General features: G+C 35.2%; 6 protein-coding genes across 8 annotated transcripts in view; 3 read left to right on the forward strand and 3 right to left on the reverse strand.

The window, feature by feature from the left end:
• The first annotated feature begins 9,863 nt into the window (after positions 1–9,863).
• Positions 9,864–10,580, forward strand: AGP26 (arabinogalactan protein 26). Its single transcript, XM_059583681.2, has one exon. The coding sequence runs from the start codon at positions 9,905–9,907 to the stop codon at positions 10,325–10,327; it is 423 nt and encodes a 140-aa protein (XP_059439664.1). The 5' UTR covers positions 9,864–9,904; the 3' UTR covers positions 10,328–10,580.
• Positions 10,581–11,194: 614 nt separating this feature from the next.
• Positions 11,195–14,466, reverse strand: LOC132171208 (protein NETWORKED 3C). 2 transcript variants are annotated; one of them, XM_059582467.2, is made up of 3 exons: positions 14,296–14,466; positions 13,489–13,598; positions 11,195–11,973 (listed from the first exon to the last, which is right to left on the reverse strand). In XM_059582467.2, the coding sequence occupies exons 2-3, from the start codon at positions 13,577–13,579 to the stop codon at positions 11,294–11,296; spliced, it is 771 nt and encodes a 256-aa protein (XP_059438450.2). In that variant the 5' UTR covers positions 13,580–13,598; positions 14,296–14,466; the 3' UTR covers positions 11,195–11,293. The 2 variants fall into 2 exon arrangements, with proteins under 2 accessions (XP_059438450.2, XP_059438449.2); XM_059582466.2 differs by having other exon boundaries at positions 13,489–13,603; positions 14,296–14,462.
• A 1,436-nt stretch (positions 14,467–15,902) lies between these two features.
• Positions 15,903–23,855, reverse strand: LOC132168792 (sodium/hydrogen exchanger 1). Of its 2 annotated transcripts, XM_059579839.2 has the most exons (16): positions 23,783–23,799; positions 23,522–23,578; positions 22,639–22,846; positions 22,385–22,503; positions 22,053–22,150; positions 19,982–20,041; positions 19,489–19,535; positions 19,194–19,388; positions 18,864–18,910; positions 18,132–18,198; positions 17,912–18,012; positions 17,680–17,781; positions 17,334–17,472; positions 17,193–17,255; positions 16,737–16,820; positions 15,903–16,519 (listed from the first exon to the last, which is right to left on the reverse strand). In XM_059579839.2, the coding sequence occupies exons 3-16, from the start codon at positions 22,807–22,809 to the stop codon at positions 16,199–16,201; spliced, it is 1,614 nt and encodes a 537-aa protein (XP_059435822.2). In that variant the 5' UTR covers positions 22,810–22,846; positions 23,522–23,578; positions 23,783–23,799; the 3' UTR covers positions 15,903–16,198. The 2 variants fall into 2 exon arrangements, with proteins under 2 accessions (XP_059435822.2, XP_059435821.2); XM_059579838.2 differs by lacking the exon at positions 23,522–23,578 and having other exon boundaries at positions 23,783–23,855.
• A 6,776-nt stretch (positions 23,856–30,631) lies between these two features.
• TLP3 (tubby like protein 3) lies at positions 30,632–36,014 on the forward strand. The gene is made up of 6 exons (XM_059579842.2): positions 30,632–31,839; positions 33,864–33,951; positions 34,126–34,255; positions 34,339–34,518; positions 34,681–35,163; positions 35,603–36,014. The coding sequence occupies exons 1-5, from the start codon at positions 31,489–31,491 to the stop codon at positions 35,150–35,152; spliced, it is 1,221 nt and encodes a 406-aa protein (XP_059435825.2). The 5' UTR covers positions 30,632–31,488; the 3' UTR covers positions 35,153–35,163; positions 35,603–36,014.
• A 23,074-nt stretch (positions 36,015–59,088) lies between these two features.
• Positions 59,089–62,970, forward strand: LOC132170732 (protein TRANSPORT INHIBITOR RESPONSE 1). Its single transcript, XM_059581817.2, has 3 exons — positions 59,089–59,709; positions 61,045–61,537; positions 61,654–62,970. Exons 1-3 carry the CDS (start codon positions 59,243–59,245, stop codon positions 62,449–62,451), a joined length of 1,758 nt encoding a protein of 585 aa, XP_059437800.1. The 5' UTR covers positions 59,089–59,242; the 3' UTR covers positions 62,452–62,970.
• Positions 62,971–68,836: 5,866 nt separating this feature from the next.
• LOC132171693 (uncharacterized) overlaps positions 68,837–71,513 on the reverse strand; it is a 3,210-nt gene continuing 533 nt past the window's right edge. The window contains exons 2-3 of the mRNA XM_059583075.2: positions 69,826–69,935; positions 68,837–69,410 (exon numbers count right to left, since the gene is read on the reverse strand). Of these exons, the coding sequence (XP_059439058.1) occupies positions 69,117–69,410; positions 69,826–69,935 (404 nt within the window). The 3' untranslated portion in view covers positions 68,837–69,116. The remainder of the gene's footprint in view (positions 69,411–69,825; positions 69,936–71,513) is intronic.

A 71,513-nucleotide genomic window follows, 5' to 3' on the forward strand; every position in this document is an offset into this window, starting at 1 on the left:
ACTGGGCAAAAGCATTCGCTGCAGAGTTAACTGAAGGCCAATCACACCTTCTGCAGGAGCCAGAGATTGAGATGTTGCCCAATACTGCATATTTTCTTGATAATTCTATTAATTTCCAATTTTTATAAAAATGATAGGTTTTCTTTTTTTTTCTTCTTTTGGTCTGTAAATCAATGAAAGACAGTATCTTTTTTTATTAATTTTCTTTTTTTATTTATTTTTTTTTTTAGGACAGTGGAATGTTTTTATCAGGACACTTGTCAGTCGGACAAAATTGTGATGGAGGTACTAAATTGGTTTTATTGATAACATAAATATCATCATGTAATACGGATTGAATAATCGAACAATATACAGTGGGTTGTATGCATTATTTTATGGTTTAGTTTAGTTTGTTGTCGCCTTGGTACCAAGGGTTTATAGTGTGAAATACACAATAATGCTGCCTATTTTCTTGATAATTCTATAAATTCCCAATTATTATATAAATGATAGGCTTTTTTTTTCTTTTTTTTTTTTCTTTCTTTCTTTCTTTTTGGTATGTAAATTAATGAGAGACCCTAAACCCTAGTATCAAAGTCCAAGGCAATAATATATATCTCCTTTTTTTTTTTTTAATTACAAGATGATGATTTAATGACATGCACTTCCACAACACATGACTGTTGAAGTGAGGGTAAAAGTGGAAGAAAAAAATTTAAAATGGCATATGACTTGCACATAACCATTGACCATCAATTTTAACCCATTTGACTGATGAAAATAGGTTTTTTGTCATAAGATGGTAGATTGATGGGGTCAGGTGTTATAGTTGGTAGTTCATAGGGGGAAAGTATCAAGTTGTTGTAGTTCATGGGAGCAAAAGGTAATTACCCCTATTTTTAATTTGTTTTTATTAATTACTTGGTATGCTTGATAAGTGCCAAAATATTCGTATTTTAACACTTAACTTATATTTTTGAATTCTTTAGTTTTGTTAGTTTGTGCTATTTTATTTTCTTTTTGTGTTTTTTTGTGTTTTTGTAGGTAATGGAAGAAAAGAAAGCGCTTCCGGAAAAGTTCCAAGCTTAAAGGGCAAATTGGGAAGACCGAAAAGATATGGTTAAGCTTAACCCATCATAATAGAGGATCTATATAATGTGGTTAAGTTTAATCAAATAAATGAAATGATTAAATCGAAATTTCTCAAATTTGAGTCAAAATCGGATTAGATTCAAATTTGGATTCTGCATACATCTCGATATTTTGACCATAACTTTCAGCTCAAATATCCGATTAAGGTGATTCAAGTGGCATTGGAAAGTTAACTTCAAATGCTACAAATCATTTTGGATAGCATTTTCCTAATTCGGAATGACACTATGCCAAAATCACCCCGCAAGATAGGAACGCAATTTTGGACGAATCCTATTCCGATTTGGACTTAGGTTTCTTTACCCTAATTGGACTAGGACTTAAATCTCCGAATTTCCTAGGATTACTAGGGCTTCTAGGACTCTTCTAAGCCTCACAATTCAATACACAATTTCAAGGAGACAACTTTGGGGAGAGGAATTGGAGGCTACTTCAATGAGTCGTTTTTTTTTTTTTTTTTTTTTCCTTTTCTTTAGTTTTATTTTAATTATGTATTACTAACTCTTTAGGAGGGCTAAATTGAAACCCTAATTATGTTTATTTAATATTTCAATATTGGCGCCTTTGTGATAATCATATTGTGTTGCTTAACTTGATTAATTCATGTTTTTTTGAATTTCTCATATGTGTTTGTCTGATCAACATATGCATGTGGTATGGACTAGTTAATTAAATCAATTTGGATGACTGAGCCCTGGGTTTAATAAGAGTAACAAAAGAAATCTACACTGGGTTCTTGGGTTAATCAACATGTGGAACCGAGAGTAGACACCCATGCCCTGGGCCTCATGTGTTTGTCGATTTCCACAGTTTTATATTTTCTTAAAGAACAACTTAGTAGACACCCATGCTAAATCCTTTAAGAAAGAAAAGAATTAGAGTAGACACTCATACCTAATTCGTTGCTTAGGGAGATCAATAGCTTAAGGAGTAGACACACATACCCTTAGGTTGGCAAACATTAGGTATTCATAATATGATTAGATCATTGACATATTATTATATTATTTGAGCATGATTGGTAGTAGATATCAAAGCCCTACATTTACCTTTATCTTTATCTTTATTTATTTTTCATATGTCAATATCAATTTCGTGACAACTTTGATATTTTAATCAATTCTAAATAAAATCAACAATCTCCGTGGAATCGATCTCGTACTTGCTGCACTACACTATTGTTTTGATCTTGTGCACTTGCGAGTTAAAGTGTACTAAATATTATCAATTAATTTAGGTAGTATTTGGCACAATATCGGTAGGCGGATGGAATTCTAGCAGTGGAGCACAGCCAACTTCCTCCCCAAGCATGGGAAGTTGCGGCAATCACGGAAACCCTAATGAAAGTATTCCCAGGAAGGAAGCAAGCAATACGGAATCCAGCTCTTTCCATAACGGTCATGGGACAGCATTTGTTGCTAGCTTTTCAAATGAGTCAACTGAGGGGGAAAGTGAAAAACAAACAACTGGAAGGGAGATGAGGAGCAGAAACATGTGAACCCTATTGGGGCTAAGAGGGGAATTTGTATTGGGACAGGCCAAATCAAGCCCAAGAATTATTCTGGAAGGGGAAGTCCAAAGCATAGGAAACTACAGCCCAAGTTAGGGAGAACTTGCTTAAACCATACTGGAGCTGGACCTGTGACCAAGTCGAAGCTGAAGCAGGGAGACAAAAACCACGAGAAGAATCTTACTATGATGACTCAAACACACGAAGGAAGTAGTTTGAGGACCTGGAAATGGAAGGGTCGTGAAATTAATGGTCAAGGCTTGGGACTTGAGATGGGAGGTGAGGAGCAGAACAAAGGAAGATTGAACACCTAGGGACAAAAACGACATTGGAGGCTTCGGTGAAGAAAGGACGACATGTAGATGTCTAGTGTCATGGCAGAGGCAGTGGAGCAGCCCCACCGCAAACAATGATTCTCCTTAGTTGGAATTGCCGGGGGCTTGAAAACTCCACGGCAATCCAAGACCTTTGCCAATGGGTAAGGAATAAGAAGCCCAACTTTTTGTTTCTTATGAAAACAAAAAGCTTTCAGAATAAGATGGAGAGAATTCGTGTACGTTTAGGATTTTTAGGGTTGTTTGTCGTCGACCTGGTGGGATGAAGTGGTGGGATAGCATTATTATAGCATGAGGAATGTGGAGCTACCATCCAGAACTTCTCTAGAAGGCATATCAATGCTATTGTCTACCCTCCAAATGAGAGGAATTGGAAGCTTATGGGCTTTAATGGGCACCCAGAAGTAGGGCTCACAAAACGTGTTCATGTCCAACCCAATTACAACATGACACGTTGAAACCCAACCCGAACACGACACGTTCAGCTAAACGTGTCGAATACCAAAACCCAAACACAACACATTTTATAAACGGTTAACACGACACGACACGTGTAACCTGTTTATATAAACGTGTTGTGTTGGGTCGACACAACACAACCCGTGAACACGACCCAGGACGAATGTAAAGTCATTTTAGTTTTTAACCTTTTATAGATTTACCAAAATATAAAAATCTTAGCAAACAATGCAACAAATACAATGTGGCAGTCTTTCCTCTACTTTTTTTTTTCCTAATCAGTCTTTCCTCTACTTACTTCCACTAACAAAATCCTCTAAAACAATAATCAAACCATCAAGGGAAAAGCTTACAAAGTTACAAGGCCACATGGAGTAATGTTAAAACTAAATGAATTACATGCTCCTGTTAAGGAATATTAATAGAAATAGATCCATGTGTACTGATTTTCATTGTCAGAGTAACTTCTTCTGGCTCATCCAACATAATCTCTGTGCGTACTATATCAAAACATAAATCAGTAATTAGTGTTATTATAGTGTAGTAAAAAAAAATACAAGTTGATGAATGAATTAAATATGCAAATAACTAATATTACCTTGTTGTTTTTATAATCATTAAAAAAACCAACAAAGAATACAAACTCACTTCTAGTTCTAGCCATACAACTAAAACATCAACAAAAACATCAACAAACCACCAACAATAACCCATCAGACTAACAAATTAACAATCAACAACCTGAAGGTAGAAAACAACCACAAACACAAACAGATTGTCAATGTAGAATGTCGAAATCCTAAGGAACATATTTACATCAGACTTACTGAATTTCCTTTTCCACCTGCGTCTATGTCATACATTCCAAACCACAGCCAGCAAGATTTTCTCCTAAGCTCTCGGTGGATTACCATGTCTTATAGTATTATTCCTCTGCCACCAGAATTGGTAAACAAAGAAGCACACCAAGTATAATTTGCAGAAACTAGCCCTTAAAACCTTATTCCTCCAATTTTGAATTCCAAGATTCACAATATCTGGCCACTCAACAGGGAAAACGCCAAAAAATACATCAAACTGCCATTCCTAAGCGCCTAAAACAGAGCAAAAAAAAAAATCAAAAAATGCAGAGAAAGGCGGTGATTTGCAGGTTCTCATAAATGAATTTTGTAATCATAAATTACAAAATGCAGAGAAATAGCAAGAACTTTTGTAATCATAGGGTCATTGTTTCTTCATTTTTATTTTATTTTTAGATGAGGGATAATGGAAATTACAATAGCAAACTAAAACAAAAGAAGAAAAATTACAAAAACCTAAATCAAAGACCAAAAAATAACACAAAAAATAACCTATTTGTTTGAGCGAAGTATTGCCTGAAATGAATGCCTTCAAGGCTTCAAGCCTTTCAAAATTTTCTTTTCAACCACGAAATCAAGTAATTAACCAAAGGAAATAAAATACCTCGAGGTAGTGCTGCTACGCCGCGAACCAAGAGAGACAGAGAGACCAACAGAGAGAAGGCCGGAGAAGGAGATACCGATGGAGGTAATGTTGTTGTGCCGTGAACCAAGAGAGAAGGAGACACCGACAGAGAGAGTCGAGAGACCGAGAGCAAGAGCAAGCGATCGAAGCGAGAGTGAGAGAGGTAGTGGACAGAAGGTCTCCTGAGTGGCACAAGAGAGGCAGGAAGCGAGATTCTTTTTAGGGTTGAGTAAGTTAAGGCTTTTAGGTATAGAAACAAAAAACAAAAAGAAAAAAACATACGGGTCAAACTTGTCAACCCGCGAACTCGGCGGGTTGACACGACCCGACACGTTTAATAAATGGGTCACCCGTTTAAGCCCAACTTTAACCCGAATTTCAAGTGTTGTGTTCGTGTCAGGTTCGCGTGTCATGGGTTAAATTGCCAACCCTACCAAGAAGCGACAAGGAGAAAGGAAGTGTGAGTGTTAGTGAAACATCTCAAAGATTTCCCCTCGGAGCCTTGGTTGTGTGTCGGGGATTTCAACGAGATTGTTGTTCAATCGGAGAAGTGGGGTGCATCCTTGAGGAGGGAGAGCCAAACGGATGATTTTAGGACAGCAATTGAGGCAAGCAAGCTCAATGACTTGGGGTATAAAGGTTCACGGTTTACATAGACAAGTGGTATAGAGGACCACGGTTTCACTAAGGAAAGGCTTGATAAAGGCAGGGCTAATCATGAATAGTGCTTTACATTTGTGGAGGTGGAAGTGAGAGTTCTTGCAGCATGCACATCGGATCATAAACCTTTGCTTGTCAATTTGAGTCCTCTCCAGCACAACAAAAGCATTACAAAGGGTTGAGGTTTGAGGCTGTTTGGGTGGTAGAAAAATATTTTCATGATGTAGTTCAAAAAGCATGGTTGGACGGGCATAGAACAAAACCAGGGAGAATACGTACCAAGCTAGAACATTGCTGTAAGGTCCAATCCGATGGAAGTGCAAACAGCTTTCATCAACTTTTATCAACATCTTTTTTCTCCAAATGGGGTGAATGCAGTGGAGGATTGCTTAGCTGGTTGGAGGCAGCCCTAGGGCAGATGCACCTGCTCAAGTCTCCGGGGCCGGATGGCTTGGCTGCTTGTTTTTTCCATAACTCATGGACCATAGTGGGGAACGAGGTTAGTGCTACTGTACTTGATTTTCTGAATTATGATATTTTTTACTCTGCCACTAATCATACATTTATAGCCTTGATTCCAAAGAAAAAGAATCCCACTTGTGTCACTAATTTTCGACCGATTAGCCTGTGTAATGTAATCTATAAACTTGGTGCAAAGGTGTTGGCTAATCAGTTAAAGAAGGTGTTGCCCGGCCCCCATATTATTTATCCTACATAAAGTGCCTTTATCCCTAGGAGGCTTATCACAGATAATTTGCTAGTGGCATTTGAGGCTTTACATACCATGGGCAAACGAATGGGAGGCCAAGGACATATGGCGCTCAAGTTAGACATGAGTAAAGCCTACGACAGAGTTGAATGGCAATTTTTAGAGGAGATGATGAAACAACTGGGGTTTGCCCCAAGATGGATTCATTTGATTATGACATGTGTGAGAATGATTACTTTCTCCATATTGATTAATGGCCAACCGCACGGTAACATTGTCCCAACAAGAGGAATACGGCAAGGTAATCCTTTGTTCCCTTAGCTTTTTATTCTTTATACTGAAGGACTCAGTTTGCTGCTAAATAGAGTTGAGACAACCAAAGGAATTATGGGACTAGCAATCACAAGGGGAGGAACAAAGTTAAACCATCTCTTTTTCGCAGATGATAGCTTGCTCTTTTGCAAGGCTAACTTGAGGGAGTGGCAAAAAATCCAAGAACTCTTGGCGGTGTATGAAAGTGCTTCGAGGCAGAAAATTAATAGAGAAAAAGCTTCTATTTTTTTCAGCAAAAACACCAAGGAGGATATCTGAGCTAAAATACTTAACGCATTAGGTGTAACTTCTACTACTTGTTTCGAAAAGTATCTGGGCTTGCCTATTCTAGTGGGTCGCTCTCGAGTACGTTCCTTTCAAAGCATACATGGGAGAATTTGGGACAAGATAAGTGGTTGGAAGGAGAGATTTCTCTCTCAAGCAGGGAAGGAAGTTCTTTTGAAAGCTGTGATCCAAGCAACCCCACATATACGATGAGTGTTTTTCAACTCCCCAAGACCTTATGCAAAAAAGATTAACTCTATGATGTCGAAATTCTAGTGGAGACATAAGGAAAATCTCTCTCGAACTACATGGAAAAGCTGGGATAAATTTGAGTTTGCCAAAAGAAAGGGGGGGTAAGGGATATCAAGATTTGGAGGACTTCAATAAAGCCTTGCTTGCTAAACAGGCATGAAGGCTGCTATAGAATCCTCAATCTTTGGTGGCAAAATTTTTTTGTGAAAAATATTATCCTAGGAGCACTCTCTTGGATGCTGAATTGGGTAGAACCCCTTCCTATGCCTGACGTAGTATATGGCGCTCTATGACACTCCTTAAGGAAGGACTGAGGTGGAGGGTGGGGAATGGGCAGAATATAAAAATTTGGGCAGACCATTGGCTCCTCTCTCCTCACACTTTTGCTGTCCAATCTCCCGTTCGAATTCTGCATAGGGAGGAAAGGGTGAGTGCACTCATTGATCCTAAAACCAACTAGTGGAATTATTCCTTGATCAAGGAAATTTTCTGTGAGGAAGAGGCAGCCAGGACAAATTGTCATCCAAGAGAATAAAACAATCACCACGAGCTCTGTTGGGTCAAATTTCGGCTTACTTGGGCCCAGTTCTGATCTACCGGCCCATTCCTCATACTCGGTCATTTTTACTGTTTAAAACAAACTCATGTTCGGTAAGGCAGCTTTATTTGGTTGGGTTATTGATACTCGGCTGTCAAGCTCGGTCAACCGAGCTTAAGGCAGGTACCGAGCATTACTCTCAGAAATATTAGAATGTCAGGAATAAATATCTTGTTTTAGTATATTGTCAACACGTGGATACTCGGTAAATCCACGGTGTTAGATGAACAGGAACAATTCGATGCCTATAAAAGGGGAGTCCCCTCTCATTATTTTGGTAACTTCTTTTCACCCTCTGAAGCTGAATACTTTGATTATCTTTTCTCTGATCCATAATCTTGAAGTTCATTTTTCCCTTAAACACTGTGACTAACTTAGGCATCAGAGCTTCCTCTGGCCGAACAACGCCGGCAGCTTTGATCCCTTTTTCTTATCTCTTATTCTCAGCTCAACGTTCGGTTATCAACTATTGTACTGACCCCTTCTTACATCATCATTCGGAAAACTGCTTCAACAAGCTCCTATAGTTCTCATGTGGCAGAAACCCCCTGAAGGATTTTTCAAGCTCAACTGGTGCATCTCTTGATGTAAAGCGGCAACAAATGGGGATGGGGATCGTAGTCTGGGATCATGAAGGTGGTGTGGTGGCTTCTTACTTTGCAACAAAGGAGTTCACCACTGACCCAATCACTGCGGAGGCACTAGCTGCATGGAAGGCAATGGAGCTCAGTCATCACTTGGGCCTGCTGAAAATTGTGCTAGAAGGAGATTATTTGGAGGTTGTTAATGGCTTCAAACATGAGAGTAATTAGATGGGGAGATACGAGCGTGCGGTGCAAGACGCCAAGAATATGCTACACTATCTTCTGGAATGGAGAGTAAGTCATGTACACCGTCAGGGTAACGGTGTTGCCCATAGCTTAACAAAATTGGCTTTGTCCATTCGTCAGGAATCCTTATGGGTGGAAACCCCTCCTTTATGTATTCATGAGCTTGTTCTCGTTGAGCAAGGCTCGATTTAATCAATGAAAAGCACTGATATTCTCTCCCAAAAAAAAAAAAAAAATCACTTATTCATCCAAAAAATAATAATTAAAAACAATTTTTTACAACCACTAATTGGTAAAGGGGGTTGCCCCTCACCACATGACTTGTCAAAAGAGAGCTAGGTGGCATTAATTTGCTAGTTTCACATTCCATATCATTAATTAATTAGACAGAGGTTGATAAAGGAATCTATTTAAAACTAGAGAAAAACGTAAAGAACTAATTAACGAAATTGAAAAACCTAAGGGCTAAGAAATTGCATTAAAGCCTAAGTACTAAATTTTAATTTTTCCCTAATTTTATTCAATTTTTTAATGGTAGATTGATTAGTCCAGATGCACTTGAAATTCTTTAAAATAATTTATAATAATCATTCTCGCCTAATAAAAAATCAATGTAAGACTTAACACCCATGCACAGTTATATAATTCACTAACTCAATATTCACAATTCATTTTTTTAAAATAAATTGTGACTAAATTTTTGGAGAGTCCCATGTAGTTCCAACAAAGAGAGCTTCGGACTTTCACATTGTTGGTCCTCTATTGAAAAGCATTTTGAACAAACAAACAAAAAAAAAAAAGGGAAGTGCATCCAAAAGCACTGTTCCCAATTAGACACTTCTTTCACTGCACCTTCACTTTCACTACATTCATTTCTGTTCTCCAATGAAGAGCACAAACAAGAAGCCAAATCCAAATCAGCAGGATCAACAGAGTTGGAATGCTCAATTTTTGTCCCTCTCTGCCTGTTTTTGAGATCAACTTGCAACTTTCTTTTATGTTCTTATAATATAAAACAGAATTTCATGGGAGAGCTGCAGCAAAGCCAGCAACAATGCTGAAAAGGAAAAAGATGATGGACACTTCATCACCACGTGCCCCGGATGAAAATCACATATCCATCTTGTCCATTAGCACAACATGCAGGCTGTAGTCCCCACCACCACTTCCACAAAGACCCTTTTTTTATGCCTTAATCATCAATCTCCCCACATTTCTCTCATATTCTCATATTCTTCTCCTCTCCCTCTCTCTCACTCTCTCTCTCTCTCTGTGAGGAACACATTTATTACAGTTCATAATAAAGGCATTGATTCTATCATTCTATCATCATTTATGGGATCCTATTGGTCAATCTTGGCAATGTTGATGATGATCTTCTTCATGGCCTACCAGTCTTCATCAGCTTCAGCATCAGCATCTGCAGCAACTAGGAAAGTTTCTACTATTTCAGCTGCGCCTGCAGTCTTGCCAAGTGCTCCTCTGTTCTCTCCAGCTCTATCCCCAGACATCACTCCCCTGTTTCCTTCTCCCGGCGGCGTGACACTTCCTCCTTCTGAGTCATCACTGCCAACCATTCCTTCAAGCCGGACTCCAAACCCAGATGCCATGGCTCCTGAACATGATGCTGCCTTTCCCCCATCTGGGTCTTTGCCGCCATCATCCTCTGTTTCTACAGCTTCCTCTGGCAGGCCTCTTAACCTACTTTTATTGTTGGCTTTGGCGGCTGTTTGCATAATGCAGCTCCCTGGTATGTGAGGAATTTGTTGATGGACGGCTCCAATTATTGTTACTAGTGGTTCCACTTTATGTTTGTGGAATTTTTTTCTCTGTTCTTTTGGTAGTAGATGGTATGGTCTAGTGTGAAGTTAGGTATGTAGTGTAAGGCATTGTTGTGAGTTGTGATAGTATACTGTCTGCAGAAAAATATAAAATAAAAAGTACCGTCTTTTTTTCTTTTTTCTTTTTTCCTTTTTTCATATTGTATTGTCACTAATGGAAAGATTATTGAACTGGGGGCTTTTTTTTAGGTCTTTAATATTGCTAAACAAAAGGTATCCTGCCACTTAACAGTGATTCTTTTCCTTTTGTCTTTTTCTTTGTTAAAATATTAATTAAATAATAAAATTTTTTATTTTTTATTATCTTCAACTTTTTTCAAACCCTGTCTTTATAATTCACTCTATTTTATTTAAATATTTTGCATATTAAATCTCATAAAATCTCACTTGTTAAAGCCTAAAGGGATGTAGGAACCACAAACAATGGTTTACCTATCATTCAACCATCTTTTTTTTTTTCTTTTGTACCTTTTTTTTTTTTTTTTTTTGTGATGAATTACTCACGGATCTTCAATTGAATCAGAAAAGTATATTACTTTAGAGTGCTTCTGGTCTGTTATGAAGATGAACTTACTGCACATTTTTCAGCCAAAGAGAATCTGATTCGTCCTTCCTGCAAAGTTCAAAGTGGGGGGACTTTTGCAGCCTATTTACCAAAATAGCATAAAACAATGATTGAAGTAACCAAGAATAAAAAGGAGTAAATAAAAAAGACAACAATTTGAACTAGAGATGATGAATATCAAGAAGAATGATGGAAAATGCTTTGAAAATAAGGGTTAGATTAACTTTCAAAGTTGAGTTCGAAGGGTATTCTCCTTAATATAGACATCTCTGTAAAATGTGTTACAAACTACACTACTTTACTAACATATAAACACCTCTACAAAGCAACAACACTTAGCTTCGAGGATCCACTAAACAAGTTCCCTAGAAATGCCTCCTTAAATTTGTTGAAATCAAAAAGAATCCGTTTCTTGGGGTCAGAGGAGTCTCTAGCAAGACATTTCCTCAGCCTCACGTTTTCATCCTTAAGCACATCCACAGCTAAACTCAGCTGTCTTATCACCTCTCTCTTCTCTTCATCTTTCTTCACTAGTTCATCTTTCTGAATTCTGTTCTCTTCTTTAAGCCTCTCTATTTCTTCCATCAGTTTCCTCACTTCATCGTTGCTGGCCCTACTTGGAATTTCCTCTTCTTTCATTACTTGATCATCTTGAGTTTCATCTTCCTGTTCAGGATCATCAACTTCAGACTCAACAGACTCTTCAGGGTCAGATGTCTCCGAGTAGTTGTCGTCCGTTTGATCCATCATGCTCTTTAACTTTTCCGGTCGAGTTTCAGTTGAAGAAAATGGGGACCCCAAGGTTGTCATGAGGCGAGTGCCAGAGTCCGACTTCAGTTGATCATATCGCTCGGCTAATGAACGATGAGCCCGATAAAATTCTTCAACCATGCTGATTAGCTCCGGTCGCTTCTTGTAATACATCTCTGCGCGTTGAGCAAAGGAATCTGCATCTTCTTCAACCAATTTTAGCATGGCCTTGGTCTTCTCATCCAGCTCTACCACAAACAAAATAAAGTGGATAGCCATCAATACAAACAAATCAACCCGCTTGCATAAGGACATAAAGGGTTTAATACTTTAAAGGTCATAATTCGATAAAATGATTGAGAATTCTAGGGTTTAATACTTGTTTGACCAGTCACTAATACTAGCATATGCTAAGATCTATGTGCCACCAAGTTGTTCAGATAACTCAAATAGGATTATTAATTTTTAAAGAACTTCATGCACATGCCCCAGCTACCATGTTTAACCACCAAAATAGAAAGGAGAAGAAAAAGAAGATAAAAGGTTAGATTAATGAATAAGGGGCCCCATGGTCCTTCCTACTTTCTTAGTACTTAGAATCTGCTGCTTTGTGTGTTTAGAAAGTTTCTTTACATTAACGAGGCCCCAGGGGGTCCAAAGACAGGCTATTGAGGGACAACTCCTAAAAGTAAATGTAAAAAAAAGCATTTGACAGCTCTTGGTGGAGCTGAGGCAAATCAACATTCAACAGTGAGGACCACTGTGAGCGTTCTGAGTGTTACACTCCATACAATCATCACATCAGTGACTATATATTACCTATCAGAGCCAGAGCCATGAAGACAAGACGTGGTACCTGTTCTAAGGAGCCAGAGGCCCTTTGATTCCCAAATTCATCTCCCCAACCCTGTTACTTCATTATGTGCGTGGACCCTTTCACACATTTTGCTAAAAATCATGGCCCAATATAAGCTGCTCTAAGCTTTTTGGTTGAAAAAGTGTTCTGATGTGATATAAATGTTAAGTAATTTTCAGTATTGTGTAAGTGTCTTGTGTTTGAAGTTGTTTTTACTAAAAAGCAAAAAGCTCCCTAAAAAACTATGCAAATTTTGTTAGTCAGCTAACCAGAGACATGGAATTGATTCAAGTCTACAGCAAGCCACCCCTTAAATTGATTTGTCAACTTACCTTTTCAACCTCCCTGCCCCCACCCTTCTCAAGTATTGACTTGTCCCTAATAGCATATAACGATTTGCCTAATTGAAGACTCATCATCCAAATGTCCAATTCACAAAAAAATCAAATAAAATAAAAAAATCTACGGCGGTCCATACAATAATACATTTAGTTTTTCTAATTTTTCTATTTACCTTTTAAATTTTGGACACACTAACAAAACCCTAGATCTAGAAATTTTGTTTGTATTCATTGGAGATAATCCACCCACCATTATACCAACCAGTCTCCCCGAGACTTGTTCACTTGAATCACTTGTAATTCAAAACCCCCTCTGAAAATGCACTTAGTCACACAAAAGTACAAAGATTCAAACTTTCAAAAAATAACATTAAAAATACACAAAGATTCACACAACAAAAGTACAAAGATTCAAACTTTCAAAAAAGAACATAAAAATATACAAATTCTGCAGCGGTCAAGAATCAAGAACCAACCATCAAGATTCACTTAATATATCTTTGAAAAAAAAAAGGCAAGAAAACCCAAAGAAGGAAATAAACAAAAAGAGGGATTAGTTAAGGTACCAGCAAGAGTGGATTGAAGCCATTGTGAACGCCTTGTGCTGCTGTGGCTGTCAAGCCACCACCAATTTGATGATTGATTCTTCATCATCATTCCCACTCACTGATAACTCCTTACCTTCACAAAATCAAACCCCACATCTCAAAATTCTTTTTTATTTTTATTTTTATTTTTATTTTATTTTATTTTTTCAACTACCCAGAAGTCAGTTAAGAAATATACAAAGCAAAAAGATCCACATTTTCTTTCTTCAAAACTCACTGAATTAGAGGGAAATATCAAGGGGCTATTCTAGTCATTTGGCGTTCTAAAAAGCTTAAAAGGGAAAATCTCTCATTTTTAAAAAGAAAACCTCCACAAAGAAAAATTTACAAAAACACCTACCTATAAAAGTGGATACAACAAGAGTAAACAAGCTAAGATGATCCACCACTCCTTGGCTAAAAAGGAAAAGAAAACTATGGTTGGTATCTATCTAGCTCACGACTAGTCGCATCAGGAAAACGACTGTCGCACAAAGGAACCATTGTAGTGCTATAGAGTGACACTGTAAATCATATCAAACAGGGCAAATCTCACAGAGCTGTAAATTAAAGAGGGCTAACAAAACACCCCACTACCCAGAAAAGCAATTTGATAATTACCCACAAAAAAAAAAAAAAAAAAGCAAGAAAGAAAGAAAATAGTCTCTTCAAGATTCAATGACTCAGAACAGGACCACTTTTCTATGCCCATCTAAACCCATAACTTGAAAGTTTGAAACTTCAGAGAAGAAGAAGAAGAAGAAGCTAGAAGAGAGACAGTAGTACCTGGTTCTGCTTTTGGCTCTTCTCCACGAAGATGCCAATGGTGGGTCTCCTTCTCTCCCTCTGTCTCTATGTGCGAGCGTGTGTGAGTGTATTTAAGTTTGGATTTGGTAGTTTTAAATGCACGACCTCGATAGTCTCCATCTAGAACTCAGATTGTGCTGTAGACCGTTGTGATTTCGACACGTGTGCAATCCAAGCCAATTAAGTTGCAGTCCACGATGCTGGAATGGCGCTGAAAATGACTACATTACCATATAAACGATGATTTCAAAATTATTTTGTGAATCTACCCAGTTGCCCCAAATGAGGCCCTTTATTTACACTTCTCTACCCCAGTAATTCTCTATCTCCAATTCCAAATTTCACTCTAGAAATGAAGAGAAGGATCATATTCATGGGTAAGTTTTATGGAACCTCTCCATTCTAATCAAGACGAAGACGAGAGGATATATTTTTATCATCAATATTATTCGATGTTGGTCTCTGTCAGTGGAATAGTTTATAGTTGTAAAATAAAAATGTAATTTTTAATATTATTAAAAAAAAAAATCTTAAACAATTTAATCAAATCATATCCTGAAACAAGTTGTATCATGTACGCAATTTTTGGATGGTCTAAGACACTGTTTTATGGTTTTATATGCTGACGAAAAAAGCTAAGTAAAAGCTAATTGTAGTCGGTGGACCATGTGGGGGAGCGTAGTAGGACGATTTGAAAAAAGGGAGCAACGGTCGAAAATGTCATAAAGAAGCTTGTGTAATCAAAAGATGACGAGCTTTGAACTGTTGAGACGGATGTGACAAAATGGGTTCTGGCATCATCTAATGGAGTTCTTAATATAAACTCTCCACCTAAAATTATATATAAATGATTTGGATCCTGGGCATTTATTGTATTGGTAATATGTAGTGTTTGGTTGCAAATACAATCTTAAAACCTTGTTAGAATGATGATGGCTTATGATAAGAGTAATGTTAAGAAATTATATTTTTATTTTATAACTGTTTCACAATATTAACCTAAAAGTTCCAACCAATTTTTGGATTAGTCCTTAGTAAAAAAAATTATCTAAAAATTAGTTAGGACTATTACTGCCCCCATCAACTTTGTATTATAGCTGTATAATAAAAATATGATATATAACATTTCTTATGATAATTATGATGAGTTTGTTTAATTTTTCAATAGATAGTTTTTCTAAACTGGACTAAAGAAATCCTCTAATCTAGTTTATCCAACTAACATCTATCTCAAAAGCATGTTATTCTCAGTTTCTTACATGTATTTTTAATAAGATAAACCGTGGTTGTGAATGTGATACTCGCGGGCATTTTAAATTTATGTGAGAATTACATATACTAAAAACATATATTAATTTAATAGACGAGATTTGACGAAATTTCTCCTGGCCAATTTGTAAGAAAAATTTGTTCATTTTTAATTTAGATTATATTTTATTAGGCCAGATGTACTTTGAATACTAATTCAATGTTTAGATGACTTGGCTACTCACTTACAAAAATAAAAAATACTACTAATTGGATTTGGGTATAATTTATGCAGAGGACCATAAATACCAATTCACAATAACAATAGCAAACATGGCTGCATAAAAATACCATTGTAACATTGCTTTCCTTTCTTTCACTCAACTATTTGAGTGTTTTTAATGACTTCATCGTTTGCAATGGTATCTCTCTCTTAATCCATTCTTTCACGCTATCCACATGCAAGTGTATTGACATGAATTTCAATTTATTTACATGAAACTATGAAAGCTTCAATTTCACTTGCGCAAGAAACACCCTATACTACCCATCATCAAAATTCCATATGTTAATTAGAAAAAAAAAAAATTCCATATGTTACTATATATATGTTATTATGTTAATCTATTTCTCATTACTGGACAACCGTTTCTGTGGGTGAACCGGGGACATGGGGAACAAACCCCCTCCCACCAAACACGGGACGCATGAAAGCATTATCAAACTTTCTCCAATAGAAATGGACAGTGTGAGTTGGGGTGCTCAAGAGCATTCGCAAGCTAGTTGGACGGTGAATGTTGGCCCCCATGTCAGCTTCTGACTCGTGCCCCCCATTCCTGAGAAGTGGAAGATTCAGAGACTTGTGAGCAGTTAATTCAGAGCACATTTCGCTTCCCGAGTGTGTTTGTATTGGTTGCAAGAGCCTCACAAGAGGCTTGGTCAATAATCCACCCACCTGAAATTAACTCAACAATGAAAACATCATCAAACACTGCTTATCCCATAATAATTATCTTCCTATTTATCGATAGATATAGGATGTCTATCAAAGTTCGAACCACATGTTTTAAAAAAAGAAATGAATTGGAAATAATGTCAAATACGCTTGTAAAAATAGAGCAGTCCAAAATCTAGGGCAACTTTTTTAACCTACGTGGAATGAGGTATCTTACCACAGTAGTGAAGAGAACAACTGTGATGGTGCTGGTGATCATCATTGCATTTGCCAGCTGTTGAGTATGTCCTGACCTAGTAAACTGCACACACACCATGATACATACTTCATCACATGTAAAAACCACCTTAAATGAGTAAAGAATGCCGCTGTGTATCACTAATTTATTTTAGGTATTCAAAACAGTAGGAATGATAAGACTACATATGGTAACATTATCATGATGTCACCTGCAACTGCAAAATGCACCAAGAAATAAGGAAAGAAATGCCATCCTCACCACTAAAGCATAGATCCTTGTTTACCACCAAGACACAAATTGGTGTTGATCCATGTGGCCCGACAAAGGTCCCACCCATGCCCAACATGAATATGGGCCCCAATTCAAATATTGTGAGAAGAGTCATAACACAGGTAATGAGTGAGTAGCACAGTAAACTTGTCCCACTTTTACCTGATTATAAGCAAGTGCCACGGATACAGCACCTCGCATGAGTCCAGCCCACCATATGGTCACCTGTTTGAGTTATGTTAATGAGTGACTGAGAATTCAGGGAGATGAAAAACTCAACACAACAATATCAAAAATACCTACCTGCTGCTTAAATGCAATTTTGTCATTCTGAGACTTCTTGGTTAAGTTGGATATAAAAGATAGGGGGAATACAAAAGCTGCCCTTCCAATCAGAACCAAGGCAAGCAATATCGCACTCACTCCAACTGATGTCCCAGGACTGTGAAAGTAAATTGAGCTCAGATTACAAAAATGACAAAACTATTTGCAAAAATCAAGTTACATTGAAAACCATTGTGATAAAAGTATAAGAGAATTTGAACTTCTTAGTACAAGCTGGATGAACATATCAACAATAAAATATATAGATTACAGGGGAAGATTAAGCTTAGTTGGATTATTCTTTTGTACACTTGTAGACTATTACCTCTTGCTTACAACTTTCCACTTCTCCATGTCCAAGGCATCCATACCAACATATAGGAAGATGAAAATCTCTGAGACAAATGACAACGTAGCAAAGGCATGCCTGCATAGATTATTAATTAGAATAGAAAAATATCTGCTTCAAATGACATTTGGAGAAAAAAACTATCATGTGAGGGAGGAAAGAAAAGTAGGTTTCAATGTCTAAGAAAATATTTACGAAGTTAACATACCTAGTTGTGACTCTTGAACTTTCAGTCACATTATGCCAGGTGTAGTGCGACATAACAATCCCGCAAAAGAACACAGTAAGAATGCCACTTAAATAGAACAGCTGGAAGACAGGTTTTAACAACATCGTTAGACCACAAAGTTCTTTTACATGAAATCCAAATACTAAATTTGAAATAAAAGTAAATGGAAGTTTCAGATCAACATATTAAAAAATCTTACTTCAGCCATCATGTATGAAAGGTAAGCCATTAGCATCATAAGAGCAACTTCACGATCAGTAGAGTGCCTGGCAACATTTGTTATAACAACTTCAATTCCAATTAAATAAAACAGAACATACATTTTTCCAGTTTTCTTTGTAGTTATCTTTTTTATCATGAGAAGCTTGATAGAGCAGAAAAGAGCAATGTTTTTCCTTTTAGAGAGTCACAACAATGGTATTATCATTTATCACCACATTCTGTGCACTATTATTGACAAAATTGTGATTCTAAAAGCATAACAGCAGAAGTTCATGGGCTATACCAGACAATTGCTATACCTATAAAACCTTTAGTACATCCTGCATAATTCAATTAGTCACATCCAATAATTGTTTATTTATGTTCCTAATTGATCATAATATTCTGTTGGAATATTAGACAACAACTTATGTAAATTGTTCACTTTAGCCAAAGATTAGCAATTCTGAAACAAAAGGAAACTAAGGTCAAATCCAAAGTGCCCAAACCGATCAATACTAATAGGTAAACTCCACTAAACTACACCTAAAGTTCCCCAATCAAAAAATAAAGCACATTTGTTTTACAGCAAAGAATCCAACAGAGTTTATATCTGAATTTTTATACAATGATAAGAATAAACAAAAAGAAAAAAAAAAAGAAGGGAAACTTGACATAAAATAGAAAGAATTAAATACTAATAAAAAGGCAATTACTAGCCCTTGGCTACCTGCCAAAGTACAACTTCTTTATTATGTATGCGCTGAGCAATCCAACCTGCAAGTAAAAGATGCAAAATGTCAATAGGTAATATACGAAAAGCCTAGTGATTTAGGCTCCCTGTAGTCGGATGTTACCAAGAATTTCTAGTCTCTATAATTTATTAAGGATTCTCATTAAGGTGAGCTAAAGGGTCTCAGAAGCATGAAGAAACTCAATTCATAAGTCGTGTTACCGCATAGAAAGGCAAAACAGAATAATATTGCAGCAAAAAGGCAATGTTAACAACTGAAAAAGATGAGCACACACACACACAGAGACCAGAGAGAGAGAGACTCACTGCTACCCCCAGAACCGTGCTGGTGAAGAATAAATATAAGAAACTTCCAAGGAATCGCAAGGCATCGGTTGAGGTGATATTAGAAAGGTCAAATCTCTGGATTGCATTGAAAAGTACCACAGATGTGGCATCGTTGACTACTCCTTCCCCAAATACTAGACTGTACAGTAAAGGTGTCTCTTCCTGATTAAGCACCTGCCATGACAGATGGAAACTTAGTGAGGAATGCTTTATCTAGTTATTCACCAATTTTTGCTATTGTACACAGAACTGCAGCCTTTTCAATATTTGTTACCTGCAATGTGCAAACGGAATCTGTAGCTGAAAAGATAGCTCCAAGTGCTACAAGTAATGAAACAAACTATAATTAGGGCCGAGTAAAGAGAATAAAGCAGTATTATACATAAAGATGTTTAAGCTTTATGTGAAGATATAGCTTTAAGAGGAAGGAACTTTGTCTTCAGCCAATCATAGTATAGCATTCAGAACACTGACTGAAACACAGACAACAAGAGAGAAAACATAAAAGACAGTACAGATATTATGCATTGAAAAAAAAACAAAAAACAAATAGGACCATGAATTTCAAAGAGCCAAAAGCTCTCAATAGGCTCCATCAAAATACTTGCAAATGGGTCAATATTCCGAACCAATTCATAGAGCAAAGAGGGGTGAAGAGTCTGACCTCCCCCTTTAAATTTATTGTCCAAAAAGATCCCAAACCAATAGAAAAATGTAAAGTCTTCCAAATATTGATATGAAATTTAACATAAGAAAGCGAGGATTACCAAGATAATCTCCAATCTCCAGGAAACCAATATCCAACTTTTTGAATAGCTGTATCGAACCTGGATCAAGATTCTAAAAGTTACAAAATCATAAAACATAAATATATACTGAATAACTATAAAGTTACGAACAAAAACCAGTTTTTTCCATCATTTAGGTTAACAATTTCCTTTTTATTTTTCTTTTTGGTGGTACCTTTCTCTTTCCAACAAAGAAATGGTATGATATGCTGAGATTCTGATGATAAATGCAAACATGCCATTTGAGATCCATCAAAATCATTCACGCACTAGTTCTAGTAGCACTAAGTTGTCAACTTGAAAGAAAATAATTTTGCTGACAGATCCAAGGCAAGCACATATATCTTGGGAGTAAATATCATAAACATCTGCTAAGAATTCGCACAATACATTTACTCCCAGAGGAGGTTTCTAATATAACAATGATCACAAGTTTTAGCACTTTATACAAACTTTAACCTCATAAGAACATCTCAAACAATAGTGGCTATTTTAGCTACTCAAAATACACCTTTCTTTTCTATTTTAGTTACTTGCTTTTCAATACAAACTCCAACAGACTATCTATTTCACTCTCTATTTTCTTTAAATATTATTTTCTAATCTTTGTTTATTTCTTTTTTTTTTCCACTTCTCCCTCACTCTCACTCCCACGCATACCCCCATTCCCTGATTTTTCTTCTCACCCAAATCCCTTTTTCCCTCTTTTTGTCTTCCACACCAAGAGAAACTGAGAGAGAAATCGCACCAGGCTCTTTTTCTGGATCCCAGCTCATCCACCCCCCAAATCCCAAATGAAGTGCGAAAGATTTCTCTCAATCCCTGTCTCTGCGGTGTTCCTGTTAATGGGTTTCGTCTATTACATCACAATTTTCGTTTTTTTATCAAGGATTGGGTCAGGTTGCAAAGCTCAGCTGGATCTTTGAACTCTTTGATTTTTTCTTCTTTTTGGTGTTTTCTTTGCCTTTTCTCTTTCTTTCTTGTGTTCTAATTGAGGACCAGCGCAACGAGAGAGGAGAGGAAGAAGTTGAAGCATGGAAAGAAGTTGATGGCCTGCTGGTGGCTTTGGTAAACTTTATGTATGGGGTTCGGCAAAGGGAGTGCTCTTCCTATGCTTCGTCTTATTTGGCAGCGAGGAGTGAGTGTGTGCTTCTGCAAGAGAGAGACTCTGAAAGGAGGGGGAGAGAGAAGGGAGCGTTGAGGGGGAGGAATAAAATTCTCATTAATTAATTCCCTTCAATGTGCTACAGTGAACTTTCATATATGAAGTTCATTGTAGCAAAATGGCTATGACGACTATTATGTTGGAGGAGTAAAATGGCTCATAATAGCTAAATATAGCTATTATGAGCCATTTAGAGCATCTGCTGGAGATGCTCTAACAAGATAGAATAATATTACAGAAGTTTTCTTATAATGATATCCAGCATCTAGCAGAGAATGTAAACCCAATTACCTTCTAACAAAGAATGTAAACTTACTTGTCGAGTAATAACCTAAAGGAATATGCAGTTACAAAAAAGTAGGATGCTTGGAACAGTTAGCACCAGCAACATTTCCCATTCCGGAAGTAGAAAAAATTGTCCTAGCATTCAGATTCAAAAGTATTTCTAATCACTCTATTTGTCAACAGACTCAACATAGCTTAAATATTTTATTGCAATATCACCAGCAATTATTTTCATAGGAAATCTAGGTATACTTTCAGTCTCCCTCATGTAATATTTCTGCCTAATTTCTAGCAACAGAATTTTTTTTATAATTAATAAATCAAAATATAACAGGGTCTAGTCAATTAAACTCATACAGCACAAAATAATAGGTGGATAACCCCTCATGCAAGTATGCATAAACATTTTATTTTTAATGAGTACAATGCATGTATATAAAACTCGTGTGGATATATGTAAGTACTTGCATATACATGCACAACAACCAAAATATTGGTCTGATTAAATAGAACGGAACAATGCAACATCTTGTATTCAAGAAAGACTGCATACTTGTCATGTCCATCTGTTGTAAGCATGTATGCTGATTGTTAACATACCTAGTGATATGACGGAAAAGGATATTAAACTACCAATAGCACCAAACAAAATGATTGTCATGAAGTTTCGGAAAAATTGCTTCTTTTTCACCTGAAAACTGAACAGGAAAAGGATGCGATCAGAAACTCGGCATCAAAAATTAATTTTTAACATACTAAAAACCCTTCTCTAATGCAGGCATTGATAATTCAATATGCTCAATCCATCTGCAGCTCACTCAAATTAATAAGTGTACTGCACTGAAGTAGCAATATTTGAGAGGGTGAGGGGGGGTGAAGCAAAGAACATCAACTAAAAAGGTGAAGCTTTTGATAGGGAGAACCAATCTTACCCAGCATTAAATATTATTGGTGGAAGAAGGTATATAAAGAAAAGTTCTTCACTAAATACTAAGACGTGTGAGCTTTTTCCATCGGTAGTAAGTAGAATTACGATTCCACAACAAAGACCCTGTAATCAACCCCCCAAAAAATTATCCAGAGTTCAATAATACTACAAAAATTATATACAATTACGAACATTCCGTTCACTATAATTGAAAGTAGCAGGCCAATGCCTTACAGAATATAAGGTAGAGAAACTCACAATGACAAGAGCGGTAATTGACTCAGTCATCCATCGACTCTTTTCAAGAAGATGCCCGAGTACAATACAAGCACTAAGAAGCACTCCGAACAAAGTTATAGATTCTACTGAAGCTACATCAGGGCCAGCAAGCCCCATCCTCATCAGACCAGAGTCCAAAGCGAAACCCATGAAGCCGCCTCAATCTCAAAAAGGTCCAAGAAACTCACTGTTTAACAAAAGATTTTATCTCAATGTCTGTTAGAAGCACAATAGAAATAACAATTTCATGTATATCTAAGATTCAGTTACCAAAACTTTGCGTCCAAGGTTTAAAGAGGAATGACGAAAACCTCAGTGCAAGGAATCAGCATAATGACTTCAAGTACGAATATCAAACAATATTAATCGAATTATAACATCTATCATAAACATTAAAGAGATGTGAACAAAGAACCAAACTAAGTACTCTACTGAAAAATTTTATTAAAAAAATGGACGAATATTGTTTAAAGTAATGATTCCAAAAGGGGGAAAAAAAGTGAAGCTGTGTTTTAACTTTTTTTTTTTTTTTTTTTTTGACAAGTAAAAAGCTTTGCTTAACAGAATATATAACACCAATATTCACTCTTATTGATCCACAAAAAAAAAAAAAAAAAATTCACTCTTAACGAAGTTTGATTATTCAATTAGGGGTAGAACAAGAAATCTTAAGCCTCGAATTGTTTCCTTTTTTCTATTTTCTTCGATGTTAATTTTACCAAACACGAACAAAATATTTAAAAATAAAAAATAAAAAGTTGGCCTAGAAAAAGTCCATTTATCCCCTCCATTTCCTTTTACGCTAATCAATTTCAGTTCTAGGAAACAAAAGGCACAGAACAATAGACAACTTAACACCTACGAAATCGCTTTGCTTTCCTTTTCCTCCAGTTTCTCAGCAACCAAACAAAATCCAAACCTAAAGCAAAATAAAAAACGTAGTCGCTAACCAGTTCGGCTCTTCCAATTTTAAACAATCAAAGGAAAAAGAGAGAGAGAGAGAGAGAGAGAAACCATCAAAGAAAGCGTTAAGACCTAAGCTTTGACTTTCCTCCTTTTCTTTTCCTACATTTCCTCAGCAACCGAACAAAACCAACACTAATAAACTCGAGAAATTGTTTACCTGGAACTCCTTCCGCATCGTAATAGACAGAGAATTTGAGAGAGAGTAGAGAGGAAGGACTCCTCGGAGAGCCTAACGTTCAAAGACCGCGAAAGGAAGGTGCGGGGGAGAGTTTTATACAATTGCGGTGCGGGAGCATGAGGTCATGTTGCATCTTATGTTTGAGCCGTTGGATCCGTCCTGACCGCTGATCAATAGTGTGAAAAGTAGAAACAATTTTTATCTCAGTGGGGCCCACTAAGTACGTTTGTCGCGGACTCTACGCCACTATTTGCCATTGGGCCAGAGGAGGACAAACCGGTGACTGATGGAATTAATGGGACTTGATGGACGGTCAGAATTGTGTAAGAGACCTATATAAGGACGATTCTAGATTTTTATTTTTTTTTTAATTATTAGTAAATTAATTTTAAAAGCTGCATGTATTTTTTACTGAGACATAATTACCAAAATGATACAAAGTTTATTCATCGAAAATGGTCAAAACATTTAATCAAGATAAATTATACAAGTAATAATTAATAAGCTCAATATCATTTTAGTACTTATCTTTTGATAAAAGATTTGATGCTTATAACAGATTTAATACTCATAATATTTATCTTACTAATAATTACTTACCCTGCTAAATTATTGACGGATAGCATTCACAACAGCTATCTGATACCTGTCTTTCTTTCCTAAATACAAAGAAAATCTCAACAACAAAAATCACTTGAGCTTCCCTAAATGTTCCTTAAACACTGTGAATGTTACAGTATTACCTAATGCATAAGAAAGGTAAAGAGATTCCCTATAGCTTTTATATCTATTATTTTAACACAAAATATTTGTTTTCCTCTCTCATCTCTTCTATCTTTGCTTTTTATTGGAGATTGTATTATAAAGAAATAATATTTAATTTGTATAAGAAAAGATAATGGAAACTATTGTGAAATGTATTTGAATAAAGAAGCAAAAATTAATTTGGTTCCCTTAATTTATGAAAAAAAAAAGAAGAAGAAGCTAATGTCAGTGTTCTAGGATCTCATGATTTTTGTTTATTTGGTGAATGAATCATTTGTTATTTGAGACTAAAATACGTTAAATTATCATTTATTCTAAGATATAAGTAGTTAAGAATTGGTAAATTTAATTATTTAATCAACACTTTAATAATATGCAATGTTTATATTAACCATGGTTCAAAAATTTCAAATTAGATTTTAGGACCCTAAACTACTACGCAATTTGAAAAGACTCTCCGAAATTTCAAAACCTCTCAATTTCACCTACCGAATTTTCAATTTGGTGCAATTTACCCCCACCAAATTTGATGAAATGAACTTTATACACTCGAACTTTTATAAAATTTGAAATTTACACTTAATTTCAAATTGAAAATAATATAAAAGAATAAAAATTGAAGGGTAATTTAGTATTTTTAGTGGTTTCCGTTTAGGGTTTAACGGAAAAAAATTGACAGAGGGGTCAATTGCATCAAATTGAAAGTTCAAGAGGTCAAATTGAGAGTTTTTAAAATTTAAAGAGTATTTTCTAAACGCGTGATAGTTCAGGATCTTAAGTGAAATTATTCCTAGATTATACATAGAATAATGGTACTCATCAGTCATCACACATATGTTAACGAGAAAAATATTCACACCCCATCAATTATCACATCGTTGTCAACGCCCTTAATGTCAGTAAAAAGACAAAAATAACACTACAATCTTTTTTAATAAGACAAAAATATCTCTATAAATGAAAATAAAATAAAATAAAAATTATTTATCTAATTTATTAGAGTAATATGAAAGTTTACTAAACATTTATCTAGTTTAAAAACCACCTGCTTTGCCCGGGTAATGAGAAAAAATAAAGCTATTATACCTTTAATGAGTTGGTGGATAGAAGCAGACCTACTCCTCGCTCCTGGTGGGAAGTTTTAGTATGACAAAAAAGTAAGGGCTTGTTTGGTAACTTTTTTCCAAGTCTTTCAACTTGGTAAATCGTATGACAAAGACAAATGAAACCGGCGAAGGATCCAAAATATTTCAAACATCATTCATGCTCAGAAAGAAATAATTTTTTTTTTTTAAAAAAAAAAAAGTCGTACATTAATCACATAATTTTTTAATTCTAATTTTTAATATATTCATTCACACTCATGGGTCAACAAAGGCATCCCCTTCCCAAAATATGGGAAAAAAAACAAAATACAAGGTCCCCAAAAAGTTTGTAATAAGAACCGTTAGAATAGATTTCGACACGGTGTGAATTGCATGTTGTTGGAGACCTTCTAAATCAGCAATACGTTATTCGTGTTTTCACAATTGTTACAAAGTGATAAAAACGTCAAAAGATCCGCCAGCTCCCTAAATCACGTACAAAACTCAACAATTGAATTTACTTGAGTCTGAGAGTGTATTTCACTATTTTTGAGTATGATAGTCTGAGATTTATACTTAGTGTACGGGCCTATTTATAGGTTGAGATAGACTTGAACTGAATCTTCTTCTTTGAATTGATCTAGGAGTCCTGAGAGCTAGAATTAAACTTGGGCTCTTATTCCAATTTAGACTTTGAGTAGGACTTTGGACCTAAATTCTTTCAATAGAACCCTACTTCAGGCTACTTGAATTGTATCTCTTCACTTTAATTAATAACTATGTGGGCCTGTTATTGGCCTTGAGGCCCAAGATCTGATAAGCTTACTGTACAAAATTATTCCCCACAATAAACAAAATTTAAAGAATAAATTTCCAGTTGTTTTTCTTGAAGGTGCCTGCAGGATGTAAAAACATTCTTATTGAGCTATTTAAATTTGATTTTTCTTCAACATTTTGAGAAAATTCATAAAAACGCCAGTTTAACAAATTATTTTATTTTATTTTAAATTTAACTTTGGTCAATAAGACTTTAGTTAAATATTATTTTTTAAGTTTATATATTCATTATCTTCTCTTTCATTTACCAAAAGCAAATAACTAATTAAAAATAATAATATTTAATTAAAGTATATAAAGATACATATAGTTTTGATATTTGATTCATTTTTAAAATGACTTTTTTAAAATTTTGTAACTTACCCGTAACCAAACGACGTCGTTTTGTAGTTTTCGTCTAGACTGACGGTTTTGACTAACGGAATGGCCAAAATGCGACAGTTTGGTAGTTTAGGGGGCTACTTTATGACTTTTGGAACATCATGGGGCTAAATCGAAAACGACTGGTAGTTTGGAGGGCTTTTTTATATTTTTCCCTTAAAAATAATAATATTTAATTAAAGTATATAAAGATACATATAGTTTTGATATTTGATTCATTTTTAAAATAACTTTTTAAATTTTTTTAAAAACAGTGAGATTTTCTCTTCAAATTTAATTTTTATTTGGAAAGCTCAATAAAAATATTATCAATGTGAGAAGACAAGATGCTAGATACAAAGTGAAATGTTTGAGAGCATAACTTGTATGGTCTAAAAAAAAAAGAATTGGCTGTCTTGGAGCACATGTGGAAGTGATTCAAGCTCCCCCTCCTTTACCCACTTTTGGTCCTTTTTCTTATCTACTTTCCACAATTTTGTGTTACCTAAATTTTAAGGATTTCTTTATTATTGGGACATAAGAGAAAGTCAAATTTGTGAGGAGAGACAATAATTAGGACTTTTTTTAGGTGTCCTCTTAATTCTAACTTGATATTATTTTATAAAAATCAAGTAAGAGAAATAAGAGCTAACTTTTTCTTTTTTTTTTTAGAAAATAATATTCACCTAGGACCATGAGAACACCATGAGAGCACCTAAAATTTCTCGTGAGAGACATAAGGGTCACTTTCTTTTTTACTTTTTTTATAAAATAGTATCTACATAGAATTAAAAGAATACCGGGAGAACACCTAACACCTCTGAAATTTTCAACAAAATGGAGAGACAGTTGGAGAGTAAAAAATATGCATTTTGACTTTCCAAACTAAAATTTTATCTAAAATAGGAAACTAAATGTGAATGCTCTGATATTAATTTATATGGACAGATATTAGTTATAATACAAAATTAATACATAAAGAATATTGTTTGGAATTCTTTATTTCCTGTAATGTTTAACATTTATATGTAGTGGCATTGTTAGGTGTATGCAATCGCCATCAGTTCTATAAGATAAATATTGTTTATGTGTATTGGGCCATCTTAATTGTATGACAGATCCATTGTATTTATAATAAAGTTGTAACTTATCAGTTTACAAGATAACTACAAATAAATGTCAAATATACAACTAACGCTACGATAAATTTAGTCCTCGAAGGGTAATTCAGTCAGCAATGGATCTCACTTCATGAAGTTTAAGTTACTAGTTTGACTCTCTCTCTCGCCTATTTCTTTCTCCTTGTGTCATTGTGCGGACATGTCAAGTCTTCTTTAACCGCTTGTAATCCAATAAGTTCAAACTGAAAATAGCATATACTTTTTTATTTAAAAAAAAATGTGGAAAATAAGATGGTCTTTAGAGCTCATTTGGGTTTACAATTTTAAAAAGTACGATTTTAAAACATAATTTTTTTTAAAAATACAATTAAATGTTTGGCAATACAGTAGTTTGGCCTTTAAAATTATAGTTTAGCCTTTAAAAAGTTGTGCATTTTTAAAAAAGTACCTACTTACCTATGATTTGAAAACAGTTTTCTATTGACATTGTGCTTAAAATCACAATTAGATTTGTGATTGATCATCATTGAATTTTGATCAAATGATAATTTTAAAAGAGACCTCATTTTTTAAAAAATATAAGATAAACTTTTAAAATTACTCGTCAAACACACCAACAGTAAGCTATCAATAAAAAAAATAAAATAAAATAAAAATAAAAAATAAAAAATAAATGGTCAATTATGTTTTACACTCCTGTGCTGGTTCCAATTCTGTTGAAATCTCTTTGCTTTTTTTCAATTTTTCTATGAAAGCCTACCGAGACATGGGATAATTCAAATAGATTTTTTCTGTCCCACTTTCTATCCATTTATTTTCTATTAGATTTCCGCCATCCAATATTTAGACAATATTCTACATAAGAATCGGAAGAAAAGAAAGAGGAACACATACGATCAACAAAATATATTTTCAAAATAAAAAAATAAAGAGAATTACGAATAATGGAATCCTAGTGATTTGTTTGGTAAAGCCTTTCTTTTTCTTTGTTACTATTTATGCACAATTTTCTAAAAAAAAATCAACATCAAAATATTTGAACTTTTTTTTTTTCTTCAATTTTTATTACTATTCAAATTAAAAAAAATTATTACAAAACAAAATTTTTTTACATTTTCATACCACTTTTTCATTTTTTTTATAGCAAATATTCTTACTTTTTTTTTTTGGCATAAATTTACATCAACTACAGTATTTAAGGGGAAAAAGCTTTGCCAAACAAAACATATTTGATTGAGAGAATGATACAGAAAACCCTATAAATATTAAAAAAACAAAATGGACTGAAGATATGAGAAAACTCATAGACTCTTGCTTTTTTTCTTTTTTTTTGGCACAATGGTTGACATGTCTACACAAGGGAAAGAGAATAGAGGATTCGAACTAGTGGCCTCCGCTTTATGAAACGTGGTTCACAGCCGATTGAGCTATCTTTTGGATCATTTTTTTATTTTTCTCTTGAACAAAATATATATATATATATATATATAAAATGGGTTAAAAAAAAATGCTTTTGTACCTTTGTTAAAAACTAAGATATTAGCTACACAAACGATACCAAAAGAAGCACGAGAACGAGCATGAAGTTTGAAAGGTCTCTCAACCTTACTCGAACCCCTTCTAAGTGGCTGCAACATCCACCGAAAGAGGGCTGTCAAATGAGAGGTATTGAGTTTCCATCTACATTCAAATAAGAGGAAAAAAAAGAGCTCTAGTTACATTAAATTTCCAAAGCAAGATTAAACCAAAGTGGCACTAGAAGATTTCAACCCATACAAAAAAAAAAACAAGAAAGCTAAAACAAAACCCAAAGAGCAAAAACGAAAAAGCATATATTCACATATGAAAGAGTTCGTGTGTGCGTATACAGAAATATTGGGGCTGGGTAGATTACTCTGTTTAGGGACACTGGGGTCATAAAAATGGTAGAAAAGAGAGGCGATGGGATGCTTGAGAAGCAAAAAAATCCAAATGTCTTTCTCATGAAAAAGGCAAATGGAAGTGAAATTGTTTCATGATTTGTTCTCAACTTCTCTTTTAAATTGGAGAAATGAAATGCTACTGAAGACACCCGATTTCATCTCCATTATATATTAAGTTGATGTGACAGTATTCACTAACTTTTAATTTTTTTAATAAAAATTAATCTAATTATCACATCAACCGAGTAAAATAAAATAAAAGATAAAATGAGAGCATAGTATATAACATTACTCTTTAAATTAATATCTATCTTAAACTATGTGATTTTTTACGTATATTTTAATATATATGTGTTTAGAGCATATGACGGACATTTTAAAAATTAGATGTGAGAATCACATGAAGTATAAGAATTACATGCTTTAAAAATATTTTTTAATTTGATAGATGATATTAAAGAAATTTTCTTCAATTTAATTTGGGGAAAAAATTTTCTATATGGTAAAAACTTATTTTTAACCACATAATTATGATTTCTATATAGTTTTTAATTTTCTTGGGCAATTGTAGCTCAAATGGAATATAAGTCATGTGCTCAATCTATCAATGTTACATTTTTCTAGAAAACAGAAGTTTAAGATGGGTCGGGCCGCTCAAACCAGGACCCGATCCAATATGGGGAGGCATACCAATTAAGCCGCTTTATAAAGGCATCGAATCCAGCAAATATTGGTCCCGGTGGACCCCGGTCGGGACAACTGACTGACCAAACGAAAACCTAGGCCTCTGTACCATGATGCCATTTCCTTCCATCTTAGTTCTTACATTACTGTAAATTACCAAAATGGGGTTTTCTGTCCCTGACCCGAAATCCGGGCTTTCTTTGCCTTAGCATGTTTCCGTAACAGTGCCTCTGAGGTTTGTTTGTCGGTTTTGTTTTTTGTCTGTTTGTTTCAATTATCTGTAAAGTTCCGCAAGTTGTTGTAAATGTTTGATGTTCACTTTCTGTAGGGTGGTTGGTAATGTTTTGGAGAGGGATTTGATAGAAAAATAGAAAAAGAACTGAAAATTTTGTTGTATTTGGCGGTTTAGTTAGTTGCTTTTTGGTGGGTATCATCAAGTTCCTGGAATTATTGGTCCAAATTGACAATTCAAGTCGAGTTTTGGGTTTACTCTGGATCTGGGTTCTGGTTATGGTACTGTTTTAGATAAATTATGTTTGTTTCTCACATTTTGGGGGTATAGAATTTGTGGTGACGGTTGGTCAATGTTACCAAAGTATGGTTTTTTAGCTTTTGGGGCTTCTGTATTCCCTTTTTTTGGTGAGAAATTTTGGAATTTAATGGCTTAGTATTATGTATATATCATTTTGGGAGTGATTTTGGTTGATTTCGATATTTTACAGCAAGAATTTAAGTGTCATTTTCTTCAATGTAGAGATCTTGGCTTTTGCTTCTGCATATATGATTATTAGTTTTTAATAACTTCTTATATTTGGTGAGAAATGTGGGTTACTTTGGAGGGAGTGGGGATATTTTGATACAACTTTTCTGTTGTTTGAGGTGTAGAGAGTTGAGGACTAAAGAGGTATCAAATGTCGATTAAGAGCATTATTCAGGATATGAGGGGAGAGTTTGGGAGCATTTCCAGAAAAGGGTTTGAGGTGAAGTTTGGGTATGGGATGAGATCCAGGTCCCTCCGGGTAGTCCAGGATAGCTCGGTGGTGGCAATTGATGCTTTTAAGCAGAGCTGTTGGGCTAACTTACCGCCAGAGCTTTTGAGGGATGTGTTAATGAGGATAGAGGCCTCTGAAGATACCTGGCCTCCCCGGAAAAATGTGGTTGCTTGTGCTGGTGTTTGCAGGAGCTGGAGAGATATCATGAAAGAAATTGTGAGATCCCCAGAAATTTCAGGCAAGTTGACATTTCCAATCTCCTTGAAGCAGGTATGAAATCGATATCAGTTGCTGTTTTCAGATTCAACTTTTTTTTTTTTTTTTTTTTTTTTTTTTTTTTTTTTTCTGTTGTATGTTTCCTATAATTTGTTTCTCCCATCATTATATAGCCATATGTGTATGTTGGCATGTTTACCATCATCGTTTTTTCTTGTCGATTTTAAAAGATTCAGCAACCAGAAATGAAAATTTCACATGTGTACATTCCTAGCTATTAATGGCAGCAAGTGGATTTTAATTTGAATAGTTTTCCTTTGAATTTGTTTCATGGTGGATATTGGAACTGGTTCACAAACAATGACACGATTAGTTTGATTTGTTAGCAAACATGCTGCCTCAAAACCTTTCAGAATTTTATGAGTCAGGTGGTTGTCTATTTTAATCTAGCCAACCAAGGTTGGAACCAGTATCACGATTCACCATAAATGCTTTTGCCTTAGCAATTTGATCCACAGGTTGCATGATGCCACCTGTCAATGGTTTTATTTTAGAATATAAGCTCTTGCAGTCCAAGACAATCTTTCTTGCCTGAGTTTACGAATTTCCTGCCTAAAGAAAGAAAAAAAGAAAAAGGAAAATCTTGTATAGCTATTGGTGTGATATTGGGGGAAGATTTAGGAGTGATGAAAAACCAGACTTGGGCTCTCACTCTGTTATTTTAGGTATAGTTTTGGATATTCGTGGATAATATGGTAGTTATTGAATCAGAGAAGTTTGGCGTGCATATGTTTTCTAAGTTTGATATCTAGGAGATTAGGCAATTTATAGATACTTGTCCTTCCACGGTTTAACTATACAATCAATTAGAATCCTCTACATTCATGCATTCTGGTGTAGTGTTGTCTGGAAATTTGTTATTTAAAAGAATAGCTTTCTTTAGAATGCGAGCCCTCCATTTACCTCTCAGTTCCAGAGAAAAGGGGAAAGAAAAAGAAAGTGTTAGTCCATCAAGACAAAGCCACAGGTGCACAGCATGGTTTTAGGAATGAAGCAGAACTTCCATCATTTCATTAGTATGATCTTGAATGTTATTGATCTTTATTTTCTTTTTCTTTTGTGATGATAGTAAACCTGGTATCATGATGATTTATGGACAAATATATTACTGTACTTGCAAAAGTCATACCCACTTTTCTCTGATCATTAACATTACATGGATTTGAAGTACTGAATGTATTTATTAAAAAAAAAGTGCTGAATGTAAAGCCTTGGACTTCAAAAAAAAAAAAAAGAAAAAAAAAAGGAAAATGGAAAAGAAAGTAAAGTAGTCAGGGACTGGCTTTACTAGTAGTAGTGTTGGACATTTTAGGATTGACTTTCTGTTGTCCCTCTAAATGGTGTAGTTTCTATTAGGAGATTGATATCTTGGGGAGTCTTTTAGTACCTATAATATAGCATGTTTAGACACCACTCAACCCAAAAGCTTAAGCCTATAAGTTTGGGTTCAACCATGATCCTATATTAATTACTCACACTTATGACATTCTTCCAATATAAGACTCAAACGGTCAAACCTTTCTACGCTCATTATGTGTATGCTCAATAATCTCCTCCTCAAGTGTGAGTCCATCGCTTCATTGCTACACTCCCCCTCAATACCACTTAGTAGGGAGATTGATACATTGGGAGTCTTTTAGTGAGCTCATGATATAGCATGTTGAGACACCACTCAATCCAAAAGCTTAAGTTGATGGGTTTCGGCCCAACTATGCTTTATTAATCACTCACACTTATGACATCTTTCCAATGTGAGACTCAAACCTTTCAACACTCACGCATGTATACTCAATAGTTTCTAAAGACTATCAATTTCCTATAGATAGTTGTTATTCTTGAAATTTTAAATTTTGTTCTAAGTGCTTCATGATGTGCATTATTAGAAACTACTGGAGGCCATCTCTCCTCCCCTGGAAAACCCCTACTGAGATATTCCTTTTTAGTCGGGTTATAATCTTTAAGGCATTTGCCTTTTGTCATGGAGTTAATATTCAAAATAATTTGTTATCCTTTTGCAGCCTGGCCCAAGGGACTCCCTCTTTCAGTGTCACATCAAACGGAATCGTAGCAGCCAAACATATTATCTTTATCTTGGCTTAAATCAAGGTCAGTAACCAAACATTTTTTCTCTGCAGTCTATTGTATATTTGATTTACTTTGTAACGTTAGTTTGATTAGTAGAGAGTTAGGGTTCCTACTACAGAAGGAACGGTTCAGCTTTTCTTTGGTTTACTCTTTGAGCTGTTGAAATTGAACTCCTGCATTTTTCTCTCTTGGCAGTTTCAACTGATGACGGCAAGTTCCTTCTTGCTGCGCGGAAGTGCAGACGCCCTACTTGCACAGATTACATTATCTCTTTAAATTCTGATGATGTGTCAAAAGGGAGTAGCACCTATGTGGGAAAGCTGAGGTATGTTGAGCTGGCATGTGATATTACTGGTTCTTAATTATCTTGTCGGCATAAGCAGAGAATCTCACTTTCTGTGATGGCAGATCAAACTTTCTTGGAACAAAATTCACAATCTATGACGCCCAACCTCCACATTCTGGAGCAAAAGTCACCAAATGTCGTTCTACAAGGATGGTTAATTTGAGACAAGTGTCCCCCAAATTCCCCGCTGGCAACTATCCCATTGCCCATATTTCATATGAATTGAATGTGTTGGGCTCCAGGTATGATAGATATTCTAAACTACTTCCTTATCTTCAAAGAAATATGAAAAATAATGTGGAACTGGCATGATGAAAACAGTAGTTTGATTCATTTCTGCCGTGCTTAGTTATTAACACTATTTTTGCTATGTGAAACTGAAATTTTCATATTATGTAAACCAGGGGTCCTAGGAGAATGCAGTGTGTTATGGATGCCATTCCCTCCTCTGCTGTCGAGCCCGGAGGCGTGGCTCCAACTCAGACTGAATTCCCTCTCAGCAGTGTGGATAGTTTTCCATCCCTTTCTTTCTTCAGATCAAAATCAATCCACAGGGAGAGTTTCCAATCTGGACATTTTTCTGGTCATAGTGAGGGAAGGCTGGTTTTAAGGAACAAGGCTCCTAGGTGGCATGAACAACTCCAGTGCTGGTGTCTGAACTTCAATGGACGTGTGACAGTTGCTTCAGTTAAGAATTTCCAGCTGGTTGCTTCTACCGAGAATGGAGCTTCTGGGCAAGAGCATGAGAATGTCATTCTCCAGTTTGGAAAAGTGGGAAAGGATGTATTCACCATGGATTATCAGTATCCAATCTCAGCTTTCCAGGCATTTGCCATATGCCTCAGCAGCTTCGACACTAAGATCGCTTGTGAATGACTGAATAGCAGGTTCAGATCTAGTCTCATTACTTGGTTAATTGCTATGTGAGAAGAAGCAAATAAAATAATTGTGCGGTACAAATATAGAATTCTTTTTCCGAATGTGCCTTTTGCTTTGTCTAAATGTGCAAAGTAATTTTAAAATTATATATATATATTGTGCTTAAACATTTTATATTGTAATGAAGTGACCTGCCACTACTCAACTAATTGTCAATGTTGCAGTTAGCTATGAATCTCTTATGATTACTTTAAATTTCTTTAACTAAGTCTTTTAAAATATGAATAAACTTTTATTTGGGTTGATTTTAGTTCCCACACAAAATAACAGCTCACATCATGTTCTCTTTGAAACCCTTTGTGCTTCTGATCTGGATTTTACTAAGCCTCCATTATTTTGAATTTGAAGCAGTTGAAGTCCTGAATTTTACCTAATATGTATTGGCAGATGCAATAGAAGTTGATTGGAAGACTAGGGTTGCAGCATGGACCTCCAACAGCTTGTGCTTTCCTCAAGCTGCCATCTAGGCAGATAGGCTTTTTAATAGTCTCTCTGTACATACAAATTGTTGATGTTACAAGCAAAACATGCTTATGCTGATTGTCTTCTTGCTAACATAGTTTTTTTTTTTTTTTCCTTCTTTCTGTTGGGTTTTTTTAGTGCTTGTCTAGTCTATTTTGAGTGTGAGAAATTGGACAGACTACAGAGTTGGGACTAGTTTGTGAGTTTCTTAGTAGTGTTGTGTTCTGGCGGCCTGTGTTTTTTCTTTTCTTTTCTTTTTTATAAATGCTGTTGGGTTCTGCTTTTTGTTTAATTTGCATATGCCTTACCATCCTTAATACATATGTTTCTTGAACTATTGTGTCTTATCTCCAAGTGGCAAATTCTTTATTCTATAGTAAGTGCATCTCCAACAGATCTTCTAAAACCCCAATTTTTTTAAACTTCAGCTAATGAGTTTTCAAAACTCCACTCCATATTATCTTTGGATTTTTAAACTAAAATATTGCTACAATGCCTCTTCATTTGTAAAGGGGCATCGTATTTCTTAGAACAGGTGAAATGCGAAAAATAATAACGCAAAAAAAAAATAAAATTAGAAAAGAAAGAAATTACAAGCATAGAAATTTACATGGTTCACCATTAAGGGTTATGTTAGTGATGTTTTACTATTTTTTAGAAAAATAATACATGAGGTGTCAATAATGCATTCATGTAAAACCCTACAATCAGAAGTGACAATAAATACAACCTTCAACTGGGTCAAAACACTAGAATGGGCCCAAAATAAACTTCAATGTCGAGCGAGGTCGGGTGTAAACCGGATCTGATACAAACTGGGCTCTACATAACCTAAAATGTAGCTTATCCATCCATTTTTTTAACTGTTTCTCTCTCATCTCTATGTGGCTTCTTCATCCATTCATTCTTTTGATCAATGATCCCACTAGCTCTAGATGGAGATTGCTTGGCAGAGTTTTCACTTGTTTTCCTGTAACCCCAACTTCAATTCAATTCCAACTCGTTCTCCAGAATGACTAAAAAATCAAAAGAGGATTCCTTCCCGTTATTTTGAGAAGATGAGGAATTAATCTCATCAGTTGTTTTGGCCTCACAAGAAACCAATGAAAGATTGCCCTTTTCACCATTGTTGCCTTCTTGGTTTTTACTCATCAGCTTCGTCGTTGTACCAAGTTGTGAGTTTTCTGCCATCATGGTATCTTAGTTTTGGGATTGCAGAATAAACCCAACTCTCCCCTTACTGATCGACCAGAGGGCAAAATGCATGAATTTGATTTGCAGGACATTGGAGGACCTTCCACGAGAAAAAACGACAACCCCCACGACGGCTAACGTGAGCTTCCAACGGTCCTCATGGCCCACACGTGTATAAAATATCTTCTTAACCTTATCGGATAAACTTGCAGAAGTAAATATCTTCGTATAAAGTGAAATCCCATTCCATCAACGGTCGGAATAAATTGTACATCAGTTAAAGTCATTAAACTATAAACCAATCGTGAATAGACAACAGATAAAAGTTTATCTAAAGTGAACAGTATGTCCTATCAAGCCCTACTAATCGCTGTCCCGTAAGTGTACGAGCAAACATATTCACCCCTCCATGCCTGTTTAAGGCACTTCGATGCTATAGTTGCAACCATCACAGCACTGCAAATCAAAGTCATCATGATTGTGCAAGACAATCAGAAAATGAAAATAAAAAATATATATTATAAAGAGGCATATGTTGATTCGTTGAACTTGGAAGTTGGAACCACTAACATCTGTGAAAAAAGCCATGAACGTAATTAGATATCGCACAGGATCTTTCATTTTTTTTTTTTTAATAATTTTAATTTTAAAAAATATTTTTTTTATTATTTTTGATTAAGTATATGAACACGTATCAATTTTTAAATGTCCTGATATGGAGTTTCATCAAATTTTAAATAAAATTTAGACGAAAATATTATTTTTATTTTTAACCGTTATTAAGGTGCCATTTGAAATATAAAAGGAAACTAATAAAACAAAAAATAAAGTTAATAAATCAAGAAGACAAAAAAGTATTTAACCTTTTTGATTTTGAAGCGAGAGTACGACACTGGAACATGATTTGTCTTTTTCAACTTTATGTGTTTTTTTTTTTCTTGTTTTTTTCATGAGGTAGCTGTCTTTTACCGTTTTACAAAATCTCTTCAATGATTTTTTTTTTTCTTTTTTTGTCTTCAAAGTTAGGAAAGCTTTGTTTCATTGGAACGTCAGGACGTGTCTTTACTCTTCTGCGTCATACAATTTAAATATAAATTTTAAAAATAGGATATAAATAATTATAAGGAAAAGACATAGTTACAACCGTTTGTAATTTATATATATATATATAAAGAAAGAAACAAAGTATAAGTAAACATCTTCTTTTAAATATGAGAGTAATTCTAGAAATTTTTCTTGTATCTCTCTAAAAATAATGTTACTTTTAAAATTACTATTTCATCAAAATCATATAGTGATTAATATTCTAACAGTCTGCAGTGTCAAGAACTTTTAGTGGTCGTATGATGGTTGCTATGAATGTCTATGGCCTCCTGTGGCCACTGTAAAGTTCCGATAGCAGCCACAAATATTTCAAACAGCCTCATGGTGTCGCCGTGAAGTTTTAGCAACCTCGTGGTGGCCCCTAGAAACTCCTGGCACTTTTGGCAGCCCTGCGGTGGCCGCCAGGAACGTTCCGGCGGCTTCGAGGGGTAGCCACCATGAACTTCCAACAGACCCTTGCTTTTTTGAATAACTAAAATAGATAATATCGATGCAGCCTTTCTTTTATCCAAAATAGGGGCAAGATTTTGTAACAAATGCTCAAGACACCAAATGCCTTGCCTTTTCATCTCATCTCTTCCGGAAGGAGAAGAGATGAAAAGAATGAATGAGATGAGAAGCATTCCAGAGAATTGCTTAATTAGAAGCATTTTGATTTCCCTTGTATACCATCCATTGTAAAACAGGAAATAAAGCGGAAAAACATATATAAAAAAACCCAGTAAGCAGGAGTTACAAGCATGTCATGGATCATATAAAAACCTGCCATTATTTTTGTGACCCAATTGAAAAGAGAGACCATTACAGTGCAGTAAAATAAGTAAATCAGAAAGGTGGAGGTCCGCCGCCGGGAGGGCCATATGGGCCGCGTGGTCCGCCGAAGCAATCTTGTAGCAACCAACAGCAGCATAGGCAGTAGAAGCTGCAGTCCCCAGAAAGAGACAAAGGGGAAAAATGAAAGGAAAATAAATCTAGAATCAGTGCCGCATTATATTCAATTTAAAATAGTGCTTGTCTCTTCGTGTTCTCTTAATTTTACGTGAATATGTATATATATATATATATATTTTTTCCTTTTTCTGTGGGATTGGTGGGGTATTTTTTTTTTATCCTTTTTTAAAAAAAATATCTACTTACGACTATGACTAGGAGAATACTAAGAAAACAGCAGAAGAAGAGTCATTCAAAATAATACTTTGGCTAATTACTTGTTTACAAGGTTAAAATCTAATTGATTCAAATCTGATTGTAATTAATTTCATATTTGAAAAATATATGAAGGAAAATGGATGGAATATAAAAATAAATAGTATTTCCCTACCTTTTTTTTTTTTTTTTTTTTTAATATAGATTGATTCAATAATTTACCAACACTTTCACATCAACTGTCACATCAACTTCGTCAACCTAATTAGTTGTATGAGACTGGATCTTATGTAACATTACTGCTCTTATGAATAGGAATATTTTGTATTGAAAATATTATCAAGAAATACGAGAATAATTTAACCATTTGCATTCTTTCCTAATGATGGATTTATGTGTCTTAACACTAAATATCCCAAAAATTATGCCTTATTTTCTCCTATGAGGAGTTTTTTGGTACATTGAATGAATATAATAATTAGATAAAAAAGGAGATTGAAGAGGGGAATTGGAGTTACCAAGAAGATATCATGCTGCATAAACCATTACCGAATCCTCCAAAGAAGCCACCGCCAGGTCCAGGCCAGAAACCAGGGCCTCCAGGTCCAGGACCCCAGCCAGGCCCAGGACCGCCCCAGCCACCAGGTCCGCCCGGACCAGGACCGCCCCAGCCACCAGGTCCGCCCGGACCAGGACCACCCCAGCCACCAGGTCCCCCATGTCCGCCCCCGCCAGGCCCGCCCCCGCCAGGTCCGCCCCCCCCAGGTCCCCCAGGTCCCATAATCTTGATTTCTACAGCACCGGCACCGACACAGAAATGCGAAGGGAGAGATAAGAGGAGGTACGTTAAGGTTGCAGCAATTTACTGAATTTAGTTACACGATTTCCATAAAAGCTCAGGCGTGATAACACGTAGACCACCTGTCGGCTTTCACATCATCACAGCTGCCACTCAAACTCACAACCAACTGTTTTTCAAACCTACCATTCCAAGCTTTATCCACTACCGGCCGTCTACCCCACTTTTATATATATATATATATATATATATATATATGTATATATCTGAAAAATGCTAAATATTATTCTAGTGTTTTTTTACTTTCTTCTCAATTATGGTATAACTTTTAAAATTATCGTTTAATTTGAGATTATTATTATTGACTTTTAATTTATTGGTAGTTTTAAAACACACATCACAGTTGAAAGAACGTCAATAAAACACTAAAAGAACATCAAATACTTCCTAAAATAATGTTTTTTGTTCCCTTAAAATTTAATTTTACCCACTATTTCAACTTGAAAAATCGAAAATTTTCCCATTCAATTAGTTTCCTTAGCTTCGATTTGCTTCTAACGAAACTTCAAACCTGACTTTCTTTTTTTTGGTGAGAAAGGCTGTTTGGTAAACTTGTGTTTTTTGGTTGAGTTTTTTTTTTTTTAAAAAAAAATAGTAATTAAAAGAAAAATAATTTCTATAAGAACTTGCCATAAACTAAATCATTTATGCCCTCCAATAATAATATAACACATCAACTTGGAAGATCATAACAACTAGACCTAAAAGAGGATCGCATAACATCCAAGAAAAAAATTTGCTATAAACTAATCTAATAACATATGAGATTTGAGAATTACATATTTTTTTAATAGTTATGATACATATGTCAATTTATTAAATTAATTCGTATAAATTATCTATAGGAAATTTCTGTTTCCCATAAACCATCATCATCAAATTTTGATAAAGGAAACCAGCAAAACTACCGCATTCACAGATTAAAAAACCTGGAGCATTCAACAACTTCTTTGCAGCATGTGGCTTGGAGATGTGGTGGGTGTGGATAGAAATTTCCTCCAAACTTTGTCCTCGGTCTATTGTCCATCACACTTTAGGGAACGATCACATATTTTGCCGTCAATAGTTCAGTCCATAAGAGGAGATCATAAGCATAGTTTGAGAAATAGTAACCACCAAAATCAAAAGACACTTGCAACCCTAGAAAGTAGCTAAGGGATTGATCCCAAAGCCTTCATCTCATGTTGATGGCTCAAAAATTGTTGAAGGTTACAAATGCTGACAGTATCATCACCGGTAATAATTATATCATCAACATATAGTAAATAAAAGAAGAATAATACGAACATCATATCTCCAAATAAAAGTGCAGAATCATAAGAGCTAGAAACAAACACAATATGTGCGATGGTGGAGCTAAATTTGGCAAACCAATCACGTAGAGCCTATTTGAACCCATACAACGCACGTCAGAGCCACCAAACTTTGCGTGCAAGATGAGTGTATCCAGGAGGAGATTGCATATAAAGTTATTCACTAAGATCACCATTGAGAGATTTCCACATCCATCTGAAAAGGTTCCTAATGAGGCATATAGGCAACTGGAAGGAGAGATTGCATTGAGAATTTGAGATAAGGCGAGCCACTGGCGCAAACGTCTCCACATAATCTATGCCATACTCTTGATTGAACTTCTTAGCCATAAGACATGTCTGGTACCCATTTGCACCCTACCGTAGTTTTTCCGAGGTAAATTAACTAAGTCCCAAATATGAGTTTTAGTAAGGGCAGTATGTTCTTCTGACATAGCTTTCTGCCAAAGTGAGCCAATACGAACCTCACGGAAGAAGTAAGGCTCATATAGAGTAGCAATGATAATCAAGAAGATAACTAGGGAGTGCACTTACTCGAGTTGATTGACGAGGACTAGAGAGGTCAAACACAAGAAGGGTAATAGAGGGATCAGTAGGCAGGCCAGGTGCATTAGAGCTAGCCGTTGTGAAGTTGTTAGGAGAGATTGTTGTCCTTGAATCAAGATTAGTAGGCTTCGGAAGCAAATCAATAGACATTAGTGAAAATAGATGAGAAACTAGGAGAAAAAAGACTCCATACTACTAAAGAACCTATTATCCCAAAATATGACATGACGCTAGATGTGAAAACTTTTATCGATGAAATCATAATATTGATAGCTTTTATGTTCAATGCCATAACATAGAAAACAAACAAAGGTGAGAATGAAATGCTAATTTAGTGCATTCACGAGGTGGAAGAAGAACGAAATAGATGCAACTCAAGACTCTAAGGGATTGATAATTAGGAAAAGTGTCAAATATGAGTTCATAAGGAAACTTATTGAGAGTAGTGGGAGATGAGACCTATTGATAATGTAGACAACAATGAGGGAAGCCTCTCCTAAAAAATGTTCAGGACTAGAAGTAGAAAGAAGCAATAGCCTAACCATGTCTAAGATGTGTCTAGGTTTACGTTCAGCGTGACCATTTTGCTCAAAGGCGTTAGGACAATAAAGACGGGGAATTATGCCATTTTGTTTCAAAGTGGTAAAAAAATAGTAGATTCATGATACTCTATGGCATTAATAGAACAAAAAACTCGTTTGTTTTGGGAAACTATATGTGTTTGAACCATTTTATGAAATCTAGAATAAATTTCTATAAGTTCATACGGATTTTGTAAAAGATAAAGCCATGTGCATCGAGAATAATCATCCACGAAAATGACAAAATAACGGGACCCCCGGTAGTGGGAACGAGCACAAGGCTCCAAACATTAGAATGGATTTCTAAATGTGCAGAAGAAATGTAATTATTATTATAAAAGGTAAAGCACTTTGCTTTTCAAGTTAACAAGCAATACAATCAAACAACTCAAAACTAACTGACCACCGGTGACTAAAGAACGCACGTGAGAAAGAGACGCACGTCCTAAACAAGAATGCTATAAAGTGAGAATGGTGGATGACGACCGATATGGAGTGGTAGCCGACACTGCTGAAGGGAGAGATGAGAGCTCAAACATGGTGTTATCTTATGGGTGTCTTTAGAATCAGTTGCCTCTTTCACTATCTTTAGTATCATTTTCCTTTTTCTTTTTCGTTGGTTCCAAAAGTCACCCAGCCATGTCTTTCTTTCACATTTTCATCAAATTATTTTTCACAATGATAACAAAAGAAACCATTATAATAAATCCTGCCCTTAACATGGTTATAGTCAATAGGAATATCTGTTTCTGCTGCATGTGTGTTCTTCGATCATTTTGTACCTTCTTTGGATACAGCCCCAAAGGGTGGCAACAACTCCTTCCTCTTTTAAATCCTCCATTGGGTGCAGGAATTTGATGGATATGAAGCTTTCTCTAAAGGCTTTATTTTTGTTAAATGCAGCAGGTAGATGGTTCATAATAGAGGAAACCCTTCTCTTTTTTTCCTAGACTTTCCCAGCAACAAAACAATGCAACAAGTAGGGTAGGTATCGGTTTGGTTAACCACAATTGTCGGTTAAATCAATTAATTTACCGATTACATTTCGACAAAGATTTATTTCGAAAGTTTTAGTTAAATAGATATTTTGGTTAAAATCAATTCGGTTAATTGGTTAACTATAGTTTTTTTTTAATTGGACCAACAATTAATTGTTTTGGGAGCCCAGATTATTTTATTGGGCTAAAATAACTTATTAAACCAAACAAATTTTAAATTGGCCCATAAATTAACATAATAAGAGTCCACCATACATATGTTTTAGTTCTACTAATAAATTGGTCATAAAATCCACCTACTAATATGTTCTACTAAAAAAACCTAATTAATGTTTCCAAGGAGTAGCTCAATCGGCTGTGAACCACGCCTCATAAAACGGAGGTTACTAGTTTAAATTCCCCTTTCCTTTTCCTTGCCAAAAAAAAAAAAAAAAACCTAGGTAATGCCCTCGTAATCATCATCTTAGTAAAAAATATATTTATTATCGGTTAATTTGGTTAACTAACAAAAAAAAATATTTTTATCGATTAACTAAACCGACATCGGTATAAAAATTTTGATACCGACCGACTTCTCGTTTGTTGTAGGCGGTTAATGTCGGTGCAATTGGAGTCGGTAGACGGTTAATCTCTCCGCTCCTAGCAACAAGTGATCAGATTAGCCAAATGTAATTCAACATAAACCAAAAACTAAGGAAGCCATTTTTCTGCATCTACTTTTTGTCTTCCTCCATCATTCTAAGAAAACCACATCCTCAGATTCTATGAGCCACAAAAATCACTCCCACCATAACATCTAAAAACCCACATCAAAATAATTAAAAAAAAAAAAAAAAAAAAAATCTTGAATCCTGAAAAAACTAATACTGTTTTCTGAAAATAGTTTAAAGAAACTGTTCTCAAATCACAAAACGAAAAACATTTGCCCTGCAACAAAACAAAGCAACAAGTGAGAGAGCCCTCAGATTAGCATTTTGGCACATTCTTCAACGCAACAAACAACCCATGTAGGAATCCTACACGGAGCGCAAATGTATTGTTGGAGCTCAGGCCATAATGTTTGTCATCATAGGCTCTGTTTGCCCGCTAAGAAATCAGGGGAAAATAGCAAACGGAAACCAAAAAAAAAAAAAACGATACTTTTAGTCTTACATTTATTCTTCATACAAAATTCGAAAAACCCAATTGGATTAAGCTCAGCTGGGATAAGATTCAGGTTTTCTCAAACCCCAAATAATCAAAATATAAAAATAAAAGAGAGAAAAACGAAAGAGCAAGCCAACTTTCTCTTTCTCGGAAGCCAAACAGAGTAAGATAAGATTTCAGGCAATACCTCAACTGATAACTCACAGTGAATTTCCATGCGGAGGAGAAGGACGAGGTCTACTCCGATTAGGGTTACGCTTGCGAGGAAATTTCAATCGTGCATATTTATTCTGTCGAAGATTTGCAGATGTACCCTTTAGACTTTATGTATTTCGCATAAATACAACTTCATTTCATCTAATTAATGAATTGTCCGCTTGTTATGTAAACCCCTTGCATTCCCGTCCCCAGACATTGTCTTATCACAATGATTTAGGCAGGTGTTAATTTTTGTTTTGATTAATGCAGACATATTGTTTTGATTAAGTGTTGGATTAAAGTATTTGTTGACTTTAATTCAATTCATTAAACAGGTCAGACTCTTTAATCTTAACATAATAATTTTGTATTAAAATCGTAACAAATTTGCAGGTCGAGTCAAAAGTCTTCGGCCCTAAATATATAAAGACAAACTGTATTGGAGGAAAATTTCATGTAACCCACTTAATAAAACTGTCCTTGGTTCCTTAACATGTGAGAGATCCTAACAAACTCTTCAATATAGTTGATACAGTGGAAAAAAAAAAAAAAACTTAAAAATAGGCCAATAAGTCATTTGTTCCAGTAACTTATTGGTCCATTGAACAAGAAAAAGGACCACAAAAAAGGCTGGACAGACAACATTACTGGGCCTATAAGGTTGGGTTTGTACATTGAAAACAAACACTGAGTTCAGCCCAAATGTGGTTGTGAGGCCCAATGTTCAAAATAGTGCAATCCAATGGTAACATAGAGTCGACTGAGGCCCAATCCAATCAGCCAATTATTGCTTCTTTGCAATAACTTGGATGGGTCAACTCTGTCTCTGTGTTTTTGGTTTTTTTTTTTTTCTTTTTTCTTTCAAGGATGTAGGGGTGCTTGCCACTTGCCTAAGGGCCCTTTTCATTCTTTCCCTTTTGCTTTCTGGTTTTTTTCTTTTGGGGGAGGGGGGGTCTGAGAATCAAAGAGACCAATAAAAACTCTAATGGTGTCTTGTGTTAAACCTATTATAGATTCAATCATGGTGTTGGACCCCATTTGTGATAGTAGGACTCTCAGCCCATGATTGATACAAACTATTGTCTGGGTTGGAAATGTTTTGAGTTTGGCTTGCCTCCGACCAAAAAATTACTTGCAAAAAAATAAACGATGGAGATTGTTTCTAATGAAAAAAAAAAAAAAACTGAAATGCTTCTCCAATCTTGCAAGCAATCTCCACCATTTATTTTTACACATAAGATCTCCAAGCGAATTTTTCTCTAAAGGCAAGCCAAACTCAAGAGAAAAGTGAAGCATGTCTTTAAATTCACATACTAAAACAGCCAGATTTTGGCTTAGGTGCTATAAAAAGAACTACAAGAGATCTCTTTAATTTTTCAACTGTTTATATTTAATTTCAAGTTTTTTTTTTTTGACATGTCCGCACAAGAGGGAGAATGGAGATTCGAACTAGTGACATCCGCTTTATGAGATAGAATATAGAATTAAATCTGAACAGTTAAAAAAACTACAAAAACCCTCCGGTATTTTTTTTACAGCGTCTATAAAAAAAAAAAACAAAAAAAAAACCAGAAAGTTGCCTGCTTAAGTACAAAAAGTATCCCTAAACAAATGGATTTTTGGGTGTGTTTTTGCTGCTCAACAATGTGTAATGAAAAAAAAAAAAACACAACGTGTAATGGATAGTGTAAACGTTGTACATCATTTCACACGCTTGTCTTTCCTAATCATAACCCAATATCTATAGTAGTTGCAGTAGTAGGTGATCCAACAAAAATTTGCCCTATATTTTCCACACCACGTGTTTTGTTATGTGCAAATTGGAAATTCTTTCCCACAAACATTATATAGAAGGGCATTTTCCTCTTCCTCTTCTGAGGGTACCTGCCCACCACCGACCATGTACATATAAAATATACATGTAATAATAAATGTAGAGATATAGGAAGGCGTGCTCCAGCAAGAGTTGTGGGGTTTAAATAACCTAATTTCAATGAAAAAAAGAAGAAGTAGAATTTGGTAGTTTTCAAGAAAAAATCTGATCGGGTGTAATGAACTGTCTGTATTGCATGTAATACGAGCAGTTTTTATAAGAGGGCATCCGAACCTAGATGCCCTCTCCCTTAGACTGCCTACAAGTAAGATATGAGTACTCTCTCACATGAGTTGCCTATATTATAATATAAGTAGCTCGGTCCACCAGATCCAAATACACGAGGTAGAATGCATAGCCTAAAACATCAATCCAGCTTGGAAATATAGGGAAAAAAGGGGTTTTAGTTGGTAAATTGGAAATTGATAAGAAATTACTGAAAATCATCATAATTTCTTTGTGTGAACCAAGACATACTGATTTGAACAATCTTGCCACTACATTTGACAGCAACTAAGGCTTCATTATTAGCATGTTCCATTATCTGCAACCACAGATGCTGCAAATGTTTTCTGAAAAAAAAAAAAAAAAAATGGTTAATGTGTGATTCATTAAGGTAGGATGGTGTGTGAGAATGGACCTTTGTAGGTTTGTCCTTTTACCTAGGATATATATGTCAATGTTAGCGTATTGTGCATGGCACATAAAAAAAGTTGGTCCCCATATATGCAGAGGAAGCCTTTGGAAGAGTGGTCCACATACATACAAGGGGACCATTAATGGCGAAAGGAAGCTTAATCAATGAATTGCAGCCATAGGATCCATCAGGGGATTTCACGATCAGGACCACTAGATAGGGCCATTAATGGAGGAAGAAAGTATATATAGCAGGACCATATATGATATAAAAATTAAAAATTAAAATAAATAAATAAAACTGCTGAAATACCTAGAGATATTGGAATTGATAACTCAAAGATGTATCATTCTGGTGTGTGTTGGTGGTCCTCTACACTCACCATCATATGTTCAGCAGTTTATGTTAACCATTAGGTGTTTTTGGCTTCGTGCACCCCCCTAGGAGTGTTGAAGATTCAAACATTTCTTCTTTTATGTTTTCTTCTTGTTCTTCTCATTTATGAATTATGCACAGACTATCCAGCTGACACCATTAAACTTAATACACTGTTGCCTACAGAATGAGAAACTCCCACCACAGAAAAAACAATCTTAATATATTATCAGTATGCCTTTTCTGCCACTCATCGGCATCTCAATTGTATGACAATTTATTAGTTACGGCAAAAAGTATTGGATAAATATAAATATGGGTATTTGTTTGTACAAAATAAGGTTAATATGAGGTGGGTCAACTTTTCTTTTGATGTTCATCAAAGGGGAGGCTTTTATTTAGTTAATATAAGATTACAGTTGAAGTACCTAGGAATGGTTGTCATGTGTATGGCATCCCACATCCCACCAAAAGCATTATAATACAGAAATTATTAGGACACTCATGATAAAGTTGCTTTGATACTGAAAGGTCACCACCCATATTTGTTGGAAGGAGAGGGTTAGCACTTAGCATGCACCCTGGTTAACTCTCTAGTGGGTTTGATAAATGTTGTCGTTGAGATGATAAAATTAAATTCAAAGAATTATTTTAATTTAAAATAATGATTTAGATTTTTCTTTGTATGACAAGTTATTCGAGGTTTCGTCCCGACTAGGAGACTAGTCTATGAGTACATGTAGCTTCTCTTTTTTAAACACACAAGGTAATTATCGAGCAATGTCGATGTTGTGTATGTACTTGTAAAGATTGTGTCTCACATTGAAGAAATATAAAAATATAAAATAAAATAAAATAAAAAGTAGTTAATATACTTAAGTGGACCAAAGCTCACTTCTTTGATATACTTGAGCTAGAAGTTGTGTTCTAATATATATTTTAACTTACTCTTATTTCACTTCTTTGATGTTTTTCTCCCTAATAATTGGTATAAAGAGTTAATGGTTAGCTTCCGTTGTTGCTAATATGAGTGTCTTGATTTGATGCGTTTTGGGTCTGGTTTGAAGGAGTTGGCCAACTCTATGAGTCATGTGGAAAGAGACAAAAAATTTGTTGTGTATGCATTTGTGAGGATTGTGTCCCCACATTGAAGAAATATAAAGAAAAATAATTAGTAATCAACATACTTAAGTAAACCCAAAGCCCATTACCTTAAGCTTTTGAGTTAGAAATAAATTCTTAATATGTATATTAAATTATTCTGATTTGACTCCTTTAGCTTTTATCTCCCTAACAGTCGAACCCAAATTTCAAGCTAGTGTTTATTCTGAGTCATTACACCTAACCTATCCTTTATACGTGAGATAAGAGAAACTCTTACTCGATAACCAAATATTACATATAAATTATATAATATAAAGAAAAATAAACAAAGAAACTCACATTAGTGTTAAGATAGAATGGGAAAATGATGTTGATAGAGCACCATAAGGAGATATCGACGACTCAAGAATATATATATATATATATATATATATATATATTGTCCAAAAAGAATTATAGCAAAGTTGTGTTAATTAAATTAAAGCTGACATATTTGTCATCCCATGTTCACATGTTTTAATGTGACTTTTTTTCAATCAAGTTCAAATGTGGTTGTGAATATATAGCAGCCATCTTCAGCTTCTGTGTGTGTATATATATATATATATATATATATGTGTGTGTGTGTGTGTGTGTGTGTGTGTGTGTGTATTGTGATGAAAATTGTTTGCTGGTGAGCCCACTAATGGATACATCATTATCATTTATCTTGTAATAATAATTACATTAAGCAGTGTACTTGCTTACACTAATTGATCATTTCAAACACGGCTCTGTCAATCTCTTTTTGACTTAATTAGTTTATGCCAATAATGCTTCTTTACTAATCATATCCTCCTTCCTGGTAAAACAATAATACCACATTTTCCAACAAAGTGGTGCATGTTATTATATATTCTCATACGGTAAAACTTTTTTTTCTCAAAAAAGCACATGATTGTCATATTTATTTTTAAAAATACCTTTTGAAAATCACATGTTTAAAAGCGGGTGTTAATTAGTTTATATTAAAAATGCATATAAAAATCATATACTTTAAAAACAAATTTGAGATATAAGCAAGTAACTGAAAATCGAACCTGCATAATTAGCTTAGAAGGCTAGGAGTTATAGTCAAATCATAGATCTTAAAACAGATTTCTCAGTATATCTATCTATAGAAAAATATGGATCTTTATTGGATCTATCTACTATAGAAAAACGGTGACAAACAACCTAATAAGGAATTGAGCTGCCCAAAACCCGTTGCTCGGTAGAGTGATATGGAAATGTATAAAATAATATCTTTGTTTTACATGGTCTAATCAGATCAATTTAGATGTAAATTAAAAGAAAATTTTGTCCATATTTGATTTGAAATTTTGTATAAAGTCACATGTGATCCGAATGGTCGAGGCTGCCTAACTCCTAACAACTTATTACAAAGGTCAAAATTCATTAATCACATTTCACACGTAGATGAAAGCCTTTTGTTTAAGATTATCTATTTAGATTTTTACACCACATTTAAATCGTGCCATCAGAAATTGCCCCCATCGTCGACCCACGCCAGTAAAAGAACACCCACATCGCCACGTGTCATCCGCACATCCATGACAAGACCGAAAAATTAGGTAAAATTGCAACTTTTTTACAAGGCCTTTGACGTGTTTAAGAAATAATTAATAACGGAAAAGAAAAAAATATCCAAAAAAGAAAAAAAGAATACACGTTTACGATGATGGCCATTAATAAAGGAGCTAAGAAAAAACAGTCAACTTGGTATTTTGGATGAAGGAAGGAAGGACGGAAGGAGGGGGGAGTCAGCAAATGAGACAGAGACACGCAAGTACGACAAAGATGGAAAAGGTGACGAGGGGTTACTGTTGGTGATAATCATGAGACGAGGGGGGGTTACTTTTGGAAAGCTATGCTTCTTTTTTTCTATTTTAGCGTCAAAGAGATATAAAGGAAAAGGTGCTCCCACGTTGATTGGACAGTGCAGGCCGGCTGTAGGGCAGGCGGACTTTCACCACCCTCTACGGCTCTACCCTCAACCCACCCCCCCCGCCCCCCCGCGCGGAGCCACCCTGGTTTTTGTTTGAATCGAGATCTTAGGAGGATTTCCTTTGCCCCTTTTGGAGGATTTGTTTGCCAATATTTCCTAAACCGGCCAAGGAGAGGGCTCATCTCGATAAGCATGCATTTGGCTGGTAGAGAAATCCAGGGGAAAAAAAAAAAAAAAAAGTACTACGGGTGAAAATAAACATGATGGGCTAAAATAAGACAAGAAGTAATTCGGGTCGGCTTGAGATTGCGGTTTTAATAAGTGTGTTTTAAAAATTGCGTTTATAAAATTGTAAAGATGTTTGGTAAAATATGTTAAAAAAGTACAATTTTTATCAACTATTTGTTATGCGAAATCGTGATTTTTGTTTAAATTCGTATTTTTAAAAATAAGCACTCATATAATGCTTATAGAAATCGCTGATTTTTTTCTTTTCTATTTTAGATTAAATGTTTTTTAAATCATAATGTCAAACACATTACGTTTTGAGATATTTTTTAAAAACGCGGATTATTCTTACGAAATCGCAATCTCGAACGCACCCTACGTTCGGTTTAGTAAAATGCTGAAACGTTTGGTGAGCTACTATACTGCTAAAGAAATTATTGAAAATGAAATAATGAAAGTGAATAGTTAAAATAGAGAGTTTGATGTAGGTGCTTTGAAAAAGTTGATAGCCTAAAAAAAGTGATTTTTTTTTTAGTTAAAATGACGAGTCAATTTTGGTGAGCTGGATGTAAATACAAATAATTCTAATTCAATGATCGGCCTTTACATAATTAACATCTCTCAAGAAAATGTTAAACTTAACAATCGAAAATGCGAAATCATAATATGTAATATGTGAAATATTTAATAAAAATAAGAGGTAAATGAGGAAAACAATGTTGAAATTCATGATTTTTACTTTGATATCATTTGAAATAACTAATTATTCTACAAATTAAAACCGATGAAAAAAATTAATAAATTTAATTATTTAATTAATATTCTAATATAAAATTAATACACCCACTTTTTTAAAAAGTAGAGACTTTATAAAAAATTTATAGTGGAAATTGGTGATTGATTTGGTATGGTATAGAATCAAGAAGAAATGGGCAGCTAAATTATTTATCCTTTACTCATTATGGCGATAAATAGTCAAAGGTTCCTCTGTCGATGATTAAAATCCACAAGTAGAATTATTAAGAAAGAGTGGTTGATGCATAGTTTTTGTTAATATGCGTCCAAGTGGTGGAGCCATGCATAATATGCGAGTCAAAGTGAGCCCCCCCACGCTCATTCTTCATCTTTTTCTCTTTGTTATGGTCAACAAAAGTTTGCCAAAGGTCATGTCCTATGCTGACAAGATCCATCCCTTCTCTTCGAAAGTTAAGGGCTATATGTTTTTTATATAGGAGAAAGGAGATAATTTGTGTGAGAATTCATCATTTATGAAAATGAAAATAAGTGTTACGTCAAAAGTTATGTGTCAGTTTATATTTTAGTAGCTAACGATTAACGTGTGTGATGAGTATCATATAAACGAACATGGTTCTTAGTAATTCTAATGATAATATTATATGTTCTTCATGCTACAACCAAACATATAAACGAACATGGTTCTTAGTGATTCTAATGATAATATTATATGTTCTTCATGCTACAACCAAACGTTTTTCATTCCTTGCCACTCAATTTGATGCCTCTCTTGGGTTCTACTCTTTGCAAATTGAAGGCGATGCTATCAATGTTATCCTTGCAATTCAAGAATCGGATCTCTTCAAGGACTAAAATTTTGTTTATGATATTCATTTTCACTTGCCCTCTTTTCATAGTTGGAAGGTTAGTGCAGTGCAAAGTTTCGTGGGCATTTTTTAGCTAAATAAGCCGCTTCCAATCTCATATTTAGAAGCATTTTCAATTAGTCTCTCATTCTCTTAATCTTTCATTTTGATCAATAATGAGAAAAATCTTCATTTATAGCCCTTCAAAATTAGAAAAAAAAAAATGGCGATGCTATCAATATTCTCCGTGCAATTCAACCATCAGATCTCTTTTCAAGGATTAAAATTTTGTTTTTATTATTTCTGATATTCATTTCTACTTGCCTCTTTTTCATAGTCGGAAGGCTAGCGCAAAGTTTTGTGCACATCTTTTAGATAAATGAGCCGCTTCCAATCTCCTATTCGGAAACATTTTCAATTAGTCTTCCATTTTCTCGATCTTCCATTCTAATCAAGAATGAGAAAAATCCTCATTTATAGCCCTTCCCCCGTTGGCTTAGAAAACAAAATTGTAAGAACCATGTATATTATTATGTTGCAGTATACACTTTAATGATTATCGTAATAAGTATCACATAAACTGTTACATCAATTTGTAAAGAAATTATAGTAAAAACTATAGCATACCATTAACATAATTAACATTTTGTAATTTATATAAAATTTATAATGTTACACACCTTGGAAGTATGCGAGACTTGTGAGAGAGGGAGAGATATATTAAGGCTTAGTGAATGATAAGATAGAGACTCTTCCACTGATAAAAAGTGATTTTAACGTTGCATTATCGAACTTGGCTTTGTACTGTATACTATCACGTGCTGCTAATGTGTAATTTCTATGATTTTGATCAATTGATGTGCAATATTGTGGTGGGCGTGACGCCTCATAACTTAGCATTATAAATATTAATTAATGTAGACCTTTTTTTTTTTTTTTTTTTTAATATGTAAAAAGGCAGGTAATAAAGACTAACTGTAGTTATTTTACCTGGACGTGATTATAGTAGCACTTGCCCTCCAGAAGCCACACATGAGGGGTCTAAAGGGTGGGAACCGTAGCCATTCTCTTATCAGGACATCGGTAGGATTCAAAGCGACTAATACTAATAGGATTGAAGATTCTCATTTCAATAGTCGAATTTAATTTCACCCTCGTACATGTCCTACTACTTTAAGAATTTCAGTTAACCATCACCACCGATGGTAATTAATGTAATTTTTACTTTGCTTTCGAAACAATACCCTTGTGCTTTTTTTGCAATTAAATCCATCCTCTTCTAATAATTTTTCTTATGAACCCACAAGTTTAGTAATATTTCTGAAAGTCTACTCAGATCGATCAACCACTTTGGTGGCCATGTGATAACTCCCTAGGTGAGTAAAAGATCTAATATATGCTCGTATGCTAACAGTTTTATTTAATGGGAAGTGAGAGCCAAAAAAAAAAAAAAAAAAAAGTATATTAATACTTACTTTGTACTCCTCTGCCCATATGAAAACGAAAAAATAGTCTCCAAGTGGTAGCTCAATCAGCAATGAACTACGCCTCATAAAACGGATATCACTAGTTCGAATCCTCCTCCCCCTTTTCTTGTGTAGACATGTAAAAATAAATAAATAAATAAAGAATAAATGTTACGTTTATGGCAAATATGACAAGTAGTTATCTATAATGAATACCATATAAAAAGGTCTATCTGAAAACTCAAAAGATTGGGGTCCACAAGAATATAAAAGAAAATGAAAACAACGTTTAGCTAGAACACCCTCCAAAAAAGAAAAAAAGGTAAAAGGAAAATAAGATTGATGGGATTTTTTGTTTCTAAACTTTCCATCAATTGTAGTTTATTATGTTAATCCACAAAAATTATGTGTTTATTTTTTATTTATTTATTTTTTAAATTAAAGATACAAGAGTTGGTGTCACTTTCAGTATTGTGAAATGATTATAGAATAAAAATATAATTTCTAGTATTACTTAAAAAAAAAAAAAAATCACATGGTTCTCAATAAGATATAAAAATTATTAAAGATGCATATAAAAATTTCATGTCTTTAAAAGACAAATATCAATTTAATAAATAGATTAAATGAGACTAAAATGAAAGAATGGGTGAGCAAGAGCGGTCAGGTGTTCGAGCCAATTGATCAGACGGACGGGTAGGGGGGGCCCTATTCGGAGACATACCGAAAGCTATGCATTTCCTCTCAAATTAACCAAATATATATATATATATATATATATATATATATATATATATATATGTGTGTGTGTGTGTGTGTTTTAGACGATTTTTTTTTGTTTTTAATTTGAAAAAAAAGGAGTAAAATATAAGTAATTTAAAAAAGTGAGTAAGTTAAAATAAAATTAAAAAAAAAATATTGAGGTAAAATTTAGTGAGAAGCCTGGAAGAGTGTCAACAGATACCGATGAGGAAAGTGAGGGATAGAGAAGTAAGCAAGCATGTGTAGCGGCATGCAGTTCGCTCCGCTGTCACGTACGTACCATTTTTATTGTTCGAAACCACGACATTGGTTGTACCACTTCACGTGCAGCCGATTAACCTTAAAAAAAATATATATATATATATATATTAAAAGAAAACGAGCCACGACAGAAGCACATTATTACTAAGTTTATCACCAAGTCAGCAAGCTGGACTAATCAAATGGCATTGAAGAAGGCAAAGGGTGGTTTTTATTTTATGTCTTTGCAAGTGAGTGGTATGACTCTACTACAAAAATATGCACCAAAGTCCAAGTCATCCCCACTCGAGGGGGATGAGAGATTCCCGGAGAACCGTGCGTGGGCTTTTATTTATTTTATTTATCTGTTTTTTTAAAAAAAAATATTAAAAAAAAAATATTAAAAATCGTAATCCCGATTTCTCACCAATAAAAAATCGACTTTACGTGCACGACAACTCAGCTTAATTACCCAATAAAATATTCTAACCCCAAATTAATCCCTGAATTTCTAGAGGTGGGATCTTTTGCAATTTACTCTCTAAATTGTTATCGGTTTAGTGGACAGCTACTCAATCAAGTGAATCTCTCACATATATTGTCTAAATTATTAGACAATTGAAAAATGATTCTCTCAATTTTATGATCCGACAATGCATCAAATAGTAGAACTAGGATACTCTCTAGGATTTTTTTTTTTTTTTTTTTTTTTCAATTGGAGAGGGAGTGGGTTCCTTATAACATGAGGATAAAATCGTTGAAACAAAAGGTGAAATTATCATTTTACCCTCATGTTATAAGGAACTAAGGTCGTAAATAAACCAGTCCGTTCGACAATTCGCTTGATACCTGCTCGGTATAACTCGATCTGAACTCAAGCTCGATACTGTAGAAACAAACTCGATTAGTAAATGATACATATCCAACTCAAAACTCGATATGGGATCTCGCGAGCTCAACTCATTTAAAACTCGACCAGATCGTTTGCTCGACTAATTAGCTCATTCATATATATATTAATAGCTTACTAAAAATTAGTAATATAAATTTAAGTACGCATATTAGTAATTAAGTAATATATGTTACATAGATTACAACCCTACAAGGAACTACAGAGGATCCTAGTTCCTTAGTATTTATCGTATGCATTTTTTTTTTAAAAAAATGAGGTGCCAGTGTATTTATTATGTGACATCATGCATACCGCTAAATACAACAACATTAAATTGCTTAAAAATAGAGAGATTCCTATTCTGTGTTGGTTTTAACCGAATACAATTTAATAGCTAACGTGATACAAATTTAATCTCTTAGTAATCGAGGTTATAATACAATTGATTTATAAGAAGCATATAAATAATAAAAGTCATAGCATCCAACCCCTGCTCTACCCTAGGAGTACACAAAAATATTATATGAACTCTTTTCGTTGTCCCTAAAATAAAATAATAATATAGGAATATGTTTTGGGTTACACATGTTCTTCAGAAGCAGTTCGAGTAGAGACAAGGTCTACGGTTACCATCGACAAGGACGCAAAAACCAGAGGGCCCCAAGCAACGGTCTAGATGTGTTCTTTAAGAGGAATGAATCTTAGCCGTTGGTTTTTAGCTCTCAGCTTTTTTAGACACAAAAAGGGACAGGTCCATGGAGTCCATGCTGAAGCAAAGCGACCCCATAATACCATGTCATTTTCACCGACTGACACTAGTACCCCCCACATTTATATGGAATGAATGAGGGTAAACCCATAAACCCTTTCCATATGATTGGGGCCAAATCCGTCATTTTCCTCCATCCCCCCATGGGGTCAATTATTTTGTTTATGCCATATATGTACGTGCACTTGGGGAAACTCCAAGGACACTTGAGATTTTTACCGTTTGTGGGAAAGAAATTACTGCTCACATGGGGGCTTTTTTTTTTTTTTTTTTTTCTGGGTGTACGTGTAAACTCTCTGCGATATTACCTTCTACCCGTACACTGTAAAAGTTCTTGATTAAGATGCTACGTGCAGTTGGTTTTGTACTTTAATTAATTAGAATCACTAAGTTTAATTTTATGCCCTTTGTTTCACTTTCACCTGGGAATTATTATTTTATTTTTTTTTTTTCAATAAGTATTTAATTAATACGAAATAAAATATTAATTAATCTGAAAATATTTTTAGTTGACCAATTAAAATAACTCACACATTTATACTCGGAGAAATGTTACTAAGCATTCTTATAGTGTCCATATCCCAACATTCTTTTTGTTATTTTATTTTTAGATAAATTTTACTTAACTTTTAAATTTTCGTCACTTTTGAAATTACCTTCATAAATTTCAAACACTCTCAATTCAATGCTTTAATCTTTTTTAATTTCATCCATATGTTATAATTTTTCCTTAAATCTTGTCAAAATGCCCAAAATATCAATTTTTTTTTTTAAAAAAATATGAATATATATAATATAAAAAAATTCAAAGATTTAGGAGTGAGTATTTTTGTAAATTCTATTAAATATTTACCATCGCCTAAATCTTTGCAATTTTTTATTTTTTATTTATTTTTAAAGAGGGGTATTTTATGATTTTAACACTCTTTTGTTAGGATTTTCCATAAAATCTTAACGGATTAGTGAAATTGAAAAAAAAAATTTTTTTTGAAAGATTGATACACTAAATTGAGAGCATGTGAAGTTTAGAGGAGTAATTTCAAATGTAATGAAAGTTTATGGAGTTAAGTGAAGTTTATTCTTTATTTTTTGTTCTTTTTTTATTTTTTGGTTAAAAAAAAAAATAGACAGGTGAATGTGAATATGTCAAATAGATAAGAATGCATGAAGATGGACACTTGAGTAGCATTTCTCTAACACTTTTCATCAATATAAATCATTTTTTTACTGCTCCCCACACTCTAATAAGGTCGTGGGTTCCTCAAATACTTGCCCGAGTACGTAGATTTAACAGGAGTCATCTCACAATTGCATGCTCAAATTACAAACAATATGAACATACAATTACACTAGATCTCAACCCTAACTCAAAAGGCTTTCTATTTTCACAGTCTTTTCCTTCATAGCTCTTTGTCGCCTCTCTCTTATCCTTTGCATTCGAGCGTTCATTTTAAGTTGAATTAAAAGAATTCTCACTACCCACTTAAAGTAAAAAAAAAAAAATGTTGTCCATGATTTCATAAACCAAATGGTAGCTCTAAAAAATGACATTACTTTTACGGAATGTTCCAAAGTGAAAGCATAGTTACATAATCTTCCATCTTCCTATTTTGAAAAGTAACCTTTAAATTTGTAAGATTCGTGTTAATTTGGATTTTCAAAATAAAAATCACAAGAGAATATATATATATATATATATATATATATATATATATATAAAAATAAAGAGAAAGAATTCCTTTTAGAAAATGGTCTTAATTAGTAAATAGTAAAACACCGTTACGTGTCTAATCATATAAATCATGTATGGGATTTGGAGATGATTGTTATGGAGTACTTAAGCGGTACATATCATGGATAAATGTAAGAGACTGAATGATAGATAGATCGAAATTGGCACGTATGATTGGACGGCCATGATGTCATCATACCAAGACTTCACATCATATCATTCCACATTATTTTAACCCCCCCTTCTATTCAATTTTCAATTTTCTTATTTCTCTCCGATTAGCTCTGTGGTCCCCGCAATATCCTCGGCCTCAGATCCAGCCGTGCAATCCGAATCATGAGATTCCCCCTTCTCCCTCCACCCATTACGCTACACATGATAACACTTTATTCACTCCCTCCCGAGAATATGAAAGAGAAGAAATCAAATTCATCTTCTCGCCGAGTCCTCCCTCCCCGGGCTCCACGCTCTTACTTATTACGTACACCCGTTTTATGCGGCTCCCATTCGTCGGCCCAACGGATAAGATCTCATCCAGACCGACCACGTGTCTGGATCACCACGGTCCATCATAGTGACCAGCTCTTTAACCCTGGTTAATATTTTGCCTTTCTTAACCTCACCCAGGACAACACAAACGCAAAACACAAACACAAAACACAAACACAAACAAATCCTTATCCTCTTCAACACACTTATAATGTCAATGCTCAACGCTCTCTCTCTCTCTCAGATCTAACAGTCTTCGTTGAGTGTTAATTGTTGTCGTTGTGTTGGTTTGCTGGGCTCTTAAACGACGTCGGAGAGGACGGTGATGCAGAGAATGGCGGGGAGCTCGTTCCCGGAGGAGGTGTTGGAGCATGTGTTCTCGTTCATACAGGATGGGAAGGACAGGAACGTGATCTCGATGGTGTGCAAGTCGTGGTACGAGATCGAACGGTGGAGCAGGAGGAGGGTGTTCGTGGGGAACTGTTACGCGATCAGCCCTCGGATGCTGATCCGACGCTTCCCGGAGGTCAGGAGCGTCGAGCTTAAGGGGAAGCCCCACTTCGCCGACTTCAACCTTGTTCCGGAAGGCTGGGGAGGCTACGTCGGCCCCTGGATCGCCGCCATGGCGGTGGCCTACCCGTGGCTGGAGGAGATTCGGCTCAAGCGCATGGTCGTCACCGACGAGGGCTTGGAGCTAATCTCCAAGTCCTTCAAGAACTTCAAGGTCCTCGTGCTTTCCACGTGCGAGGGGTTCAGCACTGAGGGCTTAGCCGCCATTGCTGCCAATTGCAGGTTCGGTTTTTGTTTGTTTTTGCTCGGTTTGGAAATGGGAAATATGGGTTTCTTTTGTTTGTTTGTTTGGAGTAAGTTTACTTTTGTGGGGTTGTTATGTTGGGAGGGAGGAAGTGTGCGTACAAGTTTGGATCTTTGGAGTAATGCAGTGTTAGTGTTGGTTTTAAGGGAAATGAGAGAACGGGGTTTTTTTTAGCGTAAGTGAATCGTTGAGTTTGGCTCGGTTGAGTTAAGGTTTTTGGATTTGATAGGTCTTAAATGCGGAGAACGATGTTATTTTCCAAGTTAAATTTCTTGGCTTTAGCTATCTTTTATCAGTCTCAGAGGGACTAAGTGCAGCATTGTCGTATTTTTGGGGATTCATGCTGTTTTCCTCCGACCTTTGAGTGGGTAATGGTGATGTATATATGGAAAGATCTGATTTTAGTTGTTAGATGCAGTTTGTCTCTGATTTTTCCATTTCTTTTTTTGCTTCCTAGTTTGAGATGTTGGTCGATTTGTTTGAATCAAAATTTGTTGCTCCCTCATGATTGATTCCCAAAAAGAAACTTGATTTTGTGTGCATTGTGTGGTTTAAGTTATTGGGTTTCCGTTTATAGATGGGAAATCAACGATGGTTGGCTACTGTTACCTTGCTTTGGTTGCTCTATTTTCTGCCTTGGTATCTTGTAGATCTGGGAAGGAATTTCCATTTTTTTGACTGGCTAAGGTGGAAAATCTAGTCAATATCACTTGGGTTGCTTCGGTTGCCTTTTTCTTTTAGCTATTTTGTTTGTTTGTGCTCGTTTGTGATGTGGTGTTGTTTTCAAAGTTTTGGATTGTTGTTTCTTGGACAGTGTGGCTTTCTTTTGAATTCCTCAATGAGGTTCTTTTTTCTTACTTTATGTAATTGTAGTCAGAATTATGAATCTTCTAATATTTGGCTTTCATGCTATTAATTGAATATTCTGTTGTATTCATCAAAAAAAAAAAAAAAAAATTGAAGGTTTTGCTGTGTTAATTTCTGATTTGTGTTATTGCTTTTTCTGGGAAGAACTTGTTTACGTTCTGGGGAAATTTGGTTTAATGAAATTTTCAAATAGATCAGGAATAAATGACTTCCCTTCTTGTAATCTTTCTCATTGATGTTTACCCAATGAAAAAAGTGTTAATTTTTTTTTTTCCATTGTCAGTGATATGTAGGGTGACAAACTTGCTAGTATTAATAGTTGTACCGAGTGTTGGTTTTGTTCCACTGAACTTTTTCATATGGTATTGGTTATAGTTGTACTGACTATGTGAAATGTTTCGAACGTTGTCGTTATTGAGCAAGTTGTTTTTGCTGTTGCACTACAGGAATTTGAGAGAGCTGGACCTGCGGGAGAGTGATGTGGAAGACCAGAGTGGGCACTGGCTCAGCCATTTTCCTGATAACTACACCTCATTGGTGTCCCTTAACATTTCCTGCCTAGGGTCTGAGGTGAGTTTCTCTGCCCTGGAGCGCCTGGTGGGTAGGTGCCCCAACCTGAGGACTCTCCGGCTCAACCGTGCTGTGCCCCTTGACAGGCTTGCGAACCTTCTTCGTCGGGCACCTCAGCTGGTTGAGTTAGGCACGGGTGTCTATGCGTCTGAGTTGCGACCTGATGTCTTCTCAAACCTATCAGGAGCTTTTTCTGGATGCAAGGAACTGAGGGGCCTGTCTGGTTTTTGGGACGTAGTCCCAGGCTATCTTCCAGCTGTTTACCCTATCTGCTCTAGGTTAACATCATTGAACTTGAGTTATGCCACTATCCAAAGCCCTGATCTTATCAAGCTAGTTAGCCAATGTCAAAATTTGCAGCGCTTATGGGTATGTCTGATTTTATTCGATGTTGTTCTTCAATGTTTGCTGTCTGTTTAATTTTGATATTGTTTTTGATTGAGACGAGCCTGTCCCTGTCGTGTTAATTGAGGACGTGACTGCAGGTGTTGGATTACATTGAAGATGCTGGTCTTGATGTCCTTGCAGCATCTTGCAAGGATCTGCAAGAATTGAGGGTATTTCCATCCGATCCTTATGAAGCAGAACCAAATGTATCCTTGTCAGAACAGGGCCTTGTCTCAGTTTCTGCAGGCTGCCCCAAGCTCGAGTCTGTTCTGTACTTCTGCCGTCAAATGTCTAATGCTGCCTTAAGGACCATTGCAAGGAATCGACCTAACATGACAAGGTTTCGTCTTTGTATTATTGAGCCACGAACTCCTGATTACGTTACTCTTCAACCACTTGATGCGGGATTTGGAGCCATTGTTGAGCACTGCAAGGATCTACAGCGGCTCTCCCTTTCTGGTCTTCTCACTGATCGTGTGTTTGAGTATATTGGGACTTTTGCCAAAAAATTAGAGATGCTCTCTGTAGCTTTCGCCGGAGAAAGTGATCTGGGACTCCATCACATACTGTCTGGTTGCGAAAACCTTAGGAAACTGGAGATTAGGGACTGCCCCTTTGGTGACAAGGCTCTTTTGGCCAATGCTGCAAAGCTGGAGACAATGCGATCCCTTTGGATGTCTTCTTGTTCTGTGAGTTACGGAGCATGTAAGCTGCTAGGTCAGAAGTTGCCAAGGCTTAATGTTGAGGTTATTGATGAAAGGGGACATCCAAACTCGAGACCTGAAAGCTGCCCCGTTGAGAAGCTTTATATATATAGGACCGTTGCGGGGCCAAGGTTTGACATGCCTAATTTTGTTTGGACAATGGATGAAGATTCTGAATTGAGGCTGTCCTGACACTTCTGCCCATGTATTATGCCTGGTAAATCAAGCCCCTTGGAATGCGGGAATGGGTATAGCAGGTACATGCTCTATATGGTACACACATTGTTTCGCATTTACTTTTATGTAGCTTAATATAATTGCAGCCCTAATCAGAGTGGGAGCAAGGTTGGGAGGTTATACAGATGCTCAAGGGCTTGATTGCCACTGATTTTATACTTGGCTGAGCTGTGGGAGATACCAATTAGTGATTAATAAAGATATTAGAACTCCTATTGTTGTATGTGTATCAAATAGTGGTTAGTAATTTTATTCGGCAGTCACCATGTATACTATTTGCAGACTTGTGCATGTTTATCCATTGATATTTCCTTGTTTTCATCAGGAAGTAATTATCTTGTGGACTAAGTTGTGTCAGTGTTAGCCTTCTGAAGGAATAAGAGTTTATGTATTGATACACCTTTGTAATTGTACTTGTAATGTTGGATTTGAATCTCATTCTTTCGACCTTTTAAAAGGTTACTTTCTTTTTCTTTTTTGTTCCTCTTTTAACTTATAATTAACTCAATCAGTTGCTAATATGCATTCATAGTTTCTTAATTGAATCATAACAATGTCCATCTAAGAGCAGTAAATTTTGTGGGCCGCCACGTTGTTTATCGCTGTTGGAATTCATCTTCTCACTTGTTGAAAGGTTTTCAATTTTCAGTCTTCTAACTTACTGGAAAGACCTCTCTTTTGAAGTTTCAAAGGAAGGTTTGCTACTTCTGCCACATTTTTTTTTTTTACATGCATTTGGTTTTGTTGGGGTCTCAGCCTTTCTCTAAATGCCCGTGTACCATTTGCTCCTTAAGATATTCTTTCCAGTTTTCCACTCTCAAGTACATTGGGGTTCGCCTTCAAAATGTCTTACGGATTTTGTGTTATTGCATTAAATGGTGCTGAAACATGTGAACCATAGTGGTAACATGTACGCAATTAAATTTGTGAAATTTCATCTGGACTATGAGATGATTTCTTTCTATTTCAAAGAGGATCTTGGGTCGGTTTTCCGTACCATACTAAGTGTGGATGTCTACACGTGGCTGCATCTGGTGGTGTTCAACAGGATCCCATTTGAATTCTAGGTTTGGACAGGTCTAAAAACAGATGGAATTAGTTATCTGGGACTGTTCCAAGGCATGTGAATACACATGATGTTCTGTTATGATTACCATGATTGTCAAAATTTTCGTCAATCACAGTTGACTCCTGGGATTCTTGTTGCTTCGTCATTGTTTTATCCTCTTCAGTTGTACACATGGAAGAAAGAAAATTTAAGTCAAAGTGCTTTGAAAACAAATGGGATAGTAGCTGAAAAGTGAAGGGCTGCTTACCAAATTTGTAGCTAACATTATACATCGTTCCTGTTAGCTTCTGTTTGTTACGTCCAAAAGGAAAAACAAAACTACTTACAAAAACAGAAGGGAAATCAAAAAGAAAACGATGATGATCGAATTTTTGTTAGAGAGATAATGGTTCAAAATTTGTAAAAATAGAAATCAACATAATTTACTGCAAAATCTTGGTAATAGGACAGGCAGGAAAACGTAGTAAGTTGTCTTCTGAGGAACTTAATAACAGAGAGACATACGGAAAATAACATGGTGAAGGAACAAATGAATCTATATGGGACCTATTTGTCTGGGTATATGGAGAATAATTCTAGGTGGCCTACTTATGTCTTACTTGTATCCTACTAAGAATGATGTGGCTATTAAAATCATCATTGGATTTGTAATTGATCATTATTGAATTTTGATCAAAGGGTGATTGATCATTATTGAATTTTGATCAAAGAGTGATTTTAATAATCACATCATTCTTAGTAGGACACAAGTAGGACACTAATAGGCCTTCTAAAATTACTCGTATATGGATTATAGACTGTTCAAAATTTATTTAGACAGTTAGATTTTATACGAGTTCTCTTACAATATTTGTTAATTGCTATGCATCTTTGGTTACATTTTTGTTTAATGTTCTTAAAACAAATACATTAACAAATAATTTAAAACAAAGAATATTCCTCAAAACACAAAAACAGTTTTTACATCATAAATGTTATTAACAAGGTGGTTGTTTTTTTTTTTTTTTCTTGACATGTTCACACAAGGAAAGGCGGAGAGGAATTCAAATTAGTGACTTTCGCTTCATTAGGCGTAGTCTATAGCCGATTGAGCTACCCCTTGGAGACGTTAACAAGGTTGTTGTTAATGTGTTTTAAAAGATGCCTTTCGACTTTGTTTCAAGAGAGTGTTATGATGTGACAAAGGTGAAAATTGTTTTTGTAATTTTTAAGAGCTTTTTATGTTCTGGGATGTTTGTTAACGTTTTTGTTTTGAGAACAGAAAACACAAATTTTTAACAAACCAAAAATACAAAACACCGTCCAAAAGAACTTGTAATGTTTTAGATCTAGATCTTCAGCAATTTATTACCTAAATTGACAAAAAATGTGAGAGAACCTTTATGAGTTCTACTTACCTTAGCGGCGAGTGGACTATTCGCAATTTGTAGGTCTCAAAAAAATTCGTTTATATTTACTGTTCTAATTATTAGCAATATAAACATCAAAACTTACGAAGATCGAAAGGTCTAGAGCCTCTTACATTACATTAAACTGATTAAAGGTAAAGTTTTAAAGAATCTCTAAGACATTACATTATTACACATGCATCTGTGGAATGGACCGAGATGGAAAACATTTAGTCCATGGATCACCAAGAAGAAGCAGTTTTTCTCTGCAGAGCAAGAAATGAAGGAAAAACAGAGCAGCAGCAGCAGCTTTACTGGCAATTGCATGAGAAATGCCCCTTCGGTAAATGTTCTTCTCAGGTATAGTAACTTTCACTTTTTCTCTTCAACTTCATTTCATTGGAGAGAGAGAGAGAAGGCCTCGACTGAAGAGCCACGTGATAGATTCGGTGACATTGGATGGCGTCCACAACTTTTTGCTACATTCACGCTCGCTTTTCTACTCCACACCCAGCAACCAAACCAAAGTACTTCACCTCCCTTCTCTTTCTCTCTCTCTCATCTTTGAATATAAGAGGATTATTTTTTTAAAAAACTTTTTTACATTTATCATTAAATTTGAAATAACCGTAATTGAATTTTGATTTGTCGATTATTGACACGAAGAGAAGTTTATAAAAATAAGTGGTAGTTTCACTTTAAACTCTTGAGTTATCACGCGATTTGAGAAACTGTCCAAATTTTAAAACCTCTCAATTTAGACCCTTGAACTTTCAATTGCAGTTAATTTAGAATTAAGGGTAAATTTAAAATTTTATAAAAAAGTCAGAAGTATAAACATTATTGTCTCACTTTTAACGTTTAAAATTTGACGAAAGAGTTCAAATTAATTGTAATTGAAAGTTTAGGAGTCCAAATTGAGAGGTTGAAGTTTGAAAACTTCTCAGATCGCTTGATAATTTAGAAATTTAAAGTGAAATTACTCTTTAAAAATAAACAATATTCGTACAAAATCTCAAAATCTCAAAAAGAAAAGATGAAGAAAAGAAAAGAGGACAGGTAGACAGACAATAACATAACACAGACACCCGGCACCCCACCAGACAGAGTCAAGAAAAAAACAAGAAAAGAAAAGAAAGGTAAAAGTGGGTGGCGTAATCAAATTCCAGACAGTTTTATTGGTTGATGATGGCCACACGTTTTATATTGATGATCATCATCATCATTTACATTATCTTATTACTATTACTATCATTTCTTATGCTGACTTCATCACTCATTTTTATTCTTTCACCCCCCACACTCATTATGGCATCACAGTTACTGCTTCTTGCTTTGCATTTATAAAGCTTACATTTTTCCCCCCTTTTTTTAATTTCCTGAGCAAAAGTTACAAATGGTTCAGTTTGTTGATGGCCCAGCTCTTCGGTACCATGCCAGTGAAAATGTGAAAAAAATTACAACGTGAATCTCAAATGAGAGTGCATCATGATTGTGGCTTCCTAACTTCTGAGCTACAATGATTATGGTCTGAGAATAGCATAGAAAGTAATGCAGAATGGAATCCCATTCTATGACATGTCACTTACAATCCCATGTTTAATATCTGTTTTTGTGCACTCTGTTATGTGTCTAACCACGATTGTTTAGGGGTGTCAAAAAAAAAAAAAAAAAAAATCTGAAAATTGGGTACCAACTGGTGACCGATTCCGGTTTTGGTTTTTGGCACCCCATTATATATATATATATATATATATATAAAATAATATTTTCATTTTTATTTTAAATTTTTTCAGAGCATTTTTAAACATTAAATTTTTATGGCATTTGTAAACATTGGATTTTAAGGGCATTTTTAAACGGTGAAGTTTAAGGACATTTTTAAACATTGAGTTTTATTTTTTTTTAGGCCCAAAAAACCAAAAACAATAATTTTTTAGGATTTTTTTTTTTTTTGAATAATCATAACAAAGTTCAACTTATTGGGACAAAAATGCTAATTGTGTTTTTTAAAAAATGGGCAAAAAATTGTTAAACTAAGTACAAAAATTAGACTCAATACCTTAAATAAGCCCAAAAATTAGGCCCAATACCTAAAATAAGCCCAAAATGATTTTTTGTTTTAAAAAAAATTTATTTTTAAACCGGTTACCTGGTCTGGATAATCGGGTAACAACCGGAACCGGCCGGTTATTGTATAACCGGGTACCCGGTTCCGGTTCCGGTTTTCCAAAATAAAAAAATTGGGTATTCCAGTTCCAATTCCCGGTTTTGGCCAATAACTGAAAACCAGGACCGGGTTGACACCCCTACGTTTGTTTGTGTTTTTGTTTTCCATTTTTAAGACAAATATGTTAATAAACAATTCAAAACACATCTACAGTGATGGTTCAGTGATCTCAAGGAAATCTTATTGGGCTGCCTTTCAATTTAAAAAGAATAGAAAAAAAAAATCAAAACACAAAAGCAGTTTTCACCCTTGTGTTACATCGTATCATTTTTTCAAAGCAAAAACAAAAAATACTACTCAAAACACATTAACAAACATATTGGTGGATAAAAAAAATTACTATTTGCTCAAGCTTAATTATATTTAATTATGGCAAGTTGTACAAACTTCTTGTTAACAAGGAATAGTGGGCCGTAAAGTATTATAGGCTTTCACTTAGATTAAAGAAATCAAAAATGGGCTTTCACCCCTTCTTTCCATATGGGTAAATGGCTTTGGGGGTGGTAAACATAGAACAATCCACCTCCTTTCTTGATTTTGATGTAAACAATCACTTCAAGCACAGAACAACCATCACAAAAGCAGCAAGGATAAAGCAATTTCAGTCTATTAAATTGATATCCATTCTTGAAACACATGATTTTAACATGGATTTTTAAAAAATACGTGAGAATCACGTGCTCTAAAAATATATATCATGCAAGAACAAACAATGAGTTCTTATAAAACAAAGAGAGACCACCATAAAAAAGGCCAACCTTGAGGGGCGCTACAATTAAGTCAGTAATGAGTTATGAGAGGGGAATAATAAAAAAGTTTTGGGCTATGAAAGACATACCTAGTTTTGAAGATTGTGTGTTCAATAGTTGTGTGTAAACCGAAGGTTCACAGGCTTTTTCAGCTCATAGCTTATTTTATTTCCACAGCAACCACATGTTTGAAAGACTTCCCTCCAACGAAGGAAACTTTGTGGAAACCAATAACTTTGAACGTATACTTAGCGGGGTCATCTTTGAAAAGTATATAAACGAATCAGCTTTTGGCCTTGGTCTTCCTCTCTTCTCATTGGAGTTTATAGTCATATAGAGTCAACATATGCAGCCAACGACCTCATTTATGGTCTGAGAAACTTAATAGAAAATTAGTTTGATGTAAAATAAAATATATTCCAAGAGTCTTCTCAAGAATATGAAAGCACATATATTTTTCCATGTCTGACTTGACTGCCAAGTCTTCAAAAGGAAAGTAATACCCTCTCTTATTTCAGGGGCTTTTCTTTCTTTCCTCTAGCATTCTGCAAGACTCTGCGGGAGGTTGGTGTTTTGAAGCGTTGGTGATGGGAAAGCTTGTTTGCTCGGAATTAGATGGTGGCGGTCCAGACTTCATGGGACTTTTATTGGCGTTGGTGATAGCTTTGGTCCTCATGATGACCTGCGCCCCACGTCCACGGCGGTTTGTAGTTACTCCGCCTCCGGTTGCCTTTTATTACAGTGGTTGACAACATATTCCTCTGCTCTGTAGTAATTTTGTGTTTCTTTCTTGTTTTCCTTTGTAATTTCCCCCCTCCCCACCCCCAAACCCCCCCCCCCCCCCCCCCCCCCCCCCAAAAAAAAGAAAGAATAATAAGGTATTATACTGTCAGATATATAGATGTATGGACGATCAAAATGCAGATTGCCAACTTCACTTCTCTTCTCTATGAAATAAAAAATTCTGTTCATGAATTGTTACATCATTAGTGTTACTGCAGCTAGAATTATCCATCACTAACAAGAAAAAGGAAAGAGGAGACTGGCGGGGATGAAGTGCAAAGAAAAACAAAACAGTAGTCATTTATCATATTTCAAGCAGCCAAAAATGATATACGAAAACTACAACCAAGTCTCCACCCCCTCCAAAGATGTTCAGAAATGCATGAGAAGATCTTTGCGACTTAATTTTTGGCTGAATTTTCAATAGTCTCCAAAAGATGCTCAATTCTGTACTTCATAACAGGCTGGCCTGCATGCGTCTTCTTGAACATCTTCTCTCTCACAGACTTCCTCCGAGCTTCTGATTTTTCTCTCTCTTCCTTCTTTGCCTGATTAAGAGCCTCCATCTCAATCCTTGTGCTCTCTTTCTTTTCACGCTTCTGCTCATACATTTTTTTCAAACTGGGTATACCATGATTCTTGCTGTTCTTGTTGTTCATGCTCATTATGCTTACATCTTCAGTTTCATTCTCATCCTGCAATAACCAACAGAATGGAATGTGACTTAAGCTTCTAAGCTAGAGAATCCGGCTAAATGGATGCTTTCGGGTTTGAGAGGTATATATATCTATATGCGTGTATGTGTTTTGGTAGATAGAGACCTATACACTTCAAAACAACACAACCAAGCAATTTTCCATTTAAATCAGCATTCTGAAGAAGTTGAACAATGAATTGATATTTGGGAACCGTAATTAACCTAACTAGATTAAAATCCACATACTACCTGAAAAAAAAATTGCTAGTTTTATAAGACATGAGTAACGGATTCTATTTCAGAAACAGTGATACAATAATTTATGACAAAAATTGAGGTATTTGAGACCTTCCAATATATGAGAAACCAACAAAACAATCTAAAATTCAGATGAAATAGATATCATAACAAACCTCAAGGGGGCTTATAGCTAAGGAAATATCACGTTGTTGACTTTGTTGCTTCAGCAACTTCTTGTACTTCTTCACATTCTTTGCATTTTTATAGAACTCCTTTTGCTTCTCTGAAAGAAATATAACAGGAACCTGTCAGTTAAATGGGTACAATATGCCAGACAAAATTTAAAATTTCCTGACATCTCTCCCATTCTCTTTCATAACAGAATATTTATACAACATTCTATACTTGAAAAGAATAAGAAGAAAAACAGCTTAATTTATATCTAAGTTAAGTAGCCCCTCCCCAAATTTATTTATTTTGATACATAATACAAATTCATTCAAAGCGGAGAGGAAGGCGAACCCTAGCACACACGAAGTATACACAAATAACCCCTACAGTGTAAGAAAAGAAGAGCAAAACTCCAAAAACTCATAAAAATTAGAAACAGGCAAACTATTCCATGCTACTATCCATGTAACACTCCTACTCCAAGTAGCATGATATTGTCCGCTTTGGGCCAAGCCTGCACAGTTTTATTATTGGGTTTACCCCAAAAGGCCTCATACCATTTAGAGAAAATATATTCCATATAAACACATCATCTTTTCTATGCCCAGGCAATGTGGGACGTCATAATCACCTCCTCTTAGGACCCAACGTCCTCGCTGGCGACTCTCATATGAGCTTGTGCACGCTCCCCCCATCACTATAATTCTGATACCATATGTAACACCCCTGTTCCAAGTGGTATGATATTGTTCGCTTTGGGCTAAGCCCGCACGATTTTATTATTGGGTTTACCTCCAAAATGCCTCATACCATTTAGAGAAAGTATATTCTATATAAATACATCATTTTTTCCATGCCCAGGCAATGTGGGACGTCACAATTACCCCCTCTTAGGATCCAGCGTCCTCGCTGGTAACTCTCATGTGGGCTTGTGCCCCCCATCTCAGGCTAGGCTATGACTCTGATACTATATGTAACACTCCTGCTCCAAGTGGTATGATATTGTCCGCTTGGGGCCGAGTCCGCTAGGTTTTATTATTGTGTTTACTCCTAAAAGGCTTCATACCATTTAGAGAAAGTATATTCCATATAAACACATCATCTTTTTCATACTCAGGCAATGTGGGACGTCACAATCCAAGTATAAGGGATTGGAACATCATCTTCTTCATCTCTAACATCACAATCTCACGATCTTCAAAGCTCTTTGCGTTCCACTCTTTCCAAAGACCTCACATTAATAACAAAAGAGCCAACCTCCATATTTTTAAAACAGTAGTGTCCCAATTGTCCCCTCCAACAACTCGCTCACCAATACTGAATACTGAAACGATGATATCACGCCAATAACATTTAGGTTGCTTTAAACCAAAATTGCTCCTTTAAAAAAGTCATCTATTCAAAATAGCATATGATCCCAGAATCGGGCATACAATGTGGAGCTTAAAACCCCTATAATCTACACGAGGACCAGACTAGAACAATATCATATCAGAGTTTCCAATTTCAAAAATAGTTATACGATATTAAATTATTACACATTTTGTTTTCAAATTACTGGCATCCTATGAAATTCTGTATATTTCTGGGTCTTAGTATCTTCCACAATCAAACCTGTAAAAACCCATTTGACAAAAAGGACATGAAGCTCAAAATGAAAAGCAAATTTTCTTCTCACTTATTTTCTTCC

Source organism: Corylus avellana, chromosome 1 (assembly GCF_965113065.1).
Source record: "Corylus avellana chromosome 1, dhCorAvel1.hap1.2, whole genome shotgun sequence".
In the NCBI taxonomy this organism is placed as follows: domain Eukaryota; kingdom Viridiplantae; phylum Streptophyta; class Magnoliopsida; order Fagales; family Betulaceae; genus Corylus; species Corylus avellana.

Coding starts and splice junctions, on each gene's coding strand:
- LOC132170732 (XM_059581817.2), top strand. CDS start 59,243: ATGCAGAGAATGGCGGGGAGCTCGTTCCCGGAGGAGGTGTTGGAGCAT. Junction 59,710..61,044: donor GCCATTGCTGCCAATTGCAG/GTTCGGTTTTTG, acceptor GTTGCACTACAG/GAATTTGAGAGAGCTGGACC. Junction 61,538..61,653: donor AAAATTTGCAGCGCTTATGG/GTATGTCTGATT, acceptor ACGTGACTGCAG/GTGTTGGATTACATTGAAGA.
- AGP26 (XM_059583681.2), top strand. CDS start 9,905: ATGGGATCCTATTGGTCAATCTTGGCAATGTTGATGATGATCTTCTTC.
- LOC132171208 (XM_059582467.2), bottom strand. CDS start 13,579: ATGATGATGAAGAATCAATCATCAAATTGGTGGTGGCTTGACAGCCAC. Junction 11,974..13,488: donor GCTTCAATCCACTCTTGCTG/GTACCTTAACTA, acceptor TGTTTGTGGTAG/AGCTGGATGAGAAGACCAAG.
- TLP3 (XM_059579842.2), top strand. CDS start 31,489: ATGTCGATTAAGAGCATTATTCAGGATATGAGGGGAGAGTTTGGGAGC. Junction 31,840..33,863: donor TTCCAATCTCCTTGAAGCAG/GTATGAAATCGA, acceptor ATCCTTTTGCAG/CCTGGCCCAAGGGACTCCCT. Junction 34,519..34,680: donor TTGAATGTGTTGGGCTCCAG/GTATGATAGATA, acceptor TATGTAAACCAG/GGGTCCTAGGAGAATGCAGT.
- LOC132168792 (XM_059579838.2), bottom strand. CDS start 22,809: ATGGGTTTCGCTTTGGACTCTGGTCTGATGAGGATGGGGCTTGCTGGC. Junction 19,389..19,488: donor ATTCCGTTTGCACATTGCAG/GTAACAAATATT, acceptor CTGTCATGGCAG/GTGCTTAATCAGGAAGAGAC. Junction 18,199..18,863: donor AAGAAGTTGTACTTTGGCAG/GTAGCCAAGGGC, acceptor AAATGTTGCCAG/GCACTCTACTGATCGTGAAG.